The sequence below is a fragment of the Pelodiscus sinensis genome, chromosome 13, assembly GCF_049634645.1.
Source record: "Pelodiscus sinensis isolate JC-2024 chromosome 13, ASM4963464v1, whole genome shotgun sequence".
NCBI lineage: Eukaryota > Metazoa > Chordata > Testudines > Trionychidae > Pelodiscus > Pelodiscus sinensis.
The window spans coordinates 26891978-26964066 of record NC_134723.1 but is presented as its reverse complement, the minus strand read 5'-3'; positions in this window follow the sequence as shown (position 1 = coordinate 26964066).

Genomic DNA, 72089 nt, shown 5'->3' with positions numbered 1-72089 from the left:
TGCAAGCTGGATGTGATGCTTAAAACACTGAGGATGAAATTAGTCTACCTCCTTTGGCTGCAGGGTGGCATTAATTTGGCCCCATATGCCTGTTCCAGCAAAGTACAACATGGGAAGAGAGGATGCCGCACCATAGCAAGTTAGTCCTGAGAGCTGTTTAGGCTGGCATTTGCCCAACTGCTAAAAGAATGGCACTTATGCCTTTGATCCTGTGTTTTCATACCATGACAGTTTGAAATACGTAAATGCTTGAATGAATATGTAAACTCCACTCCACTTCCAGTACAGGAGATTGCAAAATGTTAATAACAAAAGCAAGCCATGCACGATTAGGACATATTGTAGCAAGTTCAGCACATGCATCTGTTCCATTAAATAGATAATAAAACTGAAGAAAAATAACGGTTGTGAAGTCGGCTGTGCAGACTATAACTCCTTGAGCCTGCAAGTCCCGATGGGATGCAGGATCTGCAAGGGGGCTGCCCTGCAGTGCAAGTTTAACTAGAGCTTCCACTGGTGATACATGTAGCCTTCACCACTCAAGCCTCCTTCCCTACTTACAAGAGGCAGAGTGCTAGTGGCAAATGAGAGCTTTTTAACTTGGAAAATAGCCTGCACTTTGGAAATGGATTAATCTGAACCCCGAAAGGAAATTTCATGCAGGCAGGGAGCTCGAGTGAAACAGTCACCAGTGCAATAGTTCTCTAGTCTAGATTGAGCCAGGCATGGAGTTTCTTCCCCATTGAGGGCCAAGCCTTTGTTTCCTAAAGAAACCTCAATTGCCATTGTCTCATTTCCAATTGATTTCTCCCTTAGTAGTCTTGATTTAATTCCTGGAAGTCAGGCATGTTAATATGAAACTGACAATACGAGGGGCATATGATACTTATAAAACAGAATATATATAACTCAGTCAGGGTATGTCTTCGAGCTAACTTAGTTCAAATTAGTTAATTCAAACTAAGCTAATTCCAATTAGCGCATCTAGACTTAAAAACTAGTTCGAATTAGCGTTTTGCTAATTCGAACTAGCGCATCCACACTGATTGGACGCTGGGTCGCATTTAAGGGGAGCTGAAACCGGTTCCAGCAGGGCATCAGGTCAGTAGTTGCTTTGTGTGGCTGCTGTCTGAGGCTATCAGAGGCTCGTGCTTAAAGGGACCCCCCCCCCCCCCCCGGACAGCCGGTTCTCAGCTTTTCCGCTTGCTTGCCTACCTCGCCGAGGGACAGCAAAGGGGAGGAAGGGAAGGGAAAGCTCAGGGTTGGGGGTCCTGCTGGCTCTCCCGTCTCGCAGCACTGTGGGTGCGGGGGCGTCGGGGGGGGAGTGGGTGTGGACGGTGGACAGGAGGGACAGGGGGTGCAGAGGAAGCGGGAGGGGGAGCAGGGATGAGAGAAGGAGCGAGAGCTGGGGCGGCTGCAGGGGAGCAGAAGGAGGCAGGAACCTGTCCACCAGGGTCTGGAGGTGACCTCTGAGGGCACAGGTCTGCTCCTCCAGCACCTCCAAGCTCCGCTGCCGCAGCCACAAGTCCTCCTGGACCCAGTGCTCCTGGATGCGGATCTGGTGCTCCAGTAGCCGCAGGTGCCACCGCTGGTAGTCCTCCAGGTTCCTGGCACGCCTGCTGGCCCGAGTGTGGGTGGCTGTTGCAGGCAGGTGGTGCACCCTGCAGTCCCAGGTGCTGCGGCTGTGGTGAAACAAGAGCAGTGGTCAATTCTTCCTGGGGACAAGGTGGGTGAAACTCAGCCCCCCTCTGCAAGGTGAGGTCGGCGTGTGGGGAACAGTCCATGGCCCCTGCATGACACCCAGCTGCTGCTCCATGGTGGGCAAGGCCCAGGCGCACGGTCCCTGGGCTCCCTCTCCCTCCATGCCCCCCATACACATAAGGGGAGCATGATGGCACTCACATGTGGAGCCCACCCCAGCCTTGGACGACACAGCCAATGTGCTCTGTGGGGTTCCTCAGGGGTCCTGGGTCCTGGGCAGGCTCCCTGCAGGCTCCTGGCTCTTGACGTCCTCCTCCTCCATGTCCAGGACAGGTCCCTCTGCCCTGGGGTTGATCACCACATGGGGGGCATGGATGGCGTGAGCCCCCAGGATGAGGTCCAGAGCCTCAAAGTGGGGGCAGGCCTCCGGATCGGCCCCTGGCTGGGAGGCCCTGGAGTAGGTCTACCGCTGGTCCTTGACCTTGCAGCGGACCTGCTCCCGGGTCCGCATGTGGCCTCTGGCGGCCAGGCTGTCAGCCATGCAGCTGTAGACGGCCGCATTCCTGTGGCTAGTGCGGAGATCGTGGACATTGGAGGCTTCCCCCCAAACCTTGATGAGGTCCACGATCTCCGTACTAGACCAGGCGGGAGCCTGCCTCTTGCGGTTCCGAGCAGGCTCCTGGGAGCCACCAATCTGGTCCTGGGGAAGAGGGGGAGGGCTGGGTGGCAGCGGGTGGCTGGCTCATGCCGTGCCAGGTGCAGGGTCTGCTGGCTGGGTGCTGGCAGGCTTGCAACTGGCACGAGCACCGTAGCCAGGCCGTGCGCCTTTAAGCATTCTGGGGCCGGGAGGGGGGCAGAAGAGTTTCCCTGGTTGTTCCCAGAGTGGCCACCAGGGCAAGCTGGGAAGGGCTAGCCTCCCACTAGTTCGAATTAAGTGGCTACATAGCCCTTAATTCGAACTAGTTAATTCGAACTAGGCTTAGTCCTCATGGAATGAGGTTTACCTAGTTGGAATTAAGCGCTCCGCTAGTTGAATTTAAATTCGAACTAGCGGTTTGCATGTGTAGCGCCTATTAAAGTTAATTCGAACTAACAGCTGTTAGTTCGAATTAACTTTGTAGTGTAGACATACCCTCATTCTCAACAATTTTGCACCTGCATTCAGCAGCATCAGCCCTTAAACATAACTGCCAATCACACCATTCTAAAATCCAGTAAAACACCATTTATATACATTTTTGGCAAAGAAGAATACTGATAAATCACTGCATTTCCCTCTAGTCTCCTCTGTCTTCTAATATTTGCTTTTAGATATTTTTAGAGGTGTTTTTTTTTAAGCCAACTCATGCAGCCAGTATATGCAAGGACACAGGAAAGAAAGATCATTCTCTGTATAATATGGCAGGTAGAAATGTGTGTCTATGTCTCCTCTCAGCATAATGTACTTAATCAATGTGGTACAATACAGTAAGCTAAAGGCAAGATTCTGAAACCTTTACTCTTCTTGATTTTCACTTGAGTAGGCCCACGGAAGCCTAGTGTGTCTTCCATGAAGTCAGTGGCATTGCTTGCATGAGTAACTGATATTCAGAGTAAGTAGGGGTTGTAGAATTGAACCCTAAAAAGTGGCCATGCTTTCAAAGAAGGTATTTCTAATGTCAACATCGTTATTTCCTTATTAGCATAACAACAACATTGTTGCATGTTATGTAAATCCAGGGCATGGTTACCACGCTATTAATATTAAATAATTCTCTCCAAGATAATAAAATTATTATTTAAATCAGACTAATAAACATTAGTTCTTACACTGGTACCTTTGCTCTGAATAATTCATATGCCAATATGGTTTGAAAAGGGCTCAAAATGCAACACAGCACTTTTTCTGGATACATTTTTCATGCTATATTGCTGATGGTTTGGTCCTTGTGTCTCTAAATTTGCATTCTAATCTCATGTGAGTACTAAGTCCTCATACACCTGCCATTAGGGTATCTGCAGTAAGCACTGTGGGGTGGGGGAAGAAAGCCATGATCACTTGCTTTATGTGAAATCTGTGTGGCAGGAGGTATTGTGCAATGACTAATCACTTGAAAGGTCACAGTAAAATTGTTTGTCATCATTTTGAAAACATTTCTCACTGTTTAAACCCAAGGAAGATGAAAGTCTCTCTGCTTACTGAATATTTTTCTCTCCATCACTTGGCCTTTCCCTTATTGGTTTGCATTTGGAGTATTGTAATATCAGCTAGTCTGTTGTCATCATGGCCGAACACCCCCAAACTTCCATGGGTGAAGGGAACAGATTGGGAGAATAAGGCTGGAGCGTGCATGACAGTCAAGGAGACCTGCTCCACTGCATATTGACTCACAGACAGATGAGCTGACCAATGAGCTGAGCCCCTGGACAAGGTATCAGGGGGTAGCTCTGTGCTCCTGGAAGGGGTGGGACCTTGGGCAAAAGGGGCAGGGCTGGAGCAGCTGGCCCTCAGCGCCTCCCAGACTGTGTCTCCCCACACTCCTCAGCACCGTCTGGAGTGCACCATCTAGGGCTCTGGCAGCGATTTAAAGGGCCCTTGTCTCTACCTGTTGCAGTAGCAGCAGCGGCAGCTGGGAGCTCCGGGCCCTTTTGAATCACCAGGCCCCAGAGCAGTTCTCTCTCTCCCTCGCACCAATCATTGGGCCTGCTCACAGACTTCGGTAGGGATTCAACAGCTTTTGGGCTTCACAGATCTCCGGGAGGAAGGTAAGCAGAGGGGAGACGGGACCAGAGGCAGGAGACTGTTGATCTGTGGCATGGTCCCATCCCAATCTGTAAATCTTGGAAGGATTTGATTATTGGTTATATCAACTTCACTGTACACACGAAAAATACTGCCATCGCTAATCCAGATGGGAAAAAAATGCTGCATGACATCTTATTCGAATGATTTATGGATATTTTGACATGTGGTGTTGACAATTTCTGTTTTAACAGTTACAATTAAAACATTAACTTTTTGAATCTCAGTCTCCATGGTTGTAAAAGAATTGTTTGACACCCCCCACACACACACTTTCGATTCTCTGACATGCCCTTAATTTCCCACAACCGAACATTTAAATCGATAAAATAAAAATATTACCTGTGAGATGGATAAAACCTGAATTCTGCCATGCCTGCCATTTTGACAGGAACTCCCTATGCAAGTCCATGATGCCCTTGTCTGTATGGTGTAACCCACCTTCCCCCTCTCCTGTGTGAAAGCCGCAGAGCGGGAAGTGGAGGAGTGGTCAGTAAGAGCCTTGCTGCCTGTTGTAGGGTTGGACAGGGAGAGCACTGCATAGGCATGGGCAGACCCGCCAAGTGGGGGTGAGCAGGGCAAAGGGGGCGGTTGCCCCAGGGAGTAGAGTTTCAAAAGAGTCTAGGGCTCCCAGCCTCTGCCCCTGTTATTGCAGCAGCAATGGCATCCGGAGCCACGAAACCTTTAAATCACCACCAGAGCATGGCGCAGTACGCTCCAGGCAGAACTAAGGGCTGGGTGTGCCATGGTCTGGGTGGGTCTGAGGGCTGGCTGCCCCAGCCCTGCCCCTTCTGCCTAAGCTCCTGCCCCTTCTGGGAGTGCAGAGCTGGCCTCCCAGCACCTTGCCCATGGGCCTGGCGAGGGAGTCGGCTCCTCTGAGCACAGGCCTCTGCACATGTCTCAGAATACACAGAACACAAAACGCTCTCTCTTCTGGAACTGGGTGGCAAGGGGGAAAACTCTGTTCCTTCAACTCACCTGCCGTACCTCACTTATTGCATCGCTGAGTACATCAGTTCATAGCAAATGCGGGGCTAGCCCTAGGGGCTCTCCCTGAGAGTGTTCAATGCACTGATTTTTTATTTTCTTTTATTTTTTGGCCAGTTAAAACAAAAAGAATAATGAACCTCATTGTATGGGGGGGGAGGGATTTGTTTTTGTTTTTGTAAGTATGCAACCTACCAAGCCTAATAACTGGCCCTTCCAAAGTAGGTTATGGGCTTTCAGTCCCTTGCTTCTAGTCAAGCTGTTACCTTTCTCATTGTCCTACAGTCTCCTAAATCTGCATTTCAGCTGAGTTTGAGTCCCCCCACAACCCCATTTTTTTAAAGTCTGATTGAAGAAAACGAATCAACAATTAAGAACTTTGGGGCTTGATTCTCCTTTGCCTTGTGCCTTATTTATAGTCATTTACACTCAGGCAAAGTGAATGCCAACCACTATCGTAGCTGTGTTTTGCTATTAGCTTGCACTGGTCTACATGACGGCACAAGGTGCCAGGCAAAGAATCAGGCCCCCTGCATAGAACATTCTCATGAGATAATACGGCTCCACGGGTTGAGCTTTAAAAGGTACATTGAATATCGTGAGACCTGTACAGTGCCCAGCAAGCAGGTCCTAGGCACTGCCACAATACATATGTTCAACAAGCTGATCCCAGAGCCCCATTTTGCAATTAGGCCCATCGCTATGACAAGTGGAACCAAACACCTGGGTACAGACACCCCTGAATTTTAAAGGGTCAACATCTGGATTTGAATTTTGTGGACTAGGCACATCTCTCATTATCACCAACTCTATGGGTAATTGGCTGAATTAATCCATTGACTGTAGGGGAATCAAAGCAAAGCAGTATTGGTATTTTTTTCTGTTCCTTGCATGTCTCAGAATGTCCTTTCCCTCAGGACCTTGCTTTTCATTTTGTATCCAGTAGATCCGGTCATCCCCTGCCACATATCTACAAGATAGCATGCAGAGCAAAGCTCAAAGTTTTTAACTTCTTGCAGCAGCATTCTGTACCTGACTGTGGCAAGGGTCTTAATTTGTTTTTCCTGCAATGCAACATACAGCTATAACAATCTATTCAGTTGCACAGAGATCATTTTCTTCCGGTTTGTTTTTCTGACACCAATGTATTAGAACTCATAGCATAAGGAGATACCTTACACAGCCTTTAATTCTGGACCACGTATCATGAGAATATATAAATATGTGTAGACTACTTTGCTCAGAAATCATGTAGCTTCATGTAGGGCTTGCTACATACTGTAATTGATTGCTGAGGAACAGCTGAGTTATTTGATTTCTATTGATGGCTTGCCTGGATTCTACAATGGACTCTGAACTGTCTGTAAGTTAATGTGTTTTGCTTGATTTTGCTTTTTGTAAAGGAGCAGCATTTTGAACTTTAAAATTTTAGACTGCTTTTGACACTGCAAGTCCACTGCTTAATGAAAATGAAGGGTTCTCTTAGTTATGAATGAGTCTTGTGAACATTTAGAGAGAATTTTTCAAAGCTCCCTGGACCCTGAAAATTTAAAAATATAAGCCCCACTTATGTATGGCAAGGAAAAACAGTTATATAGAAACTCAGGGCAACAGAAGATGGCTAATTTTAAGCTAGGAGATGCAGACAGTTTGCTGTAAAGAGGGAAAGCTTTACCGACGGAACTTTACAGGAAATAAGAGCAGGTTAAACTGGGAAGAAAAAACTCTTCCCTGGGAAAGAATTCCCTGACACAGAACATGGCTTTGTGTAGTTTTTTGAAATCATTTCAATTGCTGCATTATTTTAGGGCCTTTACATCAGCCCTTTGCCAAGTCTCTGAAAACTGGAATGAAATCATAAAGGCTCCTGAAATGTGAAGGGAATTTGCTAAATTAGATTACACAGACAAGAGCATGTTTCAAAAAGTGAGAACGGGATTGATACAAGCTGTGTAGGAATGGCACAGTGCTGATGAGATGTCAGGTCCCTGAGCCATTCTGCCTTCTGGCCACAGAGTGGATCAAGACAGCATATGTTGGGTGGGGTGGAGGCAATCTGTGGTATATGCCCCATTTACAGCATCCTGCCAACTATGACACATTGTGGTTGAAGTGCAAAGGCATAAGCAGAATCTAACACAGCCCTCAGACTAAGTTAGATTAATAAAAACAGCAGTGGGCATTAAGGATGTTAAATTGCAATTAATTGACTAGTCGAGTAGTTGATGGAATTTCCATTGACTATTCGACTAGTCGATAGGCATGTCAGCATTCCTCCTTTGAAATGTACATTGCAAAGGAGGAATGCAGAACTCCGCATGCAGCCTGGGGCCAGCGGGAAGTCCTGCTGACTCCGGGCTGCACATGACGTGCCAGGTTTGAAATGCACAAGAGTCCCCAGTGGGGGCTCTTGTGCATTTCAAATCAGCAGTGCAGCATGGAGCCCAGGATCAAGAGTCCCCTCCTGACCCCAGGCTCCATGCTGCACTGCTGATTTGAAATGCCATGCGTTGCTGGGGTCAGCTGGGGACTCCTCAGCAGTGTGGCATTTCCCCAGAACCCGGGGTCAGCTGGGAACTCCCATGTGCGGCAGTGCCACATAGCTGATCCCGGGATCAGCTGTGCAGCGCTGCCCCTTTCAAAATGGCAGCGCCACACAGCTGATCCAGGGCTCAGCTGTGCGGTGCTGCTGCTTGGATGTATCCCGTTCCCCTCCCCCTTTGCTGCCTCTATCTGATAGTGGCAGCGGGGGAGGGGGGAGATTGACTAGTCGACTGACAGTCCAATAAGCATTTGCTTATCGGATAGTCGACTAGTCCTTAACATTCCTAGTGGGCATGTTAGCCACTCCCCGAGCCTAGACCCAAAAAGTGGGCTAGATTAGAATGCCAGTGCTGCACAGATGAGGTGCTGCAGTGACGGATGTGTATTTGTATTCCCCACCCCCAGTACATTACACATACCATGGCACAGGATTTTGCCCTTAGCAAAAAACGTTTCTTGCCTATTTTCTCCTGAAATGACATCCTGTGCATTTGCACCACCGGGAGAGTGTCTTAGAATGATCTGATAAAAGGGATTCCAGGTTACCGAAATAGACTTGCCTGAGGCTTCAAAGCATTGACTGGCAGGTACAGTAAGTGCATTAGAAACAGTGGCTAATAAAATACTGTAGATTTGAGAGGGATGTACTGATTTCATTTGTTATTTCCCTCTGCCTTTGTGGTGAAATGGATAACATTTAATGTTCTCCTGGTGAATACAATACATATTCTACAATGCAAAAGGCACATTTGCCTACAAAATTAAAACTGCAATTAGCACATAATTGATCTAGCAACATTTAATAACTGCTGTATTCTTTACTCATAATAGCAACTATTATTTGACTCAGTTTAAGAATTACACTATATTATGTTTGGAAAATTAGTATTTCTTTATCATTAAGTATCTACTGAGCTCATACCTCAATGGCTCCACTCCTCAGATTCAGCTGAGCATTACTTGGCATGGAATCTGGGGGCAGAGGGCAAAAATGGTTTGTGCCACGTGAGATGGGTTGGATCACCAGAAGTCTCCCTGAGCCTGTCCCCTGCCTACAGTGATGCCTGCCTTCTTGTGCACTGGGGCTCCCTATCGCCCTGTCCTGATGGGCCAGACTCTTTGATCTCCCTCCAGCCAAGATGCAGAGTTGGGGTAACCACCCTTCTGCAGATACTGAACCAATTCAGCTCAGGAAGACTCAGCAATAAGGGCTCAACAGCCAGGAAACTAACCCCAAAAGTGAGCAAAACTCCAAATAAATCCGCCTTACCCTGTGTAAAAGTTTTATACAGAGAAAGCTCATCAAGTCCACCCCCTTTATTAATGAAAAAGAGATATGCACAGTGGTTGCTACTTCCCCAGGTAACAATTATTTATGCTGGGTTTGATAATTAACAAAAGAGTTTTTAGTAAGTATAAAAAAGTACCATTTAAGTGGTTGCAAGTGCAAACAGTCAGATCAAAGTACATTACTAAACTGAAATAAACAAAAGAATGCCAGCTAATCCTGATCCACTAAGAAACCTATTATATTCAAATTCTTACCCTAAACTGTTGTTCTAAACATCTTTTTCACAAGCTAGGCAGCCTCCTTGGGCCTGATTCTTCCTCCTGTTCCCTCTTAGATGTTTCCAACAGGCATTTTAGGTGGTAAGAGGGGGGTCTCTTGGCATCTGGCAACTGTCCCTGTTCTTTGCCCCCTCATCTTATATCCATTTTGCCCAAGGTAGAATTTTTTTGTGCTGTTCAAACTTCTCCCCTTGAATACAGGGGCATCAACAGCCTTCATGGGCCCCTGGTCAAATGGGGGGAGCAGCTCTGCACTCCCAGAAGGGGCGGGGCCTCAGGCAGAAGGGGCAGGGCCAGGGACAGTCAGCCCTCAGTGCTACCGGAGCACAGTACACCCTCACCCCCAGCCACCAGAGTCACTGGAGCGCATGGCGTGGGGCTCCAGTGGTGATTTAAAGGGACCAGGGCTCTAGGCCATCACCACCATCACAGTGGCCAGGAGTCAAGGGCCCTTTTGAATTGCTGGGCTCCTGGGCAACTGTCCTCGTTGACCCCGCTCCTGTCAGCAGGCATGCTTGCGTGCAAAAATACCAGATCCAAAACAAAATAGGTTTCATCATCAGGTGGCCTGGCCACATGTCTTTCTAGGACCAATCACGATTTGCGTTTATAGGAAGAACAAACCAGTCATAGCTCGTTGGCTTGATCACAAGGCCATTACATTTTAGGAGCATCAATAATGGCCCTCACTAGCGCATCTGAATTTTAAACAGAGCCACACTTCATATTTCTAACTTAATACAAGAATGATCCATGCGCAAAAATAGGGTATACCCGTTCAGCAGACTGTAACGTTAAAATGGATATATTACATGAAGTAATTTGTCTACAATGTCTTTGAGTTATGCATATTCATATGGATAAGTCAGTTTTCATAAAGCTTGGGAGAGGAGTGACACCACCTATCTGCTCCCTGTCCCTCAGGACTGCTGTGGGCTGGGTTATCTTCTGGCAGTGTTGCTTTTACTTCCAGTGACTAGAAGTAGCCTCCAAGAGGCTGTTACACGGGCTAGTAATAACTAGAATGCAAAGCAGTAGTACATGCCCCTTCAAACCGCCAGCATGGCCCTTAAGTTAGGGTGCTGACAGGGAATGATGTGGAATTGATTAGCCAGCTGGACATTTTCTTAGGCTGCAGAAATCCTCACTAACCCAGTTAAAATAGCTTTATCACTTCTTTGTGCTGGCAAAATGGCATCACTGTAGGATGTGCCACTCCATACCTAAGATTCTTTTCTTTAAAAAGGCCAGCAAAAGGGTCAAAGGCTGATGCAGTCATATGATTTGTGCCAACATCATTCATGATGGTAAACTTCACACGGTAAACTAACATGTAGAACAGATTTTATAATACTGTGTCCTCTGCTAAATTATGGGGATTGTAATTTTTTATCCTTGTCTGATATTTTTCTAACAAAATTACCCCTCTTAAAGGTCTGGATTTCTTACATCTTTTATACACTGATTTTTAACTTTAGGCATTCCACTTTACTTGACCTTGCAGATTATTTACAATCTTTGGAGAACAATAAATTTGGATGTGGACTCAGTTGGGTATTTATGGACCTAACAAAGCGGTTTGACAGATAATTTATAAAGTATACTAATAAACTTTTAGTGAGGTGGTAAGTCCTTAAATCTTATTTCATAGACAGTTGCTATTAACTTAATCCCTTTGTACAAGAAAGGGCTAGCATGGTTCTTGCTAGCAATCCCTTCAGAAAACAAATAGCCATGTTACAAGATTATAATAAATGTTGGAATTTATTTACTACTTGTAATCTGAGCATCTCAAAAAGCTGTACAAACATGAATTAACTCGCAGGCCACTTTTTATATGTGATGCAATCTGGATGTAATGTAAACAAATGAAGAGGATCAGCTTCAGCAATGAAACCAAATGAAATTTGTAGACCATTTCCTGAGCATTAGTGGACCCAAGCTACAATAAAAGACAGGCAGACAAAATATACACAGGAAAACTCACTTGGACGATACACCTTTCTTCTACTAAGTAGCATTAGATCTTTGTCCTTTGCTCCCAAGTACTTTTCTCCCCTGGGATTTTGTAGTTTTTTGCATTTCCTGTAAACACCTGATTGTGTCTTTAGCCACCAGTTCTGCCCCTTCAGGCCAACTTGACTGTTTCTGTAAGGGGAAAAAGGAAGGTAGGTCTCTGCTAGCAGCAGGCAATTAGAACATCTGGCCATTGTCGTGTGCAATTTCTTCAAGATTCCTTAGGAGAGGAAGTATGGTCCATTGGTTAGCACACTGGCCTCTGATTCAAGAGACCCAGGTTTAGCTCCTGCAGGAAGCTTAAGCATGTCATTTAGCTTGGACAAGTTGCTTAGTCTTTCCCATCATTTCTTCATCTTTAAAATAGGGTTGATAATACGTCCCTGGCTCGCACGGTTGTTGTGCGGATGAATACATTGCAGTTTACTAGAAGCTCAGATGATATGGTGATGGAGATCTGTAAGTACCTTAAATGGATGCCTACAGTGGCGTAGCGAGGGAAGGGAGCGGGGCAGTTGCCCCTTGGCACCACATTAGGGGTGCACCAATTTAGTTCCCCTCCACTCCCCCTGTTATCCTTTGGCTCGCCTGCTCCTCTTCCACCTGCCACCGCCGGCTGGAGCCTCCTCTCCACCCCCAGCCCGACCCTCCTCCATCTCCACCAGCGGGTTAGTGCATGCGGGGGCCCGGCCCCAAACTGGAGGGGCAAGGGACGACGCGGTACAAGCTCCCCCTGTCACAGGGTCAGGCTTAGCCATGCGCCAGGTTTGGGGCCCCACTGCGAGGTGGCAGCGGGGGGGGGCGCAAATTTTGTCTTTGCCCCCAGACACGCAACACCCTCACTACACTTCTGGATGCTTAAATCCCCTGAGAATTTGTTCGTCTGCATGGCCCAGTGCAGCAAAGCATCTTGCTTCTGTTTTGAATAACCAGGCAGTGACTTGGCTATAGTTCTGTGAGCCCTTAGCAAAATCCGGAGGACTTCTTCCCCCACATTAACTTACGGAATGTGACACAAGTTGCCTCATTCCGATTTGGCTCCTTAGTCAGCTGTCTATGATGCCTTACTTAGCACTGACCTTGACTCTGGCATATAAGCAACAGTCTGGAAAGCCTGGCATCTCTCTTGAAGGGACATCTGGTACTTTCACATGTTGTTAATTAGAATTGGTTTATGAACAAATTGCATTCCCAGCCCTGATAACAAGTATCCAAGTCACAGGTCACTGATGCTCTTTGTTAGCTTAGTAGAAGCTCTTCTTTTGCACAGATTCAGTTTATACCAACTTTCTATTGCAGTACCTCTTGAAAGGGAAATTACATGTATAATATATGAAATACCCGAGGACAGGACACAAGACACATGGGTGACTCAGGGCCTCTGAGTGACAGAAAGGTGAAAAGGCAGACTCCTCCCCAAAAAGGGCATTCTCACACCTCGGGAGACATCTACATTGACTAAAAAAATAGCACAAGTTATCAAACAGGAAGTTCTAAAACATGCTCTCCTAGGGCTGACTGTGAAAGCCAAAGACAGCTGAGCCTAGTTATCACTGAAATAAAGAAGCATGTGTCAGTAACTGCAATGTGAAAGAAGAGCTTGGATGAGAGTTTTCTCTGTGTGGAAGGACAGGAAGGGATGTATATTTGAGATGTTAAGCAGAAAGACTCTGTGAGATGCAGAATAGTGAGACTCTAGAGTGGTCTAGACAGAGATCCAAGATGATGCCTAGGTTACAGGCTTGAATGACAGGTAGGATCTTCGTATTGTCAACAGTTGGAGAAAGAAGATGGCAGAAAGGACTAAGGAAGGAGGAAAAATTAAGAACTCTGTTTTAGCCATTGAGCAAGTGCCTCTCTAGTTGATGAGTTTCTTCTCACCACATTGCAATGAAAAAGGAGTCTTTGAACGACAGGAGCTCTCACAAATGTCCATGTTTATAGGTTTCTGGCTGAGCGCTCTTTTACTCCTCATCTCATGTGCTTTAAAGCATTCAACTGAGGTGCCCCAGGCTGGCAGCCTTCATATCTAACATGGCTGGGTCAGCACCCTGAGAAAATCCAAGACCCTCTGGCCCTGGGTGCTGGCCAAGAGGACCCAACCTCTACATGTGCTGAAGCCCCACACAGCACTGGCACAGGGAAGCCTCTCCGCCCCTCAGCTAAGCTCTGGAGCAGCGTGGGAAGCACTTTCCAGCCTTGTTACACCCCAACCCAGCAGGCTTCTAAGTAGCCCCCTGGACAGGGACTTAGCACCCTCTTGGCACTGGGCAGGGACAAGCTGCTTCATGCCACAGGGAGGAGGTGAACTCTGCAAAGACATGGGCCAGGTCATCCCTTTTCCTCCTCCATCTCTACTGCAGCTGGAAGCAGCTCTCATCCCTTCCCTCCCACACAGGGCCAAAAGGCTTCTGCTGGCCACATTCTGGTGTGAACCCTGGCAGAAATCAGAAAAAGAGGCATGTGACCCTGCATGCCCCCTACATGTGTCCTCAGGAAGATGCAGTACCAATTACCAAGAGAGGCAGGCCCATCCCAAGGACACAGCAAGGCACGGAGGCCAGACAGTGCCAGGCAGGGAGGGTCAGCCAGTTTCCCCCCTTCCTGAGAGAGGTGTATGGGGAGGAGAGGTGTGTGTGTGTGTGTGTTAACCTGATGTTAATTTGAATGTTTGCTCTACATAGTTCTAATTGATTGCCTTTGAACTTGCTCGAAGATGAGTAATTTTACCAGGTGTCCCAGACTGAGCATAGGGAAATATGGTCACCCTAGTAATTGGGACTAACCTGTAAATGAATGTGTATATAGATGTATAACCCACATGCCTTCTGAAGGTGGTTCACTGTCCCATGTAGTGGCACTGAGACCACTTACAGAGAGAATGATGAGTCTATAGCCTTAGCTGCGAGCAAGGTAGCTTTTAACTCATGGGCTGTGTCTACACTGCACCCCTTTTCTGGAAAAGGGATGCAGATGAGACAAGTCGGAATTGCAAATGAAGCGGGGGATTTAAATATCCCCCGCTTCATTTGTATAAACATGGCTGCCGCTTTTTTCCAGATCGGGGCTTTGCCGGAGAAAAGCGCCAGTCTAGACGGGGTCTTTCGGAAAATAAAGCCTTTTCCGAAAGATCCCTTATTCCTCTTAAAATCAGGAATAAGGGATCTTTCGGAAAAGGCTTTATATTCTGAAAGATCCCATCTAGACTGGCGCTTTTCTCCGGCAAAGCCCCGAGCCGGAAAAAAGCAGCAGCCATGTTTATACAAATGAAGCGGGAGAGATTTAAATCCCCCCGCTTCATTTGCAATTCTCACTTGTCTCATCTGCATCCCTTTTCCAGAAAAGGGGTGCAGTGTAGACACAGCCATGGTGTATAGGTTTAAGCACAGAAGTCCCAGGTTCAGTTCTGCCCATTGATGTTACAGATGTACAGCTCTTTTTGTGAAGAGTCCCCTTACCTATTTTCATCATATATAATTAATTGCTTCAGGGACAGAATTCTTTCTATGAAGCTTGGGAATTGCTGTATGGTGTCTATTTCATGTTATGTCATCACTATTCCAAAATTTACCAGTTGCAGGTGCATGATGGTGCCACTAGCAAAAAGAGAGATCCTGTCACCTTCTCCATTTCATTCGGTTAGCTGTGTTAGTGTCAGCTTTCTGTTTTCTAGGTTTTTGGAGCAATAAAGGCTCCACCATGCTATTCTCACTGGATTGGAATGTACTTTTGAAACCCGTTTGGTGCATGAACACATGTGTATTTCTGTCTTACAATGGTTTGTTGGTGTGGCTGCATGATATGCATCATCTGCACAATATTTCACCACACGGGCAAACATTAAAAACACACCTTATGAGATTATTTTTAAAAGGACCCTTGAGACCACATGTGATACTCCCATTGTGTTTTAGGGCAGGTAGTGATGTGTTCCAAGTGGGATTTGCAGACTATGTAATTCTGTAACCTGGGAGGAAACACATCAGAATGAATTTGTTGCAGTTCCCTGGAGGGAAGCAGAAAAGCTGAGCTCCACAAAGAAAGAACAAATTCCTGTGGGTAGAGAAAAGATCTGCTATGACCTAAGTATAAAAATGTTCCCTGGGAGATAGTGTGGTAGCTCCAGAAGTGACACTATGAAGAAATAAATTAGCTTGTAGCTGGCTGATTTCAGCTTAATTTTGACCTTCATTATATAGATGAATTGGTACTTCCTACTACAATGGTGATACAATGCAACATGCCCTTGTACAGTATCTTTAAAAATGAGGATTTCAGTGAACTGTATGATAAAGTAGAAGCCAATGATTACTGCTGAGTTCATTTAAATCACTTGCAATGCTTGGGAGAGCATCACAGTGTTTCAGATATGAACCTACGTTCAGATACAGTCTGAGGGCACTGAGCTAACATTGACTAGTAAGCACCAAAGCCCAGCTTGATTTTAAGATGGCCTGGGTACAACACACTGGCTTCTGTTGGAGCTCTCAGTGCACAGCAGCTCTGGAAAATCAGGCCCAATGACTCAGACATGTGTGTCTGGGTATTTGTAACTATCAGCTGTATTTGCTCTGTGTTTAAGAGAGCAATAATATGGTATGATTCTTGTAAGACAAGATGTCTTCATCTGAATAAGTGAATTCCTGGTAATGATTTGTTTAATTTATAAATATGAGCAGATTAGCTGGACTGTGTAACTAAGATAATGCTCTGAATGCTAAGAACTTGAATAGGGTGCAGGCAGAAGTGACAATGCATTTTTAATTTCTGTTTGAGGATTTCAGGAGAGGTTTTATAGCATACCAGGTGCTAGGCTTTCTGGAGCCATGCTAGACTGGGCTGTCAACCCATTCAGACTCACAAGCTCAACAGAATCAGAGGTGCTCAACATTGTGCTGCTGCAAAAACTAGTGTTGGAGATTCAGAAGGCACAACTCTTCTGTCGGAGTCAATCTTATGCGACAGTGATGGTTCTTCAGATGTGTAGAGTGCCTGACAATAGTCCAAGCAGGAAATAACATACCGCCACCACCTTCAGACTGTCCTACTGCACTGCACCGTGAAGGCCATTCAAATCCCATTTTCTTCCATCTGGGAGGATGTCACTTGTGCTCTGTCATCCACTCTAACATGCAATCTGTCTTCAGGCAAAAATCCAGCAACTGCCCCTAAATGCTTTGACTTGTGGGTACCTCAGCAAGCACCACATTTCCTCATGTGATACTGAGGCATTGAGAACAACTGAGGCTCTTGAGTTTGCCGATTCTAAATTTCAATAAGATGGGGATGCCGGTAAACTGTTCTCAATAGTGTGTCCCTCATGTGACAGACAGACAGACACACAAACACACACACATACTCTCTCTCTCTCTCTCTTTCTCTCCAACAGAGCCCAAATCTACAAGGCACTCCACAAGGCTTGTCTGTTTATGAGTTGTCTGGATGTGAGTGGGACAACATGATGGAGTGAGGCAATAAACAGCAGCTTTAGTTTTTCTGGATACTCTGGACAGAAGGGTTTTTGCTGTTGATATTAATTAAGTCTATTCTTGGTCTCCAAACAATAGATGTTTGGCGCATCTTAGAATCCTTGTAAGCAATATAGTCAAAAATAATATAGAATTTCAAGTCAGCCTCATAAAAATATTCCTCTCTTTCCCCCTTTCACTTAGACCTTGCTCCTATTGCTGACAGCTACCATAGCAACACAGTAGGAGAAAATGAAAGTACCTCAACCAACATCCACCTGTCATCTAGTGCGGTTTTGGTAGAATCCAGCCACTCCTGTACATTATGATTTGCATAACTCTGGCACAGTATCTATGGGGTTTTAGCTTATTCCTTTTAGCTTAATGTTTTCAGGAGTCCGAGAGCTTTCAAAACCATTAGGGTAAGGTCTCTCTCACAAAGTAATTGAAATGAAGAATGGGAGAGTTGACTTTGTTCTGCTGGATTTCTGGGTGCACTTAATCTCCCCCTTCTTATCTTGTTAAGGCAGCTATCATATTCTTTAAACATAAGCCCCCAATCTCAGAGAAAGCATTTAACATTGTGGTCCTGCTCCCATTGAAGGTACTAGTCACAGTCCTCCTTTTCTAGTCTGAATGCTCTAGATTTAATCTAATGCCCATGAGAACATTTCTTTTCTTTGATCTAGGAGGGCAGACATTGCATATCTACAGTAAACTATGTCCATGTTTGCCTAGTGAAAGAAAGCCAATACACAAGTATTTCCAGGCTTTTGTTAGTGTTTGACAGTAAAAATGCTTTTCACACTGTGTAATTGAGAGATTACATGGATGCACAGAAGCATTTCCAAATGTAAGCATGCTCTAGGCTATAGCAGCGAGTCAGACAGAATACCAGTGAGTGAACAGAATCCAGAAACCTTGATGGAAATTAAAATCTATTTTACATATCAAAATGTAACTCCCAAATTCATCCTTCTATGTATGGCTTGCCTGGCAATTCTTATGTTCTTTTGGATCCAATCTTACTCTCCTCTCGCTTAGGTATATGAATAACATGCTGGTATATAATTGTTCTAGTAGTGAATCATCTGGTATTTGTGACTTCCAGTACATTGTGTGTGGATCTGTGTACATTACTGCAATAGCGGAGAACAGCTGGGATACATAAATTACCAGTTCCCACATGTCTTGTATAGACAGAGATTTAGGACAAAGCATTTATATAATTTGATCTACCCTGAGTTTGACCTCCTATGTACACTGATTAAATTGGTTTTCACTGTTTCCTTTTAAGCTTTAATAAGTAAAGTTTGGATTATTTGAAGGCTTTTGTGATAGGTGATGTTAGCCTGATACACTGAAGTTGGCAGCAAAGCACCCATTATCTGCTATGATGAAGGATCATTCACTAGAACATCAGCATGTAATTCCCCACCCCGTAAACACTTCAGTTTAGTAGATCTCCTGGATCCTTGCCTTGAGTATAAGTCAGACACATGATTTTCAAAGGTTCCTATGAAGAATCTAAAGATTTTAAATTTCAGCCACACATGTCTTTGAACCTACAAAATAGTAAATTATTTTCTACATTATCTTGTGTCTAACTGTTATATTGTGTTACCCTTTGAAATTGTATTAACAAAAATGTGCAGCCACTTATAAAAGCATAGAAATGGGGTGTACAATATTTGTGCCATAAATTATTTACAAGTTTGAAAATATTTATCTTTGCTTCAATTCCAACCTTTAGAGTCTGATATCTCTGTGCTCAGAGGGAGCTAATTTAAGTTTTTAAAAAGACTAATAAGTGCTGATATAGTTTATATTTAACAAAGAGAAGTCACATTCCCTTCTGCCTCTCGTCCCCACATTGCTTTAAATAAACAATAATTGCTTTATTAAATTTCAGTTGGAGAATCATAACCACATGCACTAAGAATCAGATTTCGTCCGATGGAAGAAAAGACCTGGAAAATGTAATTCCCTGCTTGTATCTGAAAATAGGCCCATTGGCTTCAATCGGGCTATTCAAGTCCCAGTAGAGGTAAGTGCATCAAACCCTAACCCAGAGTATTCATAACACTATACAACATCGCCGATATCAGGAATCATAGCAGAATACAGAAGAGGCAATCTGAATGGAACAACTGAAAAGTAACTATAAAACACACTCGACATTCAGTCTAATCAGAGTCCTGCAAGTATACCACTTAGCAAGATCAATCACACTTTCTTCATTGTTTACCCTTGTGGATGGAAGCTTAGAACTTGGGAAACATTTACTGTAGACCTTGTCATTTTTTATGACCATCTACAACTTTATGGGCCATACGACAGAATCTAATGTTCCAGTTTGCAAAAGCTCTTGTTTTACATGTTCAAATTTACAGCTTCGATTCTGAGCCCCCATCACTACAGCCAGCCACACAAGGATCCAATTCTCCTTATTTTTTCCTACTGGTATTACTAAACTGACACACACACATGAAGTGAGGTGTATGCTGATTGCACACAACACAACATTGACTGTGAGAGCCATGTTTTCCCTCTGCATCCAATCAAAGCACTGCTGTGGTTCAGCCAGCACACCCTACACATTCTAGGTACGTAAGCACGGTGAGCAAAACTATTGTATCCTGGGAGACTATCTTGGTTGTGAAATCTTGAGGCCCACTTAGATGAAGGTGGGCAGCTCATGCAGACCACTCACTACCCTAGGCCACTCCAGAACCTATTCCACCACTTCATCTTCAGGGTGTCCTTATCTAGTGTGGGTGCCAAGGCCATCCCTGGAGCAGCTTGTGTTGTGGCTGCTCAGTTGCTGTCTGGGGGAAGGGGAAAGAGACTTGCACCCACCACTCTGCACTGCCCAAGCAAATGCATTAGCCCCTAAGCCACTTCAGAAACCATCCCACCACTTTATCTTCAGGGCATCCCTTATCCTTGCCCATCACTGTTTCAAGGGCTCACTCTGAGAAGGCAGATGTTTGCTGATTCCAGAGGTGATATGTCTCATAGGGTATGTCTACACTACCCCCTAGTTCGAACTAGGGGGGGTAATGTAGTCATACGGAGTTGCAAATGAAGCCCGGGATTTGAATTTCCCGGGCTTCATTTGCATAAAGCTGGCCGGCGCCATTTTTAAATGCCACTAGTTCGGACCCCGTGCTGCGCGGCTACACACGGCATGGACTAGCTAGTTCGGATTAGGCTTCCTAGCCGACATTTAAAAATGGCGCCGGCCAGCTTTATGCAAATGAAGCCTGGGAAATTCAAATCCCGGGCTTCATTTGCAACTCCGTATGACTACATTACCCCCCCTAGTTCGAACTAGGGGGGTAGTGTAGACATACCCATACTCAAGACCAGTTGCAAAACAAGATTGATCACTATCACCACATTCAGAGGAGGAGAGGAGCCTACAGTGCAGTCCCACCTCACGTGTCTACCACAGACTCATGACTGGGAACCACCACTTTTGCAACTGTGATAAACAGACTTTTCCAAACACACTGATACCCTTCTGGTGGGCTAAAAACTCAGGCCAAGCCAAAGCTTTTATTCAGCTGTCAGCTAAGACATTCACCCTGAAGCTGCTATAATCCAATTCCTGACAGTCAGAGCAGCTAACTGAAGTAAATATTCAAATTCCTTTAGGACACTGACTTCAGTAGCATACAAGGCTTTAGAACTGATTGTGGAAGAAAGGATAATTCAATTCATGGGGATAACTGAAAAAAATAATGCAACATTATTATTTTTGGGTTTGCCAAAGGTAGATCATCCCAGACTAACCTCATTTCCTGCTTTGAGAAAATAACTTTCAGATAGGGGAAGTGCAGGGGATCTAATTACTTGTCACTACTTCCCAGCATCAAGGGCCCCCACTGAGTAAATATGGCATACATTTTTTGTTCCAAGATGTATCCATTTAAATTTAGCCATATTAAAACACATACTATTTCCTTCTTGCCAGCATCCAGATTGCTCTGAATTTGTGACTTGTACTCTTCGTTATTTACCACTCTCCCAATTTTGGGGCCCTCTGCAAATTTCAAGCAGTGATGATTTTCTGTTTTCTTCCAAGTCAGTGATAAAACTATTAAATAGTATGATCAAGAGCCAAGCATTCTGGGGACCCCACTAGAAAAAATACCTGTTCAATAATGATTCTCCATTTCAAATGACATTTTGAGTCATATCAGTTAGCCAGCTTTTAATCCATGCATTGTAAGCAATTTTAATGGTATAACTTTTTAGTTATTTTTAATCAAAATGTCATGGAGCATCAAGTAAAATGCCTTACAGGAGTCTATTGTGTCAACACTATTACACTTGTCAATCAAATGTGCAATCTCATAAAAAAAAAGACATCAAGTCAGTTTGATAGGATCTGTTTTCCATAAACCCATGTTGATTGGCACTGATTATATTAGGGTGACCAAAGAGCAAGTGTGAAAAATTAGGACAGAGTTTGGAATCTAATAAGAACCTATATAAGAAAAAAGATCCAAATATCAGAGTGTCTCTGTAAAATCAGGACATCTAATATGGTCACCCTAGATTATGGAACAAAAACAGGACTATGTAGCACTTTAAAGACTAACAAGATGGTTTATTAGGTGATGAGCTTTCGTGGGCCAGACCCACTTCCTCAGATCAAATAGTGGAAGAAAATTGTCACAACTATATATACCAAAGGATACAATTTAAAAAATGAACACATATGAAAAGGACAAATCAAATTTCAGAACAGAACGGGGATGGGGGGGAAGGTAAATGTCTGTGAGCTAATGATATTAGAGGTGATAATTGAGGAAGCTATCTTTGTAATGGGTAAGATAATTAATGTCTTTGTTTAAACCTAAATGTAAAGTGTCGAATTTAAGCATGAATGACAGTTCAGAGGATTCTCTTTCAAGTGTGGTCTGAAAAGGTCTTTGAAGCAGGATGCAGGTAATCAAGTCGTTGAGACAATGTCCTTTCTGGTTGAAATGGCAAGAAACTGTTTTTTCTTTGTGATCCTATCTCATATCTGTTTTGTGGACATTGTTCCTTTGGCGAAGTGTCTGAGACGTCTGTCCAATATACATAGCAGACGGACACTTTCGGCACATGATAGCATAGATTATATTTCTGGATGCTCAGGAATATGTGTTCTTGATCTTATAACTCACTTGGTTAGGTCCAATAATGGTATCAGCAGAGTGAATATGTGGACAAAGCTGGCAATGGGGTTTGTTGCAAGGGAAGGTACCAGGATTGATATTAGTGTGGTATGTCCTGTGGTTGTTGGTAAGAATCATCTTGAGGTTAGGTGGTTGTCTATAGGAGACTATGGGTCTGTCTCCCAGAGCCTCTTGGAGTTTAGTATCCTGTTCCAGTATAGGCTGTAGTTTATTGATAATGTGTTGGACAGGTTTAAGTTGGGGGCTGTAGGTGATGACAAGTGGTGTTCTATTGTTGGTTTTCTTGGGTCTGTTTTGAAGTAGATGGTTTCTAGGTATTCGTCTGGCTCTTTCAATTTGCATTTTTATTTCTCCGGGTGGGTAGTTGAGGTTTACAAATGCTAGGTAGAGATCCTGAAGTTTCTGGTATCTGTCAGTGGGATATGAGCAGATGCGGTTGTATCGAAGGGCTTGGCTATAGATGATGGATCCCATGGTGTGTTCTGGATGGGAGCTGGAAGCATGTAGGTAACTGTATGAGTCAGTGGGTTTTCTGTAGAGAGTGGTGTCTAATTTTCCATTGCTAATTTGTACTGTGGTGTCCAGGGAATGGATCTCTTGTGTAGAATGGTCCAGGCTGAGATTGATGGTGGGGTGTAGGTTGTTAAAATCTCTATGGAATGTCTCCAGTGTTTCTTGGCCATGCGTCCAGATCATAAAGATGTCATTGATGTAGTGTAAGTAGAGAAGAGGTAAAAGGAGACGGGAGTTGGGTCATCCCATTTACCCTTTTTAAATACTAGCACACCCTCATCTTTCTTCCAATATTTTGGAATTTCCCTGGTGTTTCAAGACTTATTGAAAATCAACTATGGTCAAGGATATTCTTTGGCCAGCTCTTTTAAAACTCACCAAACCTGCTGATTTTAAAATGTCTGACTTCAGTAGCTGCTCTTTAGCACCCTTCTGAAGTACTAGGGGAATGGAAAGAGTGTTAACCATACGAATTTCTTGGACCATCTGCCTCTTCTGCGTTATTGCTGATTATTTTCCCATTTCTATCTAATAATGGCCCAATAGACTTATTAGGATATAATTTGTTCTTAATAGATTTGAAAGATATCTGACTACCCTACTGTCCCCCCCCCCCCACGCACACCTCCAAAAACACTTAAATAAAAAAAAGATGTTCTACATATATAACAAAGACTTCTAGACCAGTGCTATGCACTAAATGATGTTTTATTAACTTGACAATTAGTGTGTCCCTAGAGAAATGGGAAGAGAAGGGAAACTCTCCAAAACATTTTAAACCACGCTCTTGGTGAAGTCTTTTTAAGGCTATTCAGTCATCCTTCCTCAAAGCAAATGTTATTTTTATAAGATATGCTATAAAAATGTTCATCCAATTATTTCTTGAAGTGATTTATAACCAAAGCTGACAGCAGAGGAGAAGGTGGGATGGTGCAAAGTAATAATGTTTCATTTCGTTTAATCTGTAGTACTAGGTAGATATATCACTGTTTCCTCTTCTGACTAAAAACTGCTTTTCAGTTCTGCTTCTGGTGTTGGTGAGAAAAGTCCATAGGAAGGATAATTGTGTACTTTAAACCTGCATCTATAGGTATTTGAACCAGGGTTTTCATTCTCCTCTTGCTACTCATCTGCCTTCCTACATTCCAATGTAGCTCTGCAAAGTTTAACACAAATTACAGAATAATTTAGCTCTGTTAAACTAATTTCTCCATGTCCTTGTATGAACAACTTTCAATGAGTCACTCCGGGCCAATTCATCATTAAGTCAAATCCAGTTCCAAAATGGAGAAACTCCACAAGTAAAGAAAAGAGACTTATTGAGTTACACAGTCATCTCACTTGCACCAGCGCACATCTACCGCCGCTCCATTTATTTCAGTTGACTGATTTCAACGGCGTTATTCTTGATTTACCCCTGTGTAAATCTGGGGTTAACATTCCAGGCCATTGTTAACAAACTGAAAAGTGTGTAAGAAGAGGATACACGGAGATTTGTAGTTGCAAGCACTAACCTGAGGTGGTAGACTCAGTAATATTACTGATTCTATAATTTAATAAAATAATTTAGAGAGCCTGGGACCTTGGTATGCCATGGTACTAACTTAAGTTCTGAAACAGAGCACACTTTTTCTTATCAGCTGCAGAAGACCAGAGGCCTATTTTGCAAGTTCTACATTTCAGAACGCTAACAGTAAAAGCAGGATTTTCCCCCCGACTCCAACAAATTTCTGATTTAAAATGAGTTTTTTGTGGGGGGAGGGTTTGATTCATGAGGGAGTCCAACTGAGTTCACAGTGTCGGAGACATCTTTTAATTCTTCTCTACGGCAGGCAGGATTAGCCCCATATCCACACAAAAAAGCAGACAGGCCCTTAGGACCTGCACACTATACACAAGAACAAAAGACAGGACAACACTTTAAAGACTAACAAGATGGTTTATTAGGTGATGAGCTTTCGTGGACCAGACCCACTGTCTCATCACCTAATAAACCATCTTGTTAGTCTTTAAAGTGCTGCATAGTCCTGTCTTTTGTTTCAGCTAGACCAAACTAACACAGCTGCATCTCTATCACTATACACAAGACACATTGGTGCAAAGGCTCTTGTCTCTTAATTCAACCCTGGCTCCCCACGCCTTTACAACATGGCATCTGGATGAGCAGGCTCCCCCTATTCTTGTTACAACCTGCCCCCAGAATACCCTTTGGGGAGAAGAGTACCTTTGGGATGTCTGGTAGCAGAAGGGGATCCCCTACAAGTTACTGAAGATTCAGCCTGAAGTACCTTGCTCAGATTGGCCCTAGCAGAATATGACAAGATCTCAGACCTAGTCTTTCCACATACCTAAGAGCTTCTGCGACACTAGCCACAAGTCCTTGCACTCCATAGTACTTCCGATTTGACTGGGCCATGCACAGAGGGAAGGCAGAGGAAAGAAGAGAGGTCTCCTTCCACACAGGCCTGAGCTTACAATCTGACCCTGTAGTAGGGCTAATGTTACAATCTTTGTAGGGAGGCTACAGACCCTTTGGGACCCAGTGATGATCTCATTGTCCCAGTTTCCCTACTAAAAGGAAAATCTGCTTGGGAGCAGGAAACTAGGATTCAAGGTAATTCCTTCAGGGGCTCAAGAGAAGGAGACTGGCCAGCTGCAGCCAATCTTCAGAAGCACATCTAGAGGGTAAATCTCATTGGATCGGGGCTACTCTTCACTCCGAAAAGGAGAATGGGAACGTGTGTACTTTTGCTCACTTATTTTGTATTGTGTTCTTTATAGCAGATCTGAGGGGCTGGTTGGGATCCTGTTGTTTGTTATTATGTGTTTTTAAATCATTTTACTTGTGCGAGCTCTTACAGCAAAACAATACGGCCTCTTTCCCAAAAGCGGGTGGGGGTTTTTTCAGGGTGTGAGAGTTAACGTAAGAGAATCTTCTGCTGCTGCTTATGGAGATGAGTTGTGGCACAGAGCTCTGCAACCATCCCTACCTTCCTCTCCACAGATTAAAAAATAAAGCATCTTGTCTGGTCCTAGCTTCATCCATTACATGATGAAGTATGCTTGTGGTCCTGGGACTGATTCTGGACTAGCACCTCACAGCATGTCAAAAGGACTCAGATAATAACACACAGAGATTATCCACATCCCCTTTTTCTGGAGGGGGGGGAAGGAATCATGGTCCCATTTAGTTACCATCGCAGTTTTCTGGATTGTTCAGATTGACAGATTTTGTGAACATTCAACAAAGGGCAGAGTATCTCTTTGAAATAGGAACAGATGTAACACTGCATGCCATATGCCACCAGGGAAAAAAATCTGTTGGCAAAGGAAACACCATCAGATGTTTCGCCTTCCTCTGTAGCATGGGGCACGGATCACTTGCTGGAGGATTCTCTGCATCTTGGGGTCCTTAAACCATTTGAGGACTTCAATATCTGAGATATAGGTGAGAGGATTATTCTAGGAGAGGGTGGGTGAGATTCTGTGGCCTGCGTTGTGCAGGGGGTCAGACTAGATGATCATAGTGGTCCCTTCTGACCTTAAAGTCTATGAGTCTATGAGAATGATAGTGTAACCCAGGCCTAGGCAAAATACCCTCCGAGGGCTGGATCCGGCCCACAGATGCAATAGGGAGCCTCAGGCAGACACCCTGCCTGCCCCCCACATGGTGCTGAGAAAAGCTGCTGCAGGGCTTTGAACAGCTGTGAACCCGGGGGGTGAAGGGGAGGCTTCATGTGCTGCCCCCTATCCCCAGCATAATCCCATTAGCTGGAAACCAATGTAGTCAACCCTGTTGTCAACAGGCAGCATGAGAAGCACCCTCCACCGTAGGGCTCGTAGCTGTTCAAAAACCACATGGTCCCTGCAGCCAGTGCAGGGGTGGGGCAGGCAAGGAGTCTGCTTGAGAAGGCTGGTGGCTGGGACTCAAGCAGGTAAGACTCCTAGCCAGAGCCTGCTTCTGGCACCCCAACCCTTTGTCTCCCCATCCCACATAACCCAAACCCTCTGCCCCCATATCGCCTCTCAGATCCTGCACACCAATCCCCTGCCCCAAGTCACAACCTCCTCCTGACCTAGGTCACAGCCCAAACCCCTCCACCCCCTCCTGTACCTAGTCCCCTTCACCAGGTCACAACTCCCTCTTGCCCAATGTCACAACCCAAACCCCTGCACTCTAGTCTCCTGACCCAGGTCACAACTGCCTTCTTCACCCAAACTCCCTCTCAGACCCACACCCTCTCCTGCACCCCAGTCTCTTACGGCAAACTCACTTCTGTACCCAACCTCCACCCCAGACCCCACACCTCCTCCATTAATATGAAAGAGGGCAGCCCTCGACCACTTTTCAAGTTCTTGAAATGGTCCCCATCAAAAATTATTGTCCACCTCTGGTCTAACCTGTATTGTAGAATGGAAAGTGTCAGTTTCCCTAGATTACAGGAGAGGGTTATTAAGGAGGGGAAATTGCATTCACAAGCATAATTGCTGAAAGCCATTTTTAGCAAGTATATGAACCACTATAAAAGGAGGGTGGGTGCATTTTTGGCTTTATTTTCTCCCCTTCCTTCCAGAATTTGATGAACTGAAATGTAATACAAAGGAAAAGTTGTTAATATTAAAAATTAATTAACCCTAGTACACTGCTTAATGAAACCAACCCTTGAAACATCTTATTTGCAAGACAGGATTAATTATAAAGGTCATCTGTGAAAACAGTGAGCAATGGTTCTAAAGTAGGCTGGTTCTATTTTATGCTGCTGGTGCAAGCGTTATGATAATAATTGTGTTCTAGGTCCAGAAGGGAGGGATGAAAATAATACACAGATAGGTCTAAGTAAAGACTATTGTCCTGCAGCAGTTTGGGGACCCCTCCTCAGACACTGAGCACATTCAACTCCCAGAGAAGTCAATTGTCACCATTAACTTGCATGGGTTACCTGCTGAAGGTCAAAACTCATGAGAGCCATCCGTAGATTCACCAGCATCAGGGTATTGGCCTTTAACTGCGATTTCTATCATGTGACTGCAACCAAGTAATAAAGCATCCTACGAGTTGCACATTTATTGCAAGGCAATCTGAAGATGGGGAGCAGAGAATGGGGCAATATAATTGCTGAGGAACCGAGTCCGCCTATAGTCCTTAGTGAGTCCACCAGTTCAGTGGCCTGAGTCTCCTGCAATTCCTGCATATAAATCCTTCCACCTGCCCCAATGGAAGATTGAGCAGGAAATATTTCAATCCCTACATCCACTCCCCAAAACCCTCCACACACAATTCCATACCCTTTTGGGGAATAAGCCAAGTGAAGGGAGCATGTAGTAGTACAGAGCTTTCATAGACAGCAGCATCTCAAGCTCTAGCTCCAGACCAGAAATCCACTTACCAATGCCCTGACGGAGCCTTATAAATGGATCAGGGCAAAAATATAAATGAGCTCAAAAGCCAAAGAAACTGCATCAAGTAAGGGAAAACAGCACTTTTCACCAGAGCCTGGAGGGTGAGATTGGGTTTTCTAGTGAGCAGGTCTGTCCCTCCGCAACTTTGCAAGCAAGTCTCCTTTCAGGAGGTAGCCCATCCTTTTGCCTGGCCAGGCAACTTTGATCAAAGCCAGACTCTCTTTTTATTCCCCCTTCAGGCTTGGTATAGCGGGGCAAGACAAGATGGCCCACAGGATTTCCTTAACCCCTTCTCTGCTGCTACGAGGTTCCTCCGTCCTACCGGAGGAAGAGACTGGGAATACTCTCCCGTGCTTCTGAACTCTAGATGGCATGGACCTTGTGTGAAGTCACGACACAGGAAATACTGCAGAGAGTGGAGAGACTGGGCCTGCAGGCACCAAGACAGAGTTGAGTCCCAAAGAGGCTGAATAGGGAAGAGCAAAGGCAGGCACAGCTGGATATTGCTCTAGGGGCGTGGAGGGAGGCAGTGTATGTCCGGTAACAGGGTAGCAGACTAAGGATCCACCTGTACTGCAGAAGTGGCAGGCTTTGCGACTTGTGTCCATGTACCCACACTGACTGTACTCCAGAGAGCTTGCCAAAAATAGACACGAGGACACCACAGTGCAGGCAGCACACATCTGCCTGATACCGCCGGAGGTGTGCTCACATGTTCAGCCCATGCTGAATGTAGTGTGGCACTTCTATGTTTAGTATCTAGCTGAAATTCAGCTAGCCCAGGTAAGCAGATCTCACTGGTGGCTGTACTGTAGACATGCTCTAAGACTCTGAATATGATTATCTAGGTTCTACTGCTAAAATGTTGCATTCAAATCTATGGTAATGACTGTCTGCTGCAGGCAGGCATGTCCAGTTATCTCTACCCCAGCTTATAAACGGCATCAGTGTTCTTTTGAGCTGGAAGGAACTAATCAGAGGAGGAAGCCACAAGATAGCCCAGCTCAGGCTGAGTTTCTGTTGTGTTATTGCTTTGAGTTGCCAGCCAAGACAACCCAAAGAAGGAGGTGAGTCTGGATACGGACTCACTGTTCGTGTGCTCTCCTGAGCTGGGACAGAGACAGCCCATTCTCTGATTATAATGTGAATCTATCTGGGCACAGACTAAGTTAAATCATGATGAGGTGTTTGGGTACTTGGAGTCAGATGATACCTCAGATACCCAGCCACCCCATAATGCATATGGATGTCTCTGTCCTGATGCAGAAAGGTGGGGAAGGAGCTACCCCCACGGTAGCATTTTCTCCTCCGGGAGTCCCATGAATCCCAGGATGGATGGAGAGCGAGAAGGCAATACAGACCAGGGATCTGGAACATACATCACCCCATCCTGCACCTGTAAGCTGTAACTTTCCCACAGAGACCTCCTACATGCTGAGGATCTTAAAAGGTGTGTCTGGAGGCACCAGCTGCTGGAGACTGGCAGTGCAGATCCCTTGGCGTTATACTGACCAGGATCTGAGCCAGTGCAGAGGAACATTACCTCCATGCATGTAACTCTGCCTCGAGCAGATCTCTGAAATCCAGACATTTCTGGGCCGGACTCCAGATTCTCCTGTGGGGGAACAGATCCCGCTTCTAGGCAGAAGAATTCAGAGAAAACTACATGAGGGGAAACTCCAAAAGTCCCTGTGTGGATATTTCAGTTGACACACACAATCTGTCATTAAGAGGGGATCTCAGGTTTTGGCTTTGTGTATACTTTTGCACAGAGGTGTTCAGAATAGTATGAGTGGTGCTTGCATACAGTGCAGGAAGGGTAGTTGTGAGTGCAAGTTACCCAGACATGTTTCTGTGGTCATGTTTCTAACAAGTACGGACCATCATATATATAGTAGCCCAGTGTCTGAGAGTCTGTAATGCCGAAATGCTGGCTGTTCCCTCTGGGTGGCGCTGTTGCCTGAAATGTTGGCTGTTCCCTCTGGGCGGTGCTGTTACTAAAATGCTGGCTGTTCCCTCTGGGCGGCGCTGTTGCCTGAAATGCTGGCTGTTCCCTCTGGGCGGTGCTGTTACTGAAATGCTGGCTGTTCCCTCTGGGCGGTGCTGTTACTGAAATGCTGGCTGGTCCCTCTGGGCGGTGCTGTTACTGAAATGCTGGCTGTTCCCTCTGGGCGGCGCTGTTGCCTGAAATGCTGGCTGTTCCCTCTGGGCGGCGCTGTTGCCTGAAATGCTGGCTGTTCCCTCTGTGTGGTGCTGTTACTGAAATGCTGGCTGGTCCCTCTAGGCGGCGCTGTTTCCTGAAATGCTGGCTGTTCCCTCTGGGCGGTGCTGTTGCTGAAATGCTGGCTGGTCCCTCTAGGCGGCGCTGTTTCCTGAAATGCTGGCTGTTCCCTCTGGGCGGTGCTGTTACTGAAATGCTGGCTGTTCCCTCTGTGTGGTGCTGTTGATGAAATGCTGGCTGTTCCCTCTGGGCGGTGCTGTTGATGAAATGCTGGCTGTTCCCTCTGGGCGGTGCTGTTGATGAAATGCTGGCTGTTCCCTCTGGGCAGCCTGTGTTGCATGGAGAGCGCGGGGCCGAAACAGCTGCTTGCACCGCCTGCTCCCCCACAGCAGCCCGGCTGAGTGGCGCAGAAGTCAGCCAAGCGCCATGGAGGAGGGAAAGGGAGGCAGGGCAGTGACGTACAGGGCCAGGGGGCGGAGCCTGGCCACGTACGTCACCACCCCGCCCCCCTTCACCTCCCACCATGGCGCTCGGCTGACTTCTGTGCCGCTCAGCCAGGCCGCCGCAGAGGAGCCCAAACGGCCACTTGCTCCACTTGCTCCCCCATGGCGGCCCGGCTGAGCGGCGCAGAAGTCAGCTGAGCACCATGGCAGGAGGTGAAGGGGGGTGAGGCGATGACATGTGGCGTGATAGCAGCTCCCCTTGACGTAAATGTCACCCCCCTGCCCTCCTTCGCCTCCCACTGTGGCGCTCGGCTGATTTATGCACTGCTCAGCCAGGCTGCCACGTGGGAGCAAGTGGCGCAAGAGACCGTTTGGGCTCTGTGCTCCCCATGCAGCTCGGGGAGTGCGGAGCCCAAACAGCCATTTGGGCTCCACGGTCCCCTGAGTGAGAGGCCGGAGGGGGAGGAGAAGAGAAAGAGAGAGACAGAGAGAGAGGCAGGCGGCGGAGGAGAGCTGAGAGAGAGACAGGGGGAGGCAGTAGGAGAAAGAGAGAGAGAGTCGGAGCGAGAGACCGGAGGCTCAGGAGAGAAGACCAACGTGGAGGAGAGACCTGAAAATCCCGTCTTATGACAGGCTAATTGGCTAGTTGTAAATATTAACAGTAGGACAGTTTCACCTTCAACATTCCTTCACATATCCAGGATCTTTAGAACATGCACATGACTTCCATTTGAGGAGAACCATGTATCTTTTTTTGGTCCTCATTCCAGGGGGGAAAATCCATCTTTTTGAAGTCTCTCTTTGTAATTGCTTATAATTTATCATGTAATTTCTGTGCAGCTGCAGCTATTCTTAACTTTCTGGCACTATTGTGAAGCCAAAATATAAAATTCTCAAGAGGCTTTTCTAATAAGATAACTTTTACAAAGGAAAATAAACAAGCCTGTTACTAATGAGATTAATCTTCCTTTTGGATGCTAAAGCAGCAACATTTGCTGGGACAGTTAATCTTGGTCTACAATGTTCTTCCTGAATGAAAAATAGAGCCAGAACTTGCCTGCCTCCCCTCCCACGACTACATTCACTTGTTGTGCCTTGTTTCTAGTCACATTATACAATCGCTAGGGGCAAGGAGCCCTTTCTGCCTGTATTTGGTATAGCACTTGGCACAATGGCATGTGAGACTTAAATATGGGTCAGAGCTAGAGGAAAAAAATGTGTAAAACTCTACTCAAACCCCACCCACAATTATAAGCGTCTGTATGCCTTTGAGGCATCAGATTTTTCTGCTAAAATGATGTGTAAGGGATTAAATAGTTAATAATGCTAACCTGCAGCATTAACACCTATTAAGATGAATGAAGGCAAATAACACGTATAGGCCCTAATCTAGCTGAGTTCTGCTTGGTGCATGGCCACTTTTTCTTTATTCCCTGATCTAATGGCTAGCCAGTGCTAGTCTGGCTTCCCATGTGGACTGAAAGGCCTTAATACCTGCCAGATTGCCAGAAGGCAGCACGGCTCTAGACGCACCCTTTTCCCTGGGCAGGGCCTGTAGAGGGCCAGAACAGAACCATCTCTCCACCATTAAGCAATTACCCTTTCACAGGGGACTCCACAATCAGCAGGTTCAGGAGGAAGAGCCAACTTTAGGCCCCCTTTGCATCCTAGAACGGTGCAAATGGACCATAGCATTAGTCCCCGGCTTTGCTCTCTTCCTTTAGCTACAGTCAGTTAGTACAGGCAGTCCCCGGGTTACGTACAAGATAGGGACTGTAGGTTTGTTCTTAAGTTGAATCTGTATGTAAGTCGGAACTGGCGTCCAGATTCAGCCGCTGCTGAAACTGACCAGTGGCTGACTACAGGAAGCCCGAGGTAGAGTTGCTCTGCCCCGGGCTTCCTGGAATCAGCCGCTGATCAGTTTCAACAGTGGCTGAATCTGGACGCTAGTTCCGACTTACATACAGATTCAACTTAAGAACCCCAGGCGTCCCCAAGTCAGCTGCTGCTGAAACTGATCAGCGGCTGATTCCAGGAAGCCCGGGGCAGAGCAACTCTGCCTCGGGCTTCCTGTAGTCAGCCCCTGGTCAGTTTCAGCAGCGGCTGACTTAGGGACGCCTGGGGCAGAGCAGCTGGGGTGCTGCTGGGTTGCTCCAGTAGCGCCGCTCCTCGGCGCTACTGGACCAACCCAGCAGCACCCCATCTGCTCTGCCCCAGGCGTCCTGATTCAGCCGCTGCTGAAACTGGCCAGCAGCAGCTGAATCAGGACACCTGGGGCAGAGCAGCTGGGGTGCTGCCAGGTTGGTCCAGTAGCGCAGAGAGCGGCGCTGCAGGACCAACCGGCAGCGCCCCAGCTGCTCTACCACAGGCGCCCCGAGAAAAGCCTGGTCTGCTGGGGGGGGGCGCACTAGCTGCGCCATGCCCCCACCCCCCCCAGCAGACCAGGGAGACATGGAACAAAGCCACGGAGGACCCGGGGGGCGGGACCGGCCAGAGGCGCCGCGGTCCCGCGCCCGGGTCCTCCGCGGCTTTGCTCTGCGTCTCCCTGGTCTGCTGGGGAGGGCACCCCCCAGCAGACTAGGGAGATGCGGAGCAGCTTTTCACGCCCCAGAGGACGCGGGCAGCGAGACCGCAGCACGTCTGGGCGGTCCCGCCTCCCGCGTCCTCAGGGGCAAGAAAAGCCCTGTTCGAAAGTGCGGATCCGACATAAGTCGGATCCGCATAACCCAGGGACTGCCTGTACTGCGTTTGGTCCCATTCAAACATTCCCTATATATAAAGGGTATTTTGAGAATGGGGAGGATGGGATCTGACGAGACTGATGGTACTGCCAAGGAGGTGTAATGGTGCATCATTGCAGAACAGCTCAGTGCAGCAGCATTAAACTCAAGTGATCTGCTTGGGCAACATTGTTCATGGCAAGCAAAACTGACCACCAATAAACAAAGACGTGAATCTTTTTTTGCCCAAGGATATGATAATAACTCCTTAAGGGTATGTCTACACTACAGCACTAATTCGAACTAACCTAGTTCAAATTAGTTAATTCGAACTAAGCTAATTCGAACTAACGCATCCAGACTAAAAAACTAGTTCGAATTAGAGTTTTGCTAATTTGAACTAGCATGTCCACACAGAGTGGACCCTGAACCGGGGTTAAGGATGGCTGGAAGCAGTGCCGGCAGGGCATCAGATGAGGACTTAGAGCATGGAGCTGCTGCCTCAGGCAAGCCAAGGGCTGTGCTTAAAGGGTCCCGACCCCCACCCCGGACAAACAGTTCTCAGGGGTGCCCCACTAGCAAAGCAGTCCTGGGTTGGATTGCCCGGAGTACCCACACTGGGCACATCACAGCACTCGGCCATCAGACCGGCTGCACTTGCCGCAGGCTGCCATCTGGGGAGAGAGGGCAATGGGGGGGGGGGCTGCAGGAGAGGTTCCACCCCCAGAAGCCCGCAGAGCCACCCCAGTCCTCCCCATTGAGGGCTCATGCCCCATTCCTCCCTCACTTCCTTCCACTTACCCCTCCCTACCCCCCTTCCTGATGTACAAAATAAAGCACACGTGTGTTCAAAAATAGAAACTCTCTTTATTGAACAAAACTCGGGGAGACTGGGAAAAGGAGGTGGGAAAGGGGAAGAGAGAGGGTGGGAGAGGGGAGGGCAACTAAAATGATCAGGGGTTTGGAACAGGTCCCATATGAAGAGAGGCTAAAGAGACTGGGACTTTTCAGCTTAGAAAAGAGGAGATGGAGGGGGGACAGGATAGAGGTCTATAAAAGCATGAGTGGGGTGGAGAGGGTGCATACAGAAAAGTTCTTCATTAGTTCCCATAATAGAAGGACTAGAGGACACCAAAGGAAAGGAATGGGTAGCAGGCTTCAAACTAGTAACAGAAAGTTGTTCTTCACAAAGCAAAGAGTCAACCTGTGGAACTCCTTGTTGCAGGAGGCTGTGAAGGCTAGAACTAGAACAGAGTTTAAAGAGAAGTGAGATCAAGTCATGGAGGTTGGGTCCATGGAGTGGTATTAGCCAGGGGGTAGGAGTGGTGTCCCTGCCCAAAGTTTGTGGAAGGCTGGAGAGGGATGGCACGAGACAAATGGCTTGGTCACTGTCTTCGGTCCATCCCCTCCAGGGTCCCTAGGGTTGGCCGCTGTCGGCAGACAGGCTACTGGGCTAGATGGACCTTTGGTCTGACCCAGGATGGCCATTGTAAGCTCAGGGCTCAGGGTCGGGGGTCTCAGTGGACCACCCTGATTTTCATGCACACCTGCTCCTGGGTGGCCAAGCTGGCAGCTCTCCTGCCCTAGACGGCCACTTTCCTGTGCCTAGTGTGGAGGTCGTGGACGAGATCCACGATGTCCGCACTAGACCAGGCGGGCACCCACCTGTTGCGGACCTGGGCAGGCTCCCGGGAGCCGCCAGCCTGGTCCCGGGAAGAGGGGGAGGGCTGGGGGGCATCGGGTGGCTGGCTCGAGCTGTGCCAGGTGCAGGGTCTGCTGGCTGCGTGCTGGCAGGCTTGCACCTGGCACGGGCACCGTAGCCAGCCCGTGCCCCTTTAAGGGGTCCGGGGCCAGGATGGGGGCAATAGAGTTTCCCTGGTGTTGGCCAGAGTGGCCACCAGGGAAAACTGAGGAGGGCTAGCCTCCCACTAGTTCGAATTAAGGGGCTACACACCCCTTAATTCGAACTAGTAAGTTCGAACTAGGCTTAGTCCTCATAAAATGAGGTTTACCTAGTTAGAACTAAGCGCTCCGCTAGTTCGAATTAAGTTCGAACTAGCGGAGCGCTAGTGTCGCGCCTATCAAAGTTAATTCGAACTAACGTCCGTTAGTTCGAATTAACTTTGTAGTGTAGACATACCCAAAGTTATTAAGCTCAAATAAAAAAGGTTTTCTCTCTCTCTTTTAAAAAAAATAATGGCAGCGCCTTATTCGAGTGTACTGCCCTACTACCCCACCGCACTGTTGCAGCTTTCTTATTGTATTATACACAATGGCAGAAGGTTGTTTGCACCGAACGTCGTCTGATCAAAGTGAATCTGCTAGTTTCCAATAATGCGGCTACCCCACCCAGTACAAGGGACAGCACTGGACGAACGCTGTGGCAATGCCTAATAGTGATAGAAATGTAGCCGTATTAGTCTGGTGTAGCTGAAACAAAATACAGGACTATGTAGCACTTTAAAGACTAACAAGAGGGTTTATTAGGTGATGAGCTTTCGTGGGCCAGACCCACTTCCTCAGATCAAATAGTGGAAGAAAATAGTCACAACCCTTTTTACAGCAACACAGAGGAATGGGAAAATCACAAGCAAAGATTTGTGGGAAAGGCACTGCCACCACAGAGGCAACTTAGCGATGAGTATGGCAGGTGTGAGCTTAAATGAGGTTAGCCTAGAAAATCAATACACATGGTAACATTACACGTCTCCTTCTGAACTCTGCCTGGTGTTGTCTGAAAGCTGAAATGATTTGTTGCTTTGTTCTACATGTGTATTTATAGGAATCAATAGTTGTAACATAAGTAGAATACTCCCTACCAGTTCTAATAACTATTTTTCCTCATAAAAGACAAACCATGACAGTTTCCCTTTTTCCCCTCTGCCCCCTCCTCCACTCCATTCTGGTGGCTAGACCCCTATTTCCCACTGCTCAGCACAAATTGTCTGGCATCCCCCTGCCTTCTTCACTGGACACAGGATTTGGGTAGTGCCAGACAAAAGGCAGCATAATTCTATCACTGTGCCTAGCACCTCTGCACCAAAGCACACACTGCAAATAAACAAACCCACCAACAGTGTAAGAACTGATTCCTAGCTCTGCCCAAGTAGCACCCTGAGGTGCTATGCAAATTGCGTAGCTTATTTTGAGTTAATTGTGAAATAAAGCGCTATTCCAAAACGTCCCTTAACCCTCATGAAACTAAGGTTACAGGAACATCGGAATAAGCTGCCCGTTATTTTGAAATCTCTTTCGAAATAACAGGCTGCTTCAATAAACGTGGAATAGCTATTTCGGGAGACTTCCGGTATCCGAAATAGCTCTGCAGTGTAGACATAGCCTGAGTTTCCCAGACAAATGGAGAGAGGTTCCCTCTGACAACCTCCTTTGCTGAGAGAACACACTCGCTTTATAAGCCCATCTAGTAGCAATGCAGCAGAGCTCCTGTTATAGTGAGTCAGGCTCCCACAGAGGTTGCAGTGCTCTGTCTCTCCCCTTCCCTGAGCTGTGCAGAGAAGTCTTCTCAGTCCCAGCTCCATCTGAGGCCCTCCTGCCCCCACATCTAAGTCGAAATCCCCTCCCTTTAATACAGAAATTGGGACACAAGAGCTAAAGGACTATGAAGCTCCCTGTTGTGGCCCCAAATGGTATTTGAGCTCTTGCATTATTTAGATAGCTATTCAGCTCCCATCACTTGTCTTAAGCTCAAGAAGTCTATTAATAACATGAGCCTCCTTTCAGCTTGGTATAGAAGGCTGCAATCTAGTGTTTCCTCTGCACATAAGTCAGGCCTGTTGTTCCTACGAGTCACTTCTTCAAACCAAATATCTACTTTTAAACGTCACCCCCATCACTTTGTAATTGTAATTAAGCAAGCTTGGTAGTAGATGAGTCCACTGCTTCTGAGTTTTGTTTCTGCAGGAGGTAACAGTTTGTTTTTTGTTGTAATATGCTTTTTTTTTTTTTTTTTTTTTTTTTTTTTTGCTTCTTCCTACGCTGGTGGCCGCAATCCGTGATCTGAATCATTCTTGCCATGAAAAGTAAGTAAGTTGTCCTCCAAGTAAGTAAGTAAGTTGTCCTCTCAACTAGTTCGATAGTTTGGGGTAGATTAAGCTCAGTTGGATACTGCTGGTTTGATACCCATTTGCACTTCAGCATTTCTTCAGAAAGTACCTGATTTATGGTAACTTTTGTATGGTACCTAATAAACAGAGTCAAGAGTTTACGAGCAATGAATCTTCTGAATCTGCATATTTCTCAGGTGGTCAGCCTGATGCTCCTTTCATTTATAATAATGCTATTCTGATGGAATTTCTGATTTACACCCAGGCCAATTGTTCATCTTGCATATGTGAAATCTGATACAGAATCCACTGACTGAAATCAGGACACCAACACACCGAACAGCCTAAAAAAGAGACCTAGTTCACTCTTGTAATATGAGAAACTCAGAAGATGGCTTTGAACAAGAACTGTTCAAGGATACCCATTTTTCCTCCAACCTACTCAGATGGCAGAATCTTGAGTCCATGGACTGATACATTGACAAACTTTAGCCTTCTTGTCAAAGTACAATGTGCAGCATGGGCCAAGGTCATGCAGCTGAGAAGTGGGAATCATACTCCTTTCCCTGCAACTGACCTTCTCTTGTTTTTACCTAACAAATCATGAAAGCCCTCACTTCTAAGCTTAGATGCCTTTGGGGTGTGGGGGAGGGCTGGGCTTCCTGGTAGAGAAGTAATCATGTGGTAGGAGATTTTCCTGTTGCAGGTACAAATTCAACCAACTGTGCTCAATTGTCTGTCCCTAGAAATAGACTCCAGAACACAAGAGGCTCTTTAGGGGATACAGTGTGTCCCTGCATTTATACAGAGCCAAGTACCATGGGGCTCTAAGGTAATTTAGGGTCTGTCATGGTTCCAGGGCTTGCTGCTCCTCTTCCCTTCTTTGGTCTCTCAGGGTACATCTCCACAGCAGCGTTATTTCAGAATAACTAACGTTATTCTGAAATAACATAGTGTGTGTCTACACAGCAAGCCGTTATTTCGAAATAATTTCGAGCTGGAGGACTTCTTATTCTGATTCCTGTATCCCTCATTTCACAAACAGTAAGGAAAGTCGAAGGAAGAGTGTTCTTCCTTTGACTTCCTGCTGGGAAGATAGCACCAAACGCTGAATTAAGCTATTTCAACTTCAACTACGCAATTGACGTAGCTGAAGCTATGTATCTTAATTAGACTTTTGCCCTGCAATGTAGTTGTGCCCTAAGAGTACACCCCCACAGGTGTCAGGCAGAATCCCATGATTCTCATACTCCTAGGCTGTGTCTAGACTGGCCAGTTTTTCCAGAAAATCAGCTGATTTTCTGGAAAAACTTGCCAGCTGTCTACACTGGCCGCTTGAATTTCCGCAAAAGCACTGACTTCCTACTGTAAGAAATCAGTGCTTTTTGCGGAAATACTATGCTGCTCCCGTTTGGGCAAAAGTCCCTTTTGCGCAAAACTTTTGCACAAAAGGGCTAGTGTAGACAGCTCAGATTTGTTTTGCGCAAAAAAGCCCCGATCGCGAAAATGGCGATTGGGGCTTTTGTGCGCAAAAGCGCGTCTAGATTGGCCACGGAAGCTTTTCCACAAAAAGTGCTTTTGCGGAAAAGCGTCTGTGCCAATCTAGACGCTCTGTTCCGAAAATGTTTTTAACAGAAAACTTTTCCGTTCAAAGCATTTCTGGAAAATCATGCCAGTCTAGACGTAGCCCTAGACTGAGCCCTGACCTACAGCAGTCTGTGTACCAGCCATGCAGCAGAGCTGGCCCCACTCAGTTCAGCATTTGTAAGTCTTCCCTTCAGGAACTGTGACCAGGGGTTGATACCCATGACCAGTCAGCTTTCTTACAACATAAGATGGAACAATACTAATAGCCAGAGCAAAGCTTAATACAAGAGAAGAGGATTTTAAAGCCATAGAAGGGCTGCGTACACAGCTAGGTACCATTTTGTGGTAGTGGGCCGGACAAGTTCTGCTTGGTCAGACCCAGCAGTGTCTATCCCTGCGTCAGTCTGTTTCCCACAAAATGCTACTGACAGTTGTCTCTCCCTCTCTCTAAATAGGGGCTATTTAACCTCCTCCCAGTCCTTTTATTCCCAGCATTGTCTTGTCATATAGGTTGAAGTCTGCAAGTAGCATCTTCTCAACTAATAGGTCAGGTCAGTGGTTCCCAAGGCGGTGCCCGCGGGCGCCATGACACCCGCCGGGCCATTTCTGTGCACCCACCGAGTGATCAGGGCCAGCCCCGCCCCCCAAGCACGCAGTGAATGGGCAGTGCCAGCCCCTGGACGCATTGGCGGCGCCGGCCCCGGGCGTGCAGCACGTGGTCAGTGCCGGCCCCGGGCACACGGCGATTAGGTGGCCCCACCCCCGGGTGCGTGGCGCAAGGTCTGTGCTGGCTCTGGCCCCGGGCGCGCAGCACATGGGTGGCCCCGCCACTGGGCGCGCGGTGCATGGGCACTGCCGGCTCCTTGGTGCATGGCACAGGTGCCAGCTCCGGGCATGCAGCTCATGGGCGGTGGCTGCCCCGCTCTTGGGTGTGCGGGACATGGGCTGTTCCGGCACCAGGCGAGTGGTGTATGGGCAGCCCCACCCCTGGGTGTGCACCCTAACTCTAACCCCGCCCCTGGGTGCGTGCGCGGCCCCACTCCTGGGTGCCCAGCATGTGAACAGCCCTGCCCCAGGGCCCCCAGCAGCCCCAACAGGTTGGGGACCACTGGGTCAGGTATTGCCTCCTAATGACCATGCTGTGTCAGTAGATGGTTACTTAACTGAAGCCATTGTCTTGCTGTCACACTAGGTTTCCTAACAGCCTTGATATTGAACTAAACAAGCACGCATGCAGTACTCATTCCAATAACCCCAAGCACAGTATAGCAGCTCTCTCAATAACTAGGTCATATACAGTACTCATACATTATTCAGGATTAGTCCTAGTCCCACATCCTTCACTGGGTCTCTAGACACAGCTACAGTGTAAATGCCACTGGAGTTAATCAGAATGTATCTACGTACAACAGGCCTACATAATCATTTATTATCCTTCAATGTTTTTCTTAAAGGGAACTTGCCTTCTTTGCATTGCTAGATTCTGCCTTCCGTTGTGGACCCTTAGTTCCCCAATTAAGCATGGTGATGTTCTTCTACTGCTGAAGAAAAAGTAAGTTAGTTCCCCTCTAAAGCCAGGTTTACACTAAAGGGGAAAGTCGACCTAAGATATGCAACTCTAGCTACGGAGCTGGAGTCAAAGTATCTTAAATCGTGTTTTGGCACCATCCACACAGTGAGGCGTCAACAGGAGCACATGGTCCCATTGACTTCCCTTACTCCTTGTGGGGAGCAGGACTACCAGGATCAACAGGAGTGCTCTCTCAGTTCAAATGAGCAGGTCTTCACTAGATCCTCTCATTCAAACCCTGGCAGATCGATTGAGGCAGATTCGATCTTCACTGTAGTGTAGAATAGATAAGCCCTAAAATATTCTGGTCGTTAGAGGAGATAATGAAATCTAAGAACACAATGATCTATTAATCACACTTAAAAAACAACAAACAGTCTTGCAGCACCTTAGCATCCGTCTATACTTGCTCCCTAGTTCGAACTAGGGATGCAAATGCAGGCATTCGAAATAGTCAATGAAGCGGAGATTTAAATATCCCATGCTTTATTAGCATGATCTCGCCGGCATGCTAGTTCGAATCACAGCTGATTCAAACCAGGAAGTGCACACCGGGATGCATTAGTTCGAACCAAACCCCTTGGTTCGAATTAACGTTACTCCTCATTTTTTGAACTAATGCGTCCCGGCGCGCACTTTCACTTTCGAAACAGCTGTTGATTGAAGTAACGCGCCAGCGAGATCATGCTAATGAAGCGCAGGATATTTAAATCCCCACTTCATTGACCATTTCGAATGCCTGCATTTGCATCCCTAGTTCGAACTAGGGTGCAAGTGTAGACATACCCATAGGGTATAGGGTATAGGGTAGACCCATAGGGTAGACTACATGGCTCCGTCGATGGAGCCATCTAAAGTAGTTTACTCGACATAGTCAATGAAGCGGGGATTTAAATAATCCCTGCTTCATTAAAATAAAAATAGCCACCACGCTGTGCCGACAATCAGCTGATCCGGCACAGCGTGGCAGTCTAGACGCAGATCAGTTGACAAGGGAAGCCTTTGTCGACCTCTCCTGTATCATGAGCTTTCGTGGGCACAACCCACTTCTTCATTTGAACATTTTTTGTTGTTTTTTAAGTTTTTCCAGTTACAGACTAACTCGGCTACCCCTTTGAAACTATTAATCACATTGTTTGCCATTTCCAGTTCAAAAAGCAAATGCTTACTAGCAGTGGGTCAAAACAAGATAATCTGCATCCAGAACATTTTTTTTTACATTTATAAATCAAAGTATACTTATTACTATGTCATAGGTCAGATACTACCCGTGTGTCTACATCGCACTCTTAACACAAAATAAGCTAAGCAATTTGCGCTATGCAAATTGTGTAGCTTATTTCTATTTCAAAACAGCTTATTTCATAACTTGGCACTGTCTACACAGTGCCAAATTTCAAAATAACTCACTACAGGCAGTCCCCGGGTTACGTACAAGATAGGGACTGTAGGTTTGTTCTTAAGTTGAATCTGTATGTAAGTCGGAACTGGCGTCCAGATTCAGCCGCTGCTGAAACTGACCGCCAGTTCTGACTTACATACAGATTCAACTTAAGAACCCCAAGCGTCCCCAAGTCAGCTGCTGCTAAAACTGATCAGCGGCTGATTCCAGGAAGCCTGGGGCAGAGCAACTCTGCCTCGGGCTTCCTGTAGTCAGTGCTGGGCAGTTTCAGCAGCGGCTGACTTGGGGACGCCTGGGGCAGAGCAGCTGGGGTGCTGCTGGGTTGCTCCAGTAGCACCGCTCCTCGCTCCTTGGCGCTACTGGACCAACCCAGCAGCACCCCAGCTGCTCTGCCCCAGGCGTCCTGATTCAGCCACTGCTGAAACTGACCAGCAGCGGCTGAATCAGGACCTGGGGCAGAGCAGCTGGGGTGCTGCCGGGTTGGTCCAGTAGTGCCCAGAGCGGCGCTGCAGGACCAATCGGCAGCGCCCCAGCTGCTCTGCCCCAGGGTCCACAACAAAAGCCTGGTCTGCTGGGGGGGGGCACACTAGCTGCGCCCTCCGGCGCCCCCCCCCCCCCCCCCCCGCAGCAGACCAGGGACACGTGGAGCAGAGCCGCAGCGGCAGCGGGGTTCCGCACCTCTGAGGCTTTGCTCTGGCAAAGTCTCAGAGGCGCGGGACCCCGCCGCTGCTGCGGCTTCGCTCCCGGTGCCTGTAGTCTGCTGGGGACCGTCTCCAGCAGACCAGGGGCACCAGGAGCAGCTTACGAACGGGGCTTTCTCGCCCCGGAGCTCGCAGGCAGCAATCCGCCACCTTGACCTCCGGGGCGAGAAAGCCCCGTTCGTAAGTGCGGATCCGACATAAGTCGGATCCGCGTAAGTCGGGGACTGCATGTATTCCAAAATGCCCCTTAACTATCGTGGAACAGCGGTTACCAGGACATCGGAATCAGCCACCCATTATTTCTAAATCTATTTTGAAATAATGGGCTGCTTCAATAGACACAGAATAGCTCCCTCCTGATATCTTGAAATAGCTCCACAGTGTAGACGTATCCTATGTGGGGTGATAGTGGAGAGTGCATATAAACCTTATATAAAACATGCCATTGTTAACCTTCTTCCTCCCATGACTTATCCTTGGTTTCTGTTGTCTTCATTCGTGTTATGAGTAAATTTAGGGCCAAATCCCAGAGCCCTCACTTGGGTTTTACATGGCCCAAACTCAGGGAAAAAAATCTCATGACAGTCACAAAGAGTCTGAGGGGGACTGAATAACTTGCCACTTCTAATCATTTGGAAAAGTTGATGTGGAGAAAATAGTTATTTGGGCTGTGTCCAGACTCAAGGGTTTTTTCGAAAAAACTTCTCCTGCGTCTAGACTACAGCTGCGTTCTTTTGAAATTAAATCGAAAGAACGCGGCTTTTCTTTCGACGGTGGAAAACCTAATTTCACGAGGAAGAACGCCTTTCTTCGAAAGTGCTCTTTTGAAGAAAGGCGTTCTTGAATGCAAACAGGGCTTTTTCGAAAGAGAGCATCAAGACTGCCTGGGTGCTCTCTTTCAAAAAAGCGGCTTGCTTTTTCGAAAATACTGCTTGCAGTCTAGATGCTCTTTTTCGAAAGAGGCTTTTTCAAAAGATACTTTTGAAAAAGCCTCTTTCGAAAGAGGCTTGCAATCTAGACGTAGCCTAAGTTACAGGAAACAGTCTACTTGGTCTTGTGAAGGGATAGCCATGAACCAGAATGCCAGGCCTGCAAAAAGCCTCACCTCACTCCTCTGCAATAATTGCTTCCCACCAAGTCCAAAGGACCCCTACTGTGATACTTTTGTTCACGTGAGATCTGGTCATTTCTCCTTCAATCACACTGCTCCTAGGCCAGCATCCACGGGAAGCTAGCTTGCCACTTTTGTCCTTCTCCCATCTTTTTGGTAGGATGAGTAACAGCTTGATCCTGAAAACTTGCACAGCACATCAGGTTGTATCCTCAGTCAGCCAGTAATGGATGAACCTAAAAATCCTTTCTGGACTTTTTCAAAGTATGTGAGTTTGGTCTGTTTTCAAAAATAAGCCCCCTAAAACTGTTTTGCGCTCCAAAGAACAAATAAAAAACATTGCAATAGTTTGGTTTTGTTTGGCAGGCTGTTTGGGCTTCTTTGTTATGAAGAGTATATGTTAGACAGAACCTGCACACTGTCAATAAACTACCACTATGAGTTAGTTGCTACAAAGTGCCCCAAAGCTACTTTGCAACCACAAGACAATTAGTGTGAGTTTTCAGGTTGGGAACACGAACTGAAAAAATGACTGACAGAATAAGTTCAAAGGGAACTGCCACATAAAGCCTTATTTCAACCATGATTAGAGGAAGGTTACCATGGTTTGGCTTTTGAGTTTGAGTCAAACTACAAAGCACAAAAATATCAGCAATTCTCAAAATGTGAAAAGCTGGGTGATTACACCACAGGGAAGATGAAAGACAGTTCAGCAAAACTGAGGCTAGAAGAATATAAGGGTTTCTCTTCCTCCTTGCTGGATCATTTCCAGATACAATAGGATTTACTAACAGCTAAACCATATATTGAACAACTAATGATAGACCCTAAATCAGGAGGCTTCAACCGTTTTTTTTTTTTTTAATTTTGCAGAAGTCTAAAAATTTTCAAATAGTGATCAGCCACCTTTGGAAATCTTAGACAGCCTGCAAAGCCCACAGTTTGAAAACCAACCACTTTAGTGTGTGGACCCCTAGGGGTGTGTCTAGACTACATGGCTCCATCGATGGAGCCATGTAGATGAGGCAGGACGACAAAGGGAAATGAAGCTGCGATTTAAATAATCGCTGCTTAATTTAAATCAAAATGGCCGCCGTGCTGTGCTGATCAGCTGTTTGTCAGCACAGCGCAGCAGTCTAGACAAACCCCAGAACTGTTTGTCATCAGATCCTTTATGCCTCGTGAAACAGGATCTGACGACAAAGGGTTCTGGAGTCGGCAGATCCCCGTCTAGACTGCCGTGTTATGCTGACAAACAGCTGATCGGCACAGTGCGGTGGCCATTTTGATTTAAATGACGCGGTGATTATTTAAATCGCCGCTTCATTTCCCTTCGTCGTCCTGCCTCATCTATATGGCTCCGTCGATGGAGCCATGTAGTCTAGACACACCCTAGGAGTCTCCAGACCACAGGTTGAAAGCCACTGTCCTAAATATTGTATAGAAGCTTTTGTTTTTCCTGAGTCCTAGGTGAACTTGTAATGGCAAGGGAGAAAAAATGAGTAAGCTACCCTCAGACAGTCTTCCAACATCAGGATTTCTCTCAGGGAGAGAAACTCACTCTGACACAGAAACTCCTTTGCAAGGTGTCCCCTGTTCTTTGCCATCAAGTCACCTCAGACCTGGCAAACTCATTACACTAAACTATCTTTCAGGATATTTATCCATTACGAGTAACATGTTCGGTATCTACAGAAAGCTTGTAACCAACTGAACTGTGGCAGGGCAACCTACTAAAGAGGAAAGATAATCATTAAGTTTTGCATTTTATGATTTTGTTTTGTGCAGTAACCATATATTTCCACCATTCTCTATTTTGTTTGGTTATTTCTCCATGCTTTCTTGAATCAACCTACTTTAGTTTCATTAAAAGTTATCACAATTTTTTGATTTTACAGGAGCCATGATTTAAAGTAAAACTCGTGAACTGGGGCACACCACTTCTTTGGAGGCAAAGGATCTAGGATTTCTGTGAGTCCTCAGGGTCAGGGGCTGGGTATCACAAGGAGAAGACAGGACTGGAATGACCAAGAGAGATAGCTTGAGACGTTAACAGGCTGCTGGCATTAGGGAACTAACACTTAGTCGCCACAGTCACAGTTACCCCTTGCTTGAGGCAGGTGTCTCAGGCTACGACTAGACTGCAGCTCTTTTCGAAAAGCAATGCCACGTCTAAAGAACGTGTCCACTTTATTGGAAAAATTTCTGAAAAAGCGGAGGTGTTCTTTCACCATCCCTCTAAACTTTGTTTTATAAGGAAGAAGGGATGGCTCAAAAGAGCAGGTTTTTCCAAAATTTGGCACCAAATTTCAGAAAAGCCTCTTTCGAAAGAACAGTGGAAAAACATATGCAAATTGCAGTTGGCAATTTGTGAATCTTTTTCCGACTTTTCTTTGTAGTCTAGACGTAGCCTGACAGTCCTGGGTACTCCAAGAACCACTGCTTTCCACATCTCATTGTCTTTTGAAAATGGTTTTAATCAGGGGAAACCCAAATATTTTCCTAAGAACAAACATCATGGTCAAGTCTGGCAAATCTTGCTCTAGTCAAACTGGAAAAGCCCTTGTAGCTTCCTCATGTGCAAAATTGCTGCTTCCTCTCCAGCAACCAGTGGGTGCTTGTGTCATGTCCTTTAAATTTGCAGTTCCCTTAACAATGATAAATTTGTACAGGAGACAGAAAGTCTTGGCAGCCTGACAGGCACTTCATGTGCAGCGACGAATAAAAGATAAATCACTACTTGAGAGGATAAAAGAATCTAGTTGTCAGTCAATATAAACAGGATTGGAGGAGGATAGAGACCTACAGTGCTAGTGATTAGCAGTGAGACTGTCTAAGGAAAATAATGAGGAATTAACGAGTGTCTAAGATGAAAAATCATATAAGGGTATGGCCCTTGGGAATGCAAAAATCGGACTGAAAGTGGATTTTGTTATTCTAGGCACTTGTTTTCTTTAGATTGCCCTAATAATTTTATTCTCAGGTTCACCCACTTATTCTCCAGAGAGCTGGTGCCTAAAAGGGACATTCTTGTACCTCCCAAACAATATCCTACTAGTGTTGACCAAGGTGCTGCACAAGTTTTCTTGATCCTCCTTGCTTCCCATCTTCCATTTCTACTGTCTTGTCAAAGTAACAGCATAAAACAAAAAACTAGAACTCTGGCATGTGGTTCTCATCACTGTCTAGACAAAGCACTTCCAGGAAACTAACCCAACACTCCACAGATCAAGAAGAGATCTCCAATCTGACCATCTGAAGTTTCAGACGGAAGCTGCTTACTGCTAGTTTCCAGATTTTTTTTTATTACTATCATCTGTACTGAAGTGAGGGCGAGGAGACTCAGTCATGGCTCAGGGCATCATCTGGAATGGTGCTATGCAAATAGAACAAAAAGATGGTCCCTTCCCCCAAACAGCTTGCAGTCTAAGTATAAGGCAAGGCACAACAGACGGATACAGATGTGGAGGAACATGGAAACGATGAGACAATATGGTCAGAAAAATGGATATAAAATACAAATATAACAATCTGTGATCATTTATAATGCTTTTTAAGTGCTCTGATATTGGCGTGATGAACGTGGTACAATTCTTTGATAGAATACAAAGTGCTTTACTAAAAGCATGTATTATTATCATCACTTTACAGACAGCACAGACAGGCCCACCAGCAGGGGTGGGGGGCAACCGAGCAACTGCCCCAGGGTATGACAATTCAAAAGGGTTTGGGGCTCCTGGCCAGAGCTGCCAGTACCACAGTAGCAGTGGTGGCTATAGCCCCAGGTGCTTTCAATCACCGCAGAAGCCCTGGGTGGACCACTAAGGGCTGGCAGGGGAGGATGTGGTCCATACAGTACTGAAGGCTGGCTGGGACCAGTCCCTCTTCTTCCACCCAATGTCCCACCCCTTCTGGGAGTATGGAGCCCACCCCCATCCACCTTGCCCAGGGCCACAGCAATTCTGTCACCCCACCCTCTGGCAAAGAGGTTCATTAACTTGCTTAAAGTCTAACAGTGAGTCAGTGGCCGAGCCAGAAATAAATCCTAGATCACCGATCATATGCATTAACCACTAAACCATTCTGTCTCCATATACGTGAGACAGACCTTATACTGTCCAGGTAGGACTAAATGGCTTTTTCACCCACAAGTGCTGCCATAAGAAAATCTAGATTTCAAGGGAAAACATGAAATCTATAAGCTGTTAGTGTATATTGGTGAGAAACAAAATCAAAATTGTTGTGGAACTGATAGAAACATATTTGCTAAGGGTTTGGGCTGAAACACATGAAGAACTATGGTTCCTCACCACCTAGTAGCTATCTCTGGAATTCACACATCACTTAGTCCAGAGCCAACATTATTAAACTGGATTTTTTTCCTACAGCAAAATGTGCTTGTTTTCTTGGCTGCCCTATTACAGTGACAGACTCAGCCATAGCTGATCTGATTCTTGTTACTTCATATTCTTCTCAGCAAGGATTCTAGGGGATATTGACAAGCTACTTCATGCCACTCAAGATGGAAGCACTAATGTTGGCTGCTCAGTGAAGCAGGTAAGTTCTAACTGAAAAAAAGTTATATTTTATCACTTAAAAGAGATTATCTCATGGTGAGGACATCCTGATGCGGATAGACTTGCTAGGATCTCTAAGAATGCTAATTTTTCGAAGAGGTAAACTGTCTTTCAAAAATAACTCTGAACATTAGGGCTACATCTACACTGGCAGCTTCTTCCAGAAGAACAGCCGTTCTTCCGCAAAAACTTGCTGCCTGTCTACACTGCATGAGCGTTCTTCCAGAAGTAAATTTACAGTATAGCGTTGTAAAACAGGGCTTCTTCTGGAAGAGTTATTCCTCTCCCCACAAGGAATAAGCCGTCTTGCACAAGATTTCTTCCACAAGAGGCCAGTGTAGACAGGCAACATGAATTTCTTGTGCAAGAAGACCCTATGGTTAAAATGGCCATCAGAGCTTTCTTGTGGAAGAGAGCATCTACACTGGCATGGATGCTCTTGCGCAAAAGCACATCTCTTGCGCAAAAGCATAGGCCAGTGTAGACGCTCTCTTGTGGAAGAGTTTTTGCACAAGAACTCTTCCAAAAGAGTTCTTCCAGAAGAAGCTGCCAGTGTAGACGTAGCCTAGTAGTTCATAATAATATTCAAGACTTGAGTCAAGTAAACTGAACCAGAAACACAAGAGGTTCTATGAGCAAAGAAAGATCAAATAACAATTACTCAGATGCTTTCTGGAAAGCATTTACATTTTCAAACCACCACGCAAACTCCGATTTATCTAGTGACCACATAACAAAAAGCCCTCATGTGAATGTACTACAGTAAGAAAAGACGACCTGAATAGAGACGGAAGAGTTGGCATTTATCATTCTTGTCCTTTGCTGACAAAATCTAAATGTCTGTTTTCCCAAGGTGTTAAATTAAAAGGGGAGTATTTGAACCCTAGAAATGGACATCTTACAATTGAAAAGAGAAAGGTCTTTTTCTTCCCTGAGGCAGGTTGTGAGATTGAAGCTATTTTCCAGTCATTTGCAAAATTTCTAAGAGGTGATACTTGATTTGATGCATGTCACAACTTTCTACTGGTGAATTGTGCTGTAACCAACTGTGATTTTCTTCAATTTATTACTCACAGCCATTTGCTGAATGTCTTCTGTGAATAGCGTGTGGTCTATAGCTTGTTCATTGGTTGTGAAGGAACAATACACGAACTCCAGGCTGTTTTGACTGGGCACAAAAGCCAGATGTAACATTTCTATTTCCTGATTGAATCGGAATAACTTTACAGTTCAGGTTTCCAGGGGAAAACAAGCATGGTTATGCAACTATTTACATGGCATTCCTTCCTTCATAAAGTCTTAGATTTGTATGCCAGCAGGGTCCATTGTGATCATTTGGTCTGACATCCTGGAGAACACTGGCTAATCCAACCCAAAGAATTTTGACAGCAGCTTTAGAAGCAAAAGAGGGGGAGGGGTCAAAATATAATTCTGTGACAATAATTTTGCTCTTCTGCTAAGAACATTTATGGTTAAGCTCAGCCTCCAGGGTATTAAAATGACCATGTGGGTTTGTAAAGGAATCAGCAAGGGATCTTCAGTTGTATCTCCGTGGCTCATGGGATCGGGAGTAAAACGGAGACTGTTTCACCTCCAGATTGTCACTTCATAGCAAACATTTGTTAGGACAGCTGTTTGGTGATGGCAATGTTCTGTAGAATTGATAGTCTAAGTCGAGGTTCTAGTGGCTATGTCCATACCACATCTCTGCCACATGGGTTAGCAGACCCATCAGAGAAGCCAAGGACTGAAGGAGGATCCTACCTTAGGGACATGTTAGTGCAGGAAAGTTTGCCTGATGATGACCTAGACTCTTCCAGCTCATCAGCCACACGAGCACTTAGTGAAATGAAGATGAAATAACAGCAGCGGACAAAAAAAGCAAGAGCTGCCTTTCATTTTAAATATAAAGGACTAATCTCCAAACTACATGTTGGGCCTTCCTGGTCCAGCACTCTCAGGACCTGAGCAGTCCAGAACAAGGGAGTTTTTGGGACCAGGGAAGAGCAGGTTACCAGGTTCTCCTGGGGCTTCCCTTCTGGCCTCTACCCCAGCCGGCATGTTGCCCCCAGCCCGCCTGCCTGTCTCTACTGCCTTCGGACCACTCCAAGGGCTCTGCTCCCAGCCACCTGACCCCACACAGGCTGGCAGCCACTCCTGGGGCTCCATTCCTAGCCATTGACCCTGCAGATTGCCAGCTGGGCTCCCTGCCCCCGGCCACTGGCTCTGCAGGTTGCTGGTCTGCCAGACCAGCTCCAGTCTCAAGGGTGCCATTTCAGATGGGGGGGGGGGACCTGTGCATGCTCTGATTGAGGGGGAGGGAGAGTGAGAGCATGGGGCAAACTGATGACAGAGGCTTCAGCACAGTTACTGAGCATGCTCAGTACAAGCCAAGCATCAAATGGGGAGTGCGAGAACCAACCCCATCTACCCTCCCACACACATCATCAGCATTTCTATCCAGGGACTACTAAGGTCCTGGAAAACTACTTTTTCTGGCAGGCAACTTAGTAGTTAGCTGACAGGAGCACTGTTTCTAACTCCTATATAAAAGAAAGAAAATTAAATAAATATTAGCCCCACTCAGCTCTAACACTAACTTATTCCCACATCTTGTGGAAAGTCACTTAAGGGACACTGATTAGCCTTAAATTTTCAATGTATAGTTTTACTTACTTACTAACTCTGTGGAGAGAGACAGACCTCATCAGCATTCCTGGGCTCTATCTCAGCTCTGGAAGGGGAGTGGGGTCTAGTGGGTTACAGCAGGGGACAGATACATTTCAGCTGTACATCAGAATGGCCAGACTGGGTCAGACCAATGGTCCCTCTATCCTGTCTTCCAAAGTGGCCAGTGCCAGGTGCTCTAAAAGGAATAAACAGAAGAGACAATCATCATGATCCATCCCCTGTCACCTATTTTGTTTGTTTGAAATCTGCTGCCCATAAATTTAATTGGGCCTGCTTCTTGTGTTATGTTAACGAAGGAATGAATAATATTTCCTTATTCTCTTTTTCCACACCATTCATGATTTTCTAGACTTGTAACATAACCCTCCACTCATTAGGCACTTCTTTTCCAAGTTGAAAAGTCCCAGTTCTGTTAATCTCTCCTCATATGGAAGCTGTCCCTTACCCCCTAATCATTTCTGTTGCTCTTTCTGTACCTTTTTCAAATCCAATATATCTTTTTTTAGATGGGGTGACCAGATCTGCATACGGTATTCAACACATGGGCATACAATAACTTTATATAGAGGCAATAAGGTATTTTGTCTTATTATCTATTCCTTTCCTAATGATTCCCAATATCCTGTTAGCTTTTTAGTTTTTAGACTGCCACTGCAGGTCAAACAGATGTTTTCAGGGCACTATCCACAATGATTCCAAGATCTTTTTCTTGAATGGTAACAGCTATTTTAGACCCCATCATTTTTGTATCTATAATTAGGATTATATTTTTCCATGTGCATTACTTTGCACTTATCAATGCTGAATTCCATCTGCCCTTGTGTTACCCAATCACACAGTTTTGTGAGATCCCTTTCTAACTCTTTGCAGTCAGCTTCAGATTATTCCTTGTTCACCCCTTTTTCAAAAACATTTCTGAGAAGTTTAACAGCAGCGGCCCCAATGCAGATCCCTGCAGCACAACACCGTTTCCTATTCCTTTCCCCCCTATTTTGAAGTGGAGTAGCAGCAATGTTTTCATGATAGTCTAATGATCCTTCAATTGCCGGAATGCCCAGCCTTTGGTTATTCTTAATCACACTGCCTCCTTCTTGTTATAAGAAACTCCCTGTCCCAAAAGCAAAGTTGCAAGCAGCTCAAACTCTGTTGCATTTAAGAACTGCCTCTAAAGGCAGGATGTGGGCTTTAAGCATTCCTCAAGTATGAAATCCAGGTGTTCAAATTCAGAAGGGGGCCCACGTAGAACCCCACAACCCCCCATAAATGGAATCCATGTCCAGTCCCAGATGCTCTCAGCCTCTGCAGCTGGGGCTCTCTGGCCCAGCAACATCCATGGTCCTGCCATGAACCAGTCCGTGTATTTGAAAGCTACAGATAAGACACTTCATATCTTTAAAGCTAGTTGTTTGCCTGAAAAGCCCTGTAATGTTCTCAAAAGGTGGAATGCTCAGGACTGCTGGCAGGAAGCTCACTGAAGGCCTGTTCTCAGATGACCCGAGTGCAGTTTTATAGATGCACTCCAAAACTGTTCCTTTCCTCTGCACCATAATATTCTGGGCTCTATGGGCCTGATTTTCCACTGCCTTTCAACTTCCATAGTCGTTTATACTTGTGCAGAGTGAATGTAAGTGGCTGCCACCAATGTGAATGAGAGAAGACTCTGAGTTGGCAGCATTTTATATCTAAACATGGGTCTCATTCATTGCTGCCTTGCAGTCCCTTTTATGCCAGCTAGAAAGTTGCAAAGGGGTATGTCTCTGCAGCAGGTCCAGTGAGGATTCCAAGGAGGAGGGGGACCAGAGGAAATATAGACAAGACTTTTATACACCCAGTTGATTCTACATCCTTGCAGAGCCCCACAGGAGGGACATAACTTAGAGCAACTGAGTCTTATTAGTTTGCTGCAGGTGCTACACCAGCTGCTGCCTAGGAGTAGTACATTATTTTTTCTTCCATCCTTGTGTAACCACCTGCAGGTAGAACAGACCCTGGGCCCTGTGGAGCTTAGTGTAAGAGCCACTACAACTTGAGCTATTACCCAGTTGGCTCTCAGCTTTGACTGTAGAGCTCACTCATTCTTCTCTCTTGCTGATGTGGTCTAAGTGTCACAAATGGGACAGTGAACAACACCCCACAGGTGTGTGGGTTACACCTGCACTGGCACCTTTGCCAGTTTCATGTCTGCAGAAATCCCTGCTTGTCTCCTTTCCTTCCCTTCCCTTGCCTGCACACAACAGCCCCCCTCCATGTGACCTGCGGCACAGAACAGCTGTGAAGTTTACTAACATCCTGGAAGGGCAACTTGGAAAGTTCCAAGTGAGAACTGAGCCAAGGAGCTAGCTTATCACTAGTAGCCAATGTAGGAACCATGATGTTGGAGCAAGCAACAATGCCAGCTCACTAATTAGGGAGGGGAAAGCACTGTTCATCTGCTTATTGGCTATAGAAATGAATGTGATACATCACTCCATATCTGACTAGCTCATCCATATTCATATCATGGAGCGAAAGCCTGAAGTGGGGCCTCCAAATGTCATTTGATTTGAGGAACCATCACCAGCAGCAGCAGAGCAGCAGCAGCTGTACCCAATACGAAAAGAAGGCAGTGGCTACATTCTGTTATCGTTCACACTGGTGTCAATCCACTTCATTTGCTGCTCTGGATTGACACCAGTGTCACTGAGAGGAGAAGCCAGTCAATCTACTCTACTGTGAGTTCAGAAGCAGAGAAAATGAAAAGGTCTTGGCCCAGCCTTAATGTGTCCCAGGAGTGGCAGGGGTGCAACCACCAGAGGACCTTGGGAGGTCTGGCACAGAGCTTGACACAGCAGCAGAAACTATCACATAGGTGGCCCATCTCCTCCCAGCTGATCCCCAGAACTAGCAACAGTCAAGCACGCAGGTGTTTGCTTTTATTGTTGCTACTGGTGATAAGGGCGGGGGCTGAATTGTGCAGCTTGGCCTCATGTGGGAGTCTCGGGCCCCTCTCACATCCCCTTTTAGCCTCCTTTTCCCACAGAATGAATGGGAGCTGTTGTCCTAACCCCCTTCTGTTTCAAAGACCCCAATTTTCCAAGTCTTCTAACACTTCCCTTGCTTTCCTCTAAACTCCCTCAAGTTGGCTGAATGTGTTTAGTTGTTTATTTATGCAAATTAAGCGCACTGTGGTTGGCACAACCCTCTCTAATCTCCGTGCCCATACAAGGCAAACAAGTGTGTGTAAATAAGAGTCTGATTCACAAGTGGTGAAGTAACACAGGAGGGCAAGAAACCAGGGGGTATAGAGGAGCACACGTCAAATAAGGCAGCCTTGAATAAGAAGCAATCCTGTAAGTGCACCACACATAGCAATTACACTTGATCCCTTCTGTCATACACCCTCCCACTCCTATGTCAGTCATGTCACACTCGAGGCATCGGAATCAAGCACAGCAGGATAAAATGCACCTACAAACTGCTGGCTATGTGCTGGATTCTGCAGACTTGCCGGTTGGCATTGCAAACACCCTACAGGCAGCCCTGGCTTACTTCCCACTGGATCTTTTGAAAAATTCTGCTTTGTAAACAGCATCATGCAAAATAATAAATGCAGGGCTGGGTGCATTTGGTGGAACAGCAGCAATAATTACAGGCCTCCCACATTCCCCTGCTCCTTTACCTCAGCAGCTGCAGTTAATGATCTCACATGTGGGGAAGGGAATTGCTGAGTTAGGTGACCTGTTGGGACATTCAGAAAGAAAATGGTTTTTAAAAACAGGGGCATTTACTGTTACCATTTATTTATGTATTCTAGTCTGAGGGCTCGTTCATTCTCACTGAAGTCAATGACAAATGTCCAGTTGACTTAAATAGAGCAAGATCAGGCCCTTAGTGCCTGACCGGGAAGAGTTAAAGGAAATGGCAAAGGAATGGGGCAGGAGGAGCACAGCCCCTGCTCACCTGTTAGAAACTGAAAGAGAGCTTCCTCTTTTTGCCTTGTTTCAAGGGAGCAGTTCTTGTCCTCAGCTCCCTCTCCTCCTTACCCGACACACTGATGAAGGCCTGATTCTCAAAGGTACTTAACTCCCCTTGGAATCTTATCCAAGGTCCCACTCTAGTTCATTGCCCAAGCAACTATCCTTCTGTGGAAAGAGCAGGGAACAAAATGAAGAGGCGCTTGAAGATTAAAAATGTGCTTAAGATTTGGACCAAAACAGGGTAGAGACTCTCTTGGGTAATTACGATGTTCTCAAGCTTTTGAACTGGTAAGATTATAATCCTGCCTCCGTGATAAAACTTAACCACCCTCAACTTTTGGCTCACTTTCTAGGTGGTGTTCTTCAGTGTGCAGCACCCCTCGTGTAAGGGATCTGCCCAGCAATAACAGTCTAGCAAAATGAACGTCTCAGCCTGTAACAGAGACGGACCAGGGCATGGCCAGCACAGAGAGGGAGAGATGAGAGTGGCTGTTGCCAGAGCATGCTCTATCTCTGTTGTTTTGAGATGCAAGCAGTCCTCTGAGGACTATTCAGCAGGAGTATATCTTACAACAGACCCTGTTGCTGCTCTAGCTTATGACAAGCAGTCCCAGCATCCATGAAATAGGAAACAGGCATGATGCAATCTTAGTTCACCCAGGCTGCACCAGGTTCAGCACAGCCACAGCCCAGAATCAGGATCTTTGCATTCACTTTTTGAGAGGTAAGGAAATGTAGCATATTTTTATATAGGTACACCGAGGTATGATGAGACTGAGGGACTCACCTAAGGACACACAGTGAGTCAGTGGCAGAACTAGGAATTCCAATTCTCAAGTTCTGCTTTGACCACAAACAACACAGCTTAAGCAACCTAGCACATTGGGTCCTGGTCTACACTAGAGAGTTGTTTTGAAATAACTCCCCTTATTTCGAAAAAACAAGCAGAGCGTCCACACTACCAAGCCCATTATTTCGAAATAAGGGGCTAGTTATTTCAAAATAATAACTCCTGCTTTCCTTGGGGAATAAGCTTATTTCAAAATAGGTATTTTGGGAGTTATTGTTTAGAAATAAGTTATTTCAAAATAATTTCCTAGGGTAGACATGCCCTCAGAGACCTACCTATGAAGCAGACCTAGAAACCAGAAAAATAATAGGTGCGGTTGTTGGTTCTATGGTACTCTTTTCAAGAAAGGTTGATCATTTCTCTGTATGGAATAATCTGATGAAGCAGCTCACCTACTGCAGATCCTACAATGCAAAGGTCCCAATCAAAATATTGGCTGATCCTTATTTCAAACAGGAACATTAAAGACAGCCTTTCCCCACCATTCCTAATTGTTACATTCCCACATTCCAAGCTCCTTCACCAGAACCACATGTGAGCTTTGACATTAAAAATTGAAAGCATTTGACCTCATAAGGAGTGCATAATTGCCACAGTGGAGACGTGGGGCTGATTTCCTTTGAAGAATTGTGAAATTATCATTGACAGCAGCACTATTGTATGATTTACATGCCAGTTAATCCTTATAATTTTAGCGAAGTATTTCAGCACTACTCCGTTATTAGGAAAATTATGTGCTACTCTACCTTGCATAGATGATTTCCTGTGGAAACAGAGAAATCTATGACGCTGCCACCTTTTTGTTGATGGAGATGAAAGAAAAAACTTACGATGGACATGTAAGTATGGCAAATGAAGGCATGAGTTAAGGCAGATGGGGGAAGAATCGTTTTCTGCTCATGAGCCTACAATGTCACAAGGAGAACAGTTGGAAGGATCATCATAAATTCTTAAGGGAAAGATCTGTTTTATTAAGATCAAAGATATTTTGGTCCAATTGTTTCTAAACTTTTAGTTCTTCACATGTAAGCCGCGGAAGGAAAGCTATGGGGGCTTTGTTTCTTGCTGGTGAACAAATACATATTGTAAATCTAATAAAAATCTCTTACAGATCAGATAGTTCTGGGATTTCAGCTTCTGGCTTACAGTATATGTCTGTATAAAAGTAAAAATTCACCAGCAGGCCTCTGCATCATTGCTGAAGGATAGATTGGCCCCCAGAAGAGGGCAGACATTGCACCATTCCTCTCCCAGGGCAATTAATTAAGAAAAATAGTTTTAAATTCCTGCTGATGCTCTGCAGAAGCTCAGAGGAAAATTCCTTATCGGCAGTGGTGGTGTAGCCATAATGGTCCCAGAATATTAGAGAGACACGCTGAGTGGTGTGATTCAGTAAAGATATCATCGCCTTTGTCTCTCAAAGATTCCTACACATTTCCTACTAGCCTGGATCTGGCCTCTCCCAGACTAGCCCCAACTACTCCTGTCTGCCTTGCCAACCAAAGTAGAGAGCGATTCACTCTTGTAGGCCCCGAGACAGTAAACACAGACTCTTGGGGGTATGTCTACCTTGCATTTCTCCTTCGAGAGAGGAATGCAAATGCAGACAAACAAAACTGCAAATGAAGCATGGATTTGAATTTCCCATGCTTCATTTGCATAATGGCATCCGGCCGCTTTTCCGAAATACCATATTTCGAGGAAAAAAACGCAGTCCACACAGGGTTATTTCAAAAAGAAACCATTCCTTCAAAATAACCCTTCTGCAAAAATGGCAGCTCATTAGGTATGCAAATGAGGCTCGGCGATATTCCATGCTTAGTCTCATTTGCATATGTCTTGTGCAAGAAACCACGAGTGTAGACATAGACCAGGTGTTTTGGTTCAGGCCCATCACTATTCTTGTGTTTCAGGAAAATATTCAAAGGCAGCTCCAGATCTGAAAGTAAAAAACAAATGTAGCCCTTCTGCCGGATAGGCCTGGCAGGAACCAGGGCTGGGTTCAATATCTTGGGGTCAATCTCACAAAGAACCGGCTCGAGCCCCCACCCAGTGATCTGGGAAATTCACGCACCCCTGGGCGCCTCTGAGAGGCAATGCTTCCCCACTCGCAAGCACTGAGTCTGAGTGTAGGAAAAGAACATTTAATGAAACAGAGGAAGAATTCATACGGCATTAGCTTGGGGAAAACACCACAGAGTTCATAACCCAAACATGAGCCCCCACCCCGGCCAAGATTCGCTCGAAGTCCACCGACTCCCCAAAAGTCTCTGTCCCCACAAGTCTCTGTGCCACCCAGAGTCCCAAAGTTCACCCACAGGGTTTCACCTCCCAACCTGGGTAGAAATGGGGGTGGGGAGATAGGTAGGGGGCACCTTATACGAAACTCCACTACGCTTCACCAGCTGTCTCGTCCCACACCTCTGGACGCTCCGCTGGGCACCTGTCGCCGCTTCTCGCCTGCTGCCGCTCCACGCCACGCCACTGGTCGCCGCTCCTCGCCTGCTGCCGCTCCATGCCACGCCGCTAATGGCCGCTCCTCGCCTGCCGCCGCTCCACGCCACGCCGCTGATGGCCGCTCCTCGCCTGCCGCCGCTCCACGCCACGCCGCTGATGGCCGCTCCTCGCCTGCCGCCGCTCCACACCATGCCGCTAGTCGCCGCTCCTTGCCTGCTGCCACTCTACTGGCTGCAGTAGGTCTGGCTGTCAGCCAAACCAGTGATTTCAGCTTAGTGATTTCAACTCTCAGCCAAACCAGTGATTTCAGCTCTCAAATGAATCCAGCTTTCACTAGACTAGCAAACAAAAAGACTCCTCAGGGAGTCTGCTTTAGGTCTGTCCTTAAAACAAAGGGGGAAAGGTGCAGGCTGGGCCAGTCTTATAGCTCACACCTGGTAGGTGTGAAGCAGGCTGACTCAAGTCCTTTAACCCTTTCCCCCAGCTCTGTCTACTCAACTCTGGAAGGGGGGAGGCTTGTTCTTCCGAGACCTCTTACCATGATGGTGGTGTCTCTCCTGCAAGCACTGGTGGCATGTTTTACAGTTCCCACATTTAGGGGTAGCATGATTAGTGACCCCCACAACAGTCCCAAATTATATACAATTCTCCACATTCCATTCCAACACTGACCCTCCATCAGCCCTGGCTGAATGGGATTTACATAGCCACACCTTGGATTCTCTCCTGAGCAGTATTTACATGTCAACAGTTAACAGTTAACAACCTTGTAGAGCTAAACAACTGTAGTGGGCACACCCACCCCTCCTTTCAGCTGGCTGACAGCAAGCAGCAGTTCAGCCCCTGCTTACACAAACAAAAAAAACTCTCTTCACTGACGCAGCCCCCGATTGAGAAGGAGAAAGACACTCTCCACTTTCCCCTCACACACGAGCGCCTATGGGGGCCCAGCCTAGTAAATGTTGTGTGCTTCAGCCCTGTGGCGGGGGGCTGGAGCTCCAGTGCAGGCTCTCCAATACTGGGGGGGGGGGAGGTGCTGAGCATGGGAGGCCAGATCCAGGCAAGCCAGGAGCTGCATCTGGCCCTTAGGCCTTAGGTTCCTCACTTCTGGCCTAGTCAATTAAATGCTGTTTCTTCCCAGACCCTTCCAGGAAAGGGCATTACGTATCCTTAGTTCTGCAACTCAGGGCCCCATGTATACCTGTATGGGAGGGTTATTTTATCAGTAAAAATGACATAGCATTGGGATGAAGGCCCATTTCATTTGCAATATTTAATAGCCCTATCTGCAAGTAAGGCTGTGAGTCCTCCAGGGTAGAGATCCCTATTGTCCCTTGGAATGAAAACAGGAGGAAGATCCCAAGAAAACAAATGTAGAGGTGACACGAGATCAGTGTGAATGAAAAAAAATTACAAGATAAGAATAGAATTAGTGCCAGTCAACATGGTATTATGGAAAAAGTTCTTGTCAAACAAACCTAATTTCCCTCTTTGATGAGATTACAGGTCTGAGTGATGAAGGCAACTGCATAGAGGTAATATGCTCAGACTTTCATAAAGCATTTGACTTAGTACTATATGACATTCTGATTAAATATTATCACTGTACGCTATCAACAGAGCACACATTAAATGGATTAGGAAATGGCTAGCTGACACACAGTAGTCAGCAATGAGGAATCATCACGCAATGGTGATGGCACTAGTAGGAGACCTGACACCATTCATTTTCATTAATGATCAGGAAGTACATATAAAATCATTTCTGACAAAGTTTGTGGATAACAAAGATTGACGGACTGATAAATGATGATGTGCACAGGGCAGCCGAAAAGAGTGATCTTGAGAGCTTGGGCCCATTCACACGAGAGGTATGTCAATCCAGCCAAATGCAGAGTTATATATCTAGGCAGCGGTGAAAGTCACTTAACATTTCTTACAGGTACTGTCCTATTGCAACCCGGGTGCCTGCCAGCTCTTTAAATAGCTCCCTGCTGGCTTTTGCCACAGCCCAGCCAGCTCTTGCCAGAGTAGCGCACCAGAGTGCACCCACTTATTTTCACCTCTGCATCTAGGAACAAGAAATGCCAGCCATGCTTACCCAATGGAGGACTCCAGCTTAGAAAACAGTCGCTCTGAAAAGGGTTTAGAGACCGTAGGGGACACGCAACATGAGCTCCCACTGCAATGTTGTGCCCAAAAAAATGGCTGATGTGGTCCCTGGGTGTGCAATTAGGGGAGTAGTGAGTAGGAAGGTGACAAGGTGATTTTTAGCTCTACTGGCATACTGCATCCAGTTGTAGTGTGCACCTTTTTAAAGAGATGTAGAAAAATTGGGGAAGGTGAAGAAGAGATTCTCAAAAATAAAGATGTGGAGAAGATGCCTTAAAGAGTGGTCTGTTTATTGTATCAAAAAGGAAGGTTGAGAAGTGATCTGATTACGTTGTATAAGTCGTTCCATGGAGAGAAAATACTCAGTACCAAATGATTCTGTAATCTAGCAGCAAAGGTATAATAAGAGCCAGTGGTTGGAAGCTGAAGCCACCTAAATCAGAAAATAGTCATGCATTTTTAACAGTGAGAATGATTAACCACTAGAACAAATGACTTAAGAAAGTGATGGATTACCCCCATCTCTTGATGTCTTCCGATCAAGACTGGCTACCTTTCTGGAAGAGATGCTGTAGCCAAGCACAAGTTACTGGACTAAATACAGAGGTACGTAGGTGAAATTTTATGATCTGAGATATACAGGAGTCCAGACTAGATGATTTTATTGCCCCTTCTGGCCTTAAACTCTATCAATATGCACAGAGACATTACAGCAGTGGAATGAAATGGTTTCAAAAAACAAATGGGAACTTTTCTATAGTTTCACAAGCCAGAAGTGAGAACAGACCAACTGCACATTTTCCAGCAGCTTTACATTTGATGTATGTTCACAGTTGGTTTAGCCAACTTAGTGACACCATGTTAGAAAAATAGGTATCTGCCATCCTTCCTAACATCTCAGCCCCCTCAACTGGCAAGGGTTTCCTTCCAGTTGGATTGTTAAAAGCATATATATTTATAGCTATAAACAGCTTCCATGCATCTCAGGTTATAGCCTGCAGGAGCCTGCTCATTGCAAATCTAGAAGTCCAGCATAGAGGACTCTCTTTATTCCAACTCAATAAAAATGTTCAAACAGGGCTTAATTTCAAAGACCACTAGACTCAGCTGAAGTTGTGTTTCAGTTGGCTTTGGATCAGGCTCATAGTGGTCTCTATAGTGAGCACCCGTGCATACACTTCACACACTGCCCGCACTGCCTATAAACTAGACACATCAACTGCATGCACAGGCGTTAGTGCTGGAAAGGTGCACACTGGTATACTGCCTGCATACTTTGGAGGCCAAGTTGAGGCCCATTAGAAAATCTGATCCTGAAAGTTCTTGCACCATCATTGAGAAGTCACAAGGAGTCATCACTAGTAATTTCAGATCTGGATAATCCAAGGCCATCTGAAATGTATTCCCTTCTGATTGAGTTCCTGCTTTTGGAATTGATATTTGTGGTAATTTTGTCAGCCTCGAGGCTTTCAACATGGCCAAAAAAAGTTGCTATATTCAATTCCCAAGCTGAAAAAAATATACATCACATTCCTTTGAAGGAAAGAAACAAATGGAGTTTGGATTCACTTTGACAAGTGTGAATTACTAATATATTAGTTAACCTCTAGGCAGGAGCAAATCTGTAAGATAAATAATGAAAATCCAACTATCACTGTTAGAAAAATATTATGTAAACTGGTTCACATTTCCCTGATGGCAGTGATTAATTCTGCTCAAGTTGCCTATTCTGCCCAAGTTGCTTGTCCTCTGTAATAATAAAATGTAGCACTTAAATTGTACTTTTCTCTTTCAAAGTACTTTACAAAATTTGACAGGCTGGATCTTCAGATAATGTAAACGAGCCTAGCTTCTCTACCTCCAGTGGAGCTATACTGATGTATGTTTTCAAAACATGTGAGAAGGCTTCCACCCAGAATTTAAAGGAGTGGGGAGCATTCTGGTCACTGTGAACCTCAGGCAAAGATGCTCAGAATTGTGATTGGTATAGTCATTGTTTCAAGGTAGGGGTATTGTGGGACTGTCGCTGAAGGATTGTTTTGATCGGCATACATAATGCAGCATCCACATTTTGTTGCTGGAAATATCTTGGCTGAGATCTTGAACCACCCAGGGAAACAGAACACCAGGGTTACACTAGCAGGAATCATATTTGGCACCGAGCCTGTGGTGGCAAAAGGCAATTTCTGTCAATAAAACTTACTAGCTAGATCAGACTGGAGGATTTTGCCTGTTAATCGAGATTTTTTAGGCACTAAAGACATTTTCTAAAAATTCCTCCCCCCTTTGACAATACTGTTTCTGTTCCACTGGTGTTAGCAACACTGGCTATGTCTACACTACAGGGATCTATAAGGAAAAGGTACGCAAATTGCACTTCGCAATTTGTGTACCTTTTTTGGATAGTTTTTTCAGAAGAGGCTTTTCCAAAATTTGGCCCACCTACACTGGGCCAAATTTTGGAAAAGCCTCCTCTTTAGGAAGAGCCCTTCTTCCTCATATGAGGAGGAACACAGGGCTTCTGAAAGAGCACGTCTGCTCTTCTGCAAAAAAACAAAAAGCAGAAGAGCAAACGCGTTCCCTGGACGCAACAGAGTTTTTCTGGGATACTAAATATCCCATAGTGTAGACGTAGCCCGGGTCTCTTGAGTCACTGGATCCCTGGCAGCCAGTGATATGTTTAAATACCACGTCATGAAGCCCTGCTCAGAACAAGTGTAACAGACACCATTAAAAATGTCAATCTGTCTATACAAGGGCTTCCACTATTGTTAGCACGTTGAGCTGAATTTGCATTAACAGCAGCGGGGAAACTTTAGGAAATGGTTTAAGCACAGACAGGGCCAGGTTTATCTTTCCAAATGCCTCGTGAGGTCACTTAATAAGATTACTTTGCTTGTTTTTACAAACGGGGAAATAAGCTAGCAAAGATAAGTAATTTGCCCAAGGCCAAACAGAGAGGATCAGTGTCAGAGGAAAACTAGAACTCTGGAGTTCCTGTTTTCCAGCTTGATGCTCAGGTCTCCAGAGCTCAAATTCAGGAAAGCACTGTATTCATGAGAGTACTTCAGCATGTACTTAAATGTAAGCAGATGTGTAAACCCCATTGAAGTGCTTTTCTAAAATAGGGGTGTGGATGAGAACTCTTTACATTTTGCATTATATCCCTTTGTCATTCAAACATTTCCATTCACATGAATGCTGTACCTCCATCAACTTGATAATTTGTTGAACATACATAAGAACTCTTGCCTCAAAGTCATTCCTTTTTGGGGGACTATAACCCAATATGTGGACTCAGACAAACCCTGGAGGAGAAATCACTTCCCCATTTCTGAAATGCAGCCATCTCTAAGGCAGAATGTCGTGACCATTCAGCAGTTTGCAGATACACATTACCCAGAATTTTTTGGAACAGGCAGTGAAGAAGAAAACCAAATCTCTTACAAGAAGAATGTAGTGACAGAATGTAGGAAACAGTCCTGGACGTAGGGCAAATATTCATAGTGCTGTTTTGCCTCTCAGTCTCAAATGTCATTACCCAGAGTGACAAAGTCAAACCAGAGAGCTGCAATGAGTGGGAAAAGGCAGCCTCAGAAGGGTAAGAAGCTGACTCCCCTGTTAAATAGAAGTGGGTTAGTACAGGGCAGGCAGGAGCAGTTGACAAAGGGCTGTCTAAGGCAGATTGGACAAATTAGGGTCAGTTGATTCCACCTCAGGCCTGCCCCAAGCCTGCAGAGGGGGGGCTGATCCAGGCAAGCCAAGGGCCTTACCCGGTGCCCAGGCCTTAGTGTCCCCTCCCAATTTTAAAGCCTCCCTGTTGGGTGAAGGGGGGAAGGACAGACAGACAGACAGACAGAAATACCCACAGTTCCTAAGCTAGGAGACAGCAGGGAAGTGAGGCACTCCAGAAGGAGAAGCTGGGCTCTCTACCCCAGGGAAAGACTACAAGCCTGGTAGGGGGAAGGCTGACTGCCCAGATGCAGCAGATAGGCGGGTGTTTTACCTGTCGAGGTGAGAAGTGAAAAGGCTGGAAAGGGAGTGAGGGGCTCTTGCTACATGGAACGTAACTGCAAATGGCTCCGTGGTACATTTCACTTTTAATCAGTGCCAGACCGAGCCATACTTGTGCTTCGGGCAGTGGGTTCACGGCGCATGCGTGGCCCCTGATTGACATGGTAAGGGGCGCTGCACCCCAGGGCGCGCGGCGCATGTGCAGCCCCAGCCCTGGGCACCAACCTACAGGAGGGCACCTGATTGAAGTGGTAAGGGGCACCGTGCGCCTGGGCGAGTGTCGTATGCGCAGCCCCAGCCCCGGGCACACGGCGCCCCTTACCACTTCAATCAGGCACCCCCCCATAGGTTGGCGCCTAAGGCAGCTGCCCGGCTAGCCCTCCCCTTAATCCGGCCCTGCTCTTAATTTTGTGGAGGACCTTACAGTGACAGTATTTTTGTACCACTATGAAATTTGTAACTGCTCACGTACCGGTCACCGTTTCTTTGCATTCTTTCCTCTCCTTTCTCCTGCAACCTTGAACAAAATGATGGGGGAGGGGAGTTATTGAGCATATATGATACCAGGCAGTGGGGGAGCCTTTCTGCTATATATGATTGAAGTAGTAGAGCCACTCATACTTGAGAATGCCTTGACTTTTGTGGCACAGTATATTGCCTGCTACACGTGTTGTATTTATTTCACAAAATACCAATGAAAACAGAAAAAGATAGACCAAAATGAAAATTTCTGAAGTCAGGACAACTGACAGTATTTTTAATACATAAAAAAACAACAATATTACATTTGATAAAGATCTTACATTTCTAGCACAAAAGTTTATGGGAGTGCAAAGAAGGGCTCCCACGATGTGTTACTTTTGTAATTTAGCAATACAGGGGGGACCCATTGAAGAGAATTTACTGTAAATGAGTTTGTTGTCTCAGTAGTCACACGGGAAATGGAAGGCTGAGGCCATAGACAGGAATATGTTTTCAGCAAGGGAAGAAAAATTACAAATATGGAGGGAGAAAATATCTCAGCAAAGAGGTGATGTAGAAGTCAGAGTTACTGAAGATTACATAAGACCCCAAGGTCATCTCCAATTGCTGGTAGAGATGGCAAAGAAACGTAAGATATACAAGAACAGGAAAATATTAGAACAGTGCCACAGAAAATATTCCTGGTTAGTTGTTTGCGCTGCCATACTGGGGGCCTGGCTTTGGTTCTCAGTCCTTGACTCTAGCTCTGGACATTCACTGCTTATATTCATACCCTAGAGTAGCCCTGAGCAAAATACCCTCCACGGGCCAGATTCGGCCTGCCAAGCTGCCAGATCTGGCGCACAGATGCAGCAGAGTCTCACGCAGATTCCCTGTTTGCTCCGCCTTGCCCCCTCCCCCATCACTTGTGAGGCTACGTCTAGACTGCATTGTTTTTTCAGGACATCGGAAGTATCCTGAAAAAGCAACGCTGCGTCCAAGGGATGCGTCCGCTTTTTCAAAAAACATTTCGAAAGAACAATCGCGCTCTTTCGCCATCCCTGTAAACCTTGTTCTACGAGGAATAAGAAATGGCTCGAAAGAGCACTTTATTCTGAAATTTCAAAAAAGCCTCTTTCAAAATTAAATCAAAAAAAGATATGCAATTTGTGTGGCGCAAATTGTGTATCTTTTTCCGATTTAAGAGTGCAGTCTGGACATATCTTGAGAGAAGCTGCTGGGTTCTCTTTGAATAGCTTTGAGCTTTCACGCACTGCTCCCACCCCTAGCATAATCCCATTGGCAAGTTTCAACCAATGGGAGCTGCCTGTAGTCAACAGGCAGCTTGGAAGCACCCTCCTCCCACCCCTCATCTGTTCAGAAACCACATGGCACCTACAGCGAATGTGGGGGTGGGGCAGGCAGAGAGTCTGCTTGAGAAGGTTGCTGGCTGGGAGTCAAGCAGGTAAGTCTCCCAGCCAGAGCCTGCCTCTGGCACCCCAACCCTTTGCCCCCCATCCCACATAACCCAAACCACCTGCCTTCATCCTACCCCCAGGCAAATCCTGCACCCCAATCCTCTGCCCCCGGTCACAGCCCCTTCCCGTCCTAGGTTACAACCCAAACCCTCTGCCCCCTTTCCTGCAACCCTATCCTACATAACCCAAACCTTCTGCCTCCTCCTTCCCCCATATCCTCTCCCTGATCCTATATCCCAATCCCCTGCCCCATGTCAAAATCCAAATCCTCTGACCCCCATCCTGCACCAGCATCTCCTCCCATATCCTGCACCTCAATGCCCTGTCCCAGATCACAATCCCCTCCTGTCTTAGGTCACAGTGCAAACCCTCTGCCCCCTCTCCTCCACCCATACCCCACATAACCCAAACCCTCTGCCCCCTCCTGTGTCCTTATCTCCTCCCAGATCCTACACCCCAATCCTTTGCCTCAGGTCACAACCCAAACCCCTGTACCCCAGTCCCCTGACCCAAATCACAACACCCTCCTGCCCTAGATCATAGCCCAAACCCCTCCACCCCCTCCTGTACCCTAGTCCCTTTCCCCAGGTCACAAACCTCTTTTGCCCAAGGTCACAACATAAACCTCTGAACCCTAACTCATGTCACAACTGCCTCCTTCACCCAAACTGCCTGCCACATCCCCACACCTCCTCCCGTACCCCAAACCTTTACTGCAGAGGTGAGCAATAATTTTTGCCCAGGGGCCACTTCAAAGTGTTGAAGTTTTCCCGGGCATCCCAGAAGGGGCGTGGCCTAAACCAGAAGGGGTGGGGCCAGGATGCTTCTGAGCTACCCCACCCACAGACCATGATTGGTCTGGGGGTGGGGAAGTCCCTTTGCCCCCCCCCCCACTAGGCACCCACGCTGCTTCCTTATGCTGAGCCATGCCGCAGGCTCCTCGCAGGATGGGAGGAGGCTTAAGACGCTCCCCCCACCCCCAAGGCAATTAGGACCTGGGGGCAAGGGAGCACTTGAAGCCTCTTCCTGCCCTACCCCCACCCTGAGAGGAGCACGCGGCACTTCAAAGGGTTGGGGGCGGGGAGCTGCGCGAAACTTCCTTCGCCCTGCCGCTACCCTGCGCCAGTGTCCAGCACTTTGAAGTGCCATGTGCTCCTCGCAGGGTGGGAGGCAGTGCAGAGGAAATGTTGCGCGCTCCTCCCGCCCCCAGGCCAATCAGGGTTTGGGGGTGGGGGAGCGCGTGACATCTCCTGCCGCCCTGCGAGGAGCACCGCACATAGCACTTTGAAGTGCAGCGTGCTCCTCGCAGGGCATGAGGAAATTTCGCATGCTCCCCCGCTGCAGACCTCAATTGGCTTGAAGGCGGGGGAGCAGCAGGGCCTCCCCAGGCCAGATTTCGCTGCTTGGCAGGCCGGATGCAGCCCATGAAGTCCCTTTTGTCCACCCCTGTCTTACTGCAAGCTCCCTTCTGCAACCAACGTCCATCCCAGACCCCACACCTTCTCCATTGATATGGAAATGCAGAGCCTTTGACTACTTTCCAAATTCTTGGAGTGGCCTCCACATCAAAAATTATTGCCCACCCTGCCCTAGAGACTACAGATATCGCCATAAGCAACAGGGGATTAAACCGAATAGGGACCAGATCCTTGTTTGGGAGCTTCATAATGCATAAGCTACTCTGCAGGTTTATGCCAGTCAGGATCTGCTCCTAGAAAATTATTCTCTTTGCATAGTACTGTGAACTAATTTTAATTATGAATGTTATTTCTACATGTATTTATTTTTTTTACAACGTGGATCATCTGCTCCACAAGACTCAAATAAAATTGACCTTCTTAAATACATATGAGGCTTCCTAAATGTGTGGTCTGATTTCAAAAGTGCTGAGCACTCAGCATCTACCACTGAAATCAATGGGAGCTTTGTCTGAGGAAAGACTACAGAATATAGCCGAGGGATGTCAAACGCAAGCTTGAGGAAAATTAATCTGGGGCAGAAAAGAGGGCAGATCACTTTCAGGTTCTATTGAGAATACTGTGCACAAGTGTCTTGTCTAATAACAAGCAGGATATTAGCAAGACAAAGGCTGAAAAGAGCAAAAATCCAGAATGCTTCAAGGGATTGAGAGGTATCACTTACACAGGATGACTAAAACTAGACCTTTGGGGGGTGGAAAGACTACGAGGTGACCTCGTTGAAGTATATTAAAATCTTAAGGGAATAGAAAAGAGAAGCTCAAATAGCACCTTTCAAATGCAATACAAGTATCAAGGAGCATGAAGCAAATCTAAGGAATCAAGGCAGACTTTCTTTTAATATTTAGTAAATAGACGCTGAAGACATCAAGAGAATATCCTATATAGGGAGATGAAGTCTTAAAAAACCCTACTGGCATCTGTGACAGGGAGTCTGGCCCTTTATGGGTAAAATCCAGTCCTGGGAGAGGGCTGAGAGAACAAAGCCCCACAGCTGTGGCAGGTACTAGATAATTAGGGCCCAGCTGAGGGGAGTATAAATAACGGAAAGGCGGAGGATAGACTCACTCTTCCTCTAGCTGGAAGCCAGGAAAGCTAGAGGCTTCCTGATGTAGAGTAGGGCTGGGGAAAGGCAGGCTGAGCTGGGGAAGCTTTGGCCAGGCAAGCTCCCAGGTTGCAGGGCCTGAAGCAAGGCCTGAGGCTAGTAGGGCTGCAGAGCCAATGAGTGGCCATTTCAGACTGCAGTTTGCCCCTCAAGTAAGGAGCTAGATGATGACTGGCAGTGAGTCACTGAGGCAAGGTGAGCGTAGAGGGTTAGGGGTTCTCTGGGAGGGGAGGACCCCAAAGTGCAGAGACACTGGACTGCTGAACAGCCTCCCACCCCCTCCCTGCCCCGGAAGGGGATGAGAGACAACTGTAGTGGGCAGGTCTGGAATGGAAAGTGCGGAGTGAGGACAGGGGGAGACACCAGCCAGAAGGAGGTGCCCTGTGGGCTGATAAGAGCTAATTCCCACTGCTACCAGCAGTAGGGATGTTAAATTTTGATTAATCAGCTAATTGAGTAGTCAATGGCAACTCCATTGACTACTTAGAATCATAGGACTGGAAGGGACCTCGAGAGGTCATCGAGTCCAGCCCCCCCGCCCTCAAGGCAGGACCAAGCTCCGTCTACACCATCCCTGACAGATGTCTATCTAACCTGTTCTTAAATATCTCCAGAGAGGGAGATTCCACCACCTCCCTTGGCAATTTATTCCAATATTTGACCACCCTGACAGTTAGGAATTTTTTCCTAATGTCCAATCTAAACCTCCCCTGCTGCACTTTAAGCCCATTACTCCTTGTCCTGTCCTCAGAAACCAAGAGGAACAAATTTTCGCCTTCCTCCTTGTGACACCCTTTTAGATATTTGGAAACCGCTATCATGTCCCCCCTTAATCTTCTTTTTTCCAAACTAAACAAGCCCAGTTCATGAAGCCTGGCTTCATAGGTCATGTTCTCTAAACCTTTAATCATTCTTGTCGCTCTTCTCTGTACCCTTTCCAATTTCTCCACATCTTTCTTGAAATGTGGCGCCCAGAACTGGACACAGTACTCCAGCTGAGGCCTAACTAGTGCAGAGTAGAGCGGCAGAATGACTTCACGAGTTTTGCTTACAACACACCTGTTGATACAACCTAAAATCATATTTGCTTTTTTTGCAACAGCATCACACTGTTGACTCATATTCAACTTGTGGTCCACTATGACCCCTAGATCCCTTTCCGCCATGCTCCTTCCTAGACAGTCGCTTCCCATCTTGTATGTATGGAACTGATTGTTCCTTCCTAAGTGGAGCACTTTGCATTTCTCTTTATTAAACCTCATCCTGTTTACCTCTGACCATCTCTCCAACTTGCTAAGGTCATTTTGAATTATGTCCTTATCCTCCAAAGAAGTCGCAACCCCACCCAGTTTGGTATCATCTGCAAATTTAATAAGCGTACTCTCTATCCCAATATCTACATCACTGATGAAGATATTGAACAGTACAGGTCTCAAAACAGACCCTTGAGGAACTCCACTTGCTATCCCTTTCCAGCAGGATTTAGAACTGTTAACAACAACTCTCTGACTATGGTTATCCAGCCAATTATGCACCCACCTTATCGTGGCCCTATCCAAGTTATATTTGCCTAGTTTATCAATAAGATAAACTACTTGATAAAGGGGAGGGATGGGGAGCTCGTTAGCCCTGCTGCACCTCTGCATGTTAAATGTAGTAAGAGCCTAGGTCTATCGGGTAGTTGACTAGTCGCTTACGTCCCTAACCGGCAGGAGATGCCGTGGCACTGAGTAGTGCCCCATGACAGCAACTAAGAAGCAAATGATTCCAGCTGGGAAGGGGAACAAAATTGTCTACTCAGAAACAGTATATTCAGTTTAACATGTTGTAAATGATGTGTGTATCTGTGCTCCAACCGAGATGCTGGAAACTGTTGTAACAAATTAGTGGCTACCTAGGGCATAGTGGTTTTCACTTGGCCATGATGCTTATGGTGGGCATTTGGAGATTCCCAGCAACAAAGACAGAGAACCTCATTGTTCCTGCTCCAAAAGGACAGAGGAGCATGTCCCTTACTAGTTACTAATACAGGGCCTATGACACACTATTGAGCTATTACTATGTAACAGCATTCAAAAATTTGCTAAGTGCCTCACAATTTCTCACCATGAGTTGCTGACAGGGATTTATCCCAAGACTGTCTTTCTAGGGCGGGCCTCTGTCAAGATCCTAACAAAGGCAATCACTCAAGACCACATACGGAGCAGAGACAAATCTCAGGCAGGAAGGAAAAGGAGTTCATAATTAGGTTCCAGGCCTAGGCCTGAACCAAAGGTCAGAATCCAACTCAGTTTTCAAGTTCCAGATCAGGAGCAAAGTCCAAATCAAGTCAAGGTTGAAGTCAGGAATTTGAGGGGAGGAGTGGCCATATTATCCACAGGAGAGCTACTACAGCATTGCCTAAATGCTTCCTATAATGCCCCATGGATTTATAGAGGGAAGGGAGCCAATCAGGAGCCATGAGGTTGCTGTCAGATGCCCATGAGTTGGGGCTTCTAATGGGCTATGTCCACAGCAGGTTGTAGGTAGTGGAACTTAAGGTGGTGACTGCTAGTGAAGTGTGGCAGTGTGGAGTTTTCAACTACCTAACATTGCTGCAGGCTTGGGTTCTGGGCATGAGGACACGTGCCTTTTATCATAACAGCTACGAGAAAAGGTGTGGTTTTTAACTTGTCTTCACACCGGGTAGAATCCTAGTGAAGACAAGCAGTCCGTAGTTTTCACATGAGTTAGCAAGTAAAATTAAAGCCCCTTTGGGGCTGTCTAGTCTTTACCTTGCCCTGTTAGCTCTTGTGAGAACTCAGAATTGCCTGTCTTCATTAGGACATTACCATAGATGTTAGATAACTCAAATGAAGAACATTTACACACACTCAGGCTACGTCTATACTGGCATGATTTTGCGCAAGAACTCTTTT